The sequence below is a fragment of the Spinacia oleracea genome, chromosome 5, assembly GCF_020520425.1.
Source record: "Spinacia oleracea cultivar Varoflay chromosome 5, BTI_SOV_V1, whole genome shotgun sequence".
In the NCBI taxonomy this organism is placed as follows: Eukaryota; Viridiplantae; Streptophyta; class Magnoliopsida; order Caryophyllales; family Amaranthaceae; genus Spinacia; species Spinacia oleracea.
In genome coordinates, this window is record NC_079491.1 from 80,783,115 (window position 1) to 80,843,724 (window position 60,610).

General features: G+C 36.3%; 2 protein-coding genes across 8 annotated transcripts; both read left to right on the plus strand.

Moving 5' to 3' along the window:
• Positions 1–8,696: 8,696 nt before the first annotated feature.
• Positions 8,697–9,864, plus strand: LOC110800694 (protein XAP5 CIRCADIAN TIMEKEEPER-like). The gene is made up of 5 exons (XM_056829792.1): positions 8,697–8,837; positions 9,244–9,260; positions 9,345–9,465; positions 9,555–9,608; positions 9,787–9,864. Exons 1-5 carry the CDS (start codon positions 8,697–8,699, stop codon positions 9,862–9,864), a joined length of 411 nt encoding a protein of 136 aa, XP_056685770.1.
• Positions 9,865–13,526: 3,662 nt separating this feature from the next.
• LOC110800697 (uncharacterized) lies at positions 13,527–59,877 on the plus strand. Of its 7 annotated transcripts, none has more exons than XM_022006008.2 (14): positions 13,527–13,790; positions 19,913–20,153; positions 22,536–22,617; positions 22,747–22,850; positions 22,936–23,062; positions 23,156–23,250; positions 24,330–24,453; positions 27,762–27,842; positions 30,511–30,609; positions 30,702–30,887; positions 33,902–34,042; positions 34,213–34,260; positions 45,409–45,444; positions 45,751–45,884. In XM_022006008.2, exons 2-13 carry the CDS (start codon positions 20,089–20,091, stop codon positions 45,439–45,441), a joined length of 1,185 nt encoding a protein of 394 aa, XP_021861700.1. In that variant the 5' UTR covers positions 13,527–13,790; positions 19,913–20,088; the 3' UTR covers positions 45,442–45,444; positions 45,751–45,884. The 7 variants fall into 7 exon arrangements, with proteins under 7 accessions (XP_021861700.1, XP_021861698.1, XP_021861699.1 ...); XM_022006006.2 differs by lacking the exon at positions 45,409–45,444 and adding an exon at positions 59,330–59,877 and having other exon boundaries at positions 13,528–13,790; positions 22,536–22,621; positions 22,714–22,850; positions 45,751–45,879; XM_022006007.2 differs by lacking the exon at positions 45,409–45,444 and adding an exon at positions 59,330–59,877 and having other exon boundaries at positions 13,529–13,790; positions 22,536–22,621; positions 45,751–45,879.
• The last annotated feature ends 733 nt before the right edge of the window (positions 59,878–60,610 follow it).

The window sequence follows — 60,610 nt, forward strand, 5'->3', positions numbered from 1 at the left end:
GAGTTTACACCCAATTGACTAGTAATATAGGAGTCGCCATTCAGTTTTTAACGACAATGAGAAAAACTGACAAAACCCGGTTATCGTGACATAAAGGGAGTGCAATTATGTTTGACCACGACGGTCGTAGGTTCCCTTGTGATCCTTGGTGTGGGGATCTCTCAACATACACCCGCAAGGTAGAGATTGAGGGTTCGGGGGACTGTAACTACCGAGAGGAGTACTCGCTCTTTGATAACTCCAGAGGCAGGATATCCTTACTAGCTCAGCATAAACTAATCTGAGTTGATTTTAGCAATATGCAACATATAATACTAGATCGATCGCGATTATCTGATTTAGATTGCATTAAGGGACCTAGCATGATAATCCAATTTCCCAAAAATATTATATTTGTTAGGCGTGGTAGAACAATCAGATTTAGTTAGTTTAACAGTTCATAAAAAGGGCGAGGAAAGCAATTAAATCATCGAAAAGGGACACATTACGACGCACCCTTGAGAGGTGCGTCACGGTTCTCAGAAAACTAACCACTTTGACTTTGCTATTTCTCCTTTTTATTTAACGAATCTCAAATTATGGTATAGGATACGTTATGTTCGATTTATGGATCGATTGCGACAGAACGCGTGAACAATTTCGTAGCGTGAGGCTTAGGCTAGGGGTTGGAGTCAATACTCAGAATATGAATTGTGTGTTGTGATTTCACGTCGAACTTGGGCTATATTTATAGAAAAGAGTTTGTGGAAAGATAGAATTGCAGAGCTCTAATCCACAAAGAATTAGGGAAAAACACGTACCCAGGTAATTCCAGCGCCCAGGCCTGGGCGCCGAAGATTTCGGCGCCCAGAGCCAGGCGTTGAAAATAGGGTCTGTGCTGTTTTCTTAGTCAGATTCGGATTCCTAAAATCCGTAGTGTTTGAGGCTTAATCGAGTCTTTTAGTGCGTATCAATTTCATGACGGAATGCGTCTGGGCCCGTTACGAACTCTAGGCTCGTTAGGATTTTAATTAATACGTAACTCTTATTTCCGAATCATATTAGGAATAGGATTCTCGCAGTTTTCTATCTCATTTAGGATTTATGTTGGAGTGCAACACCTAATTCTGACAGGTTTCTATCTTTTATGACTTGCCACTTTTAAAAGCTACCCTTTACGGCAGTTACTATTTTTAGAAGGTTTCCATAAATAGCAGGTTTCTATAAATAGTAGTTTTGGCTGAAATGAAAGGGTGATTGAGATTCGTTATTTTATAGGAGACGCGTTGCCAAGTGGAGATTTATGTTCTCATCATCGAACCTTCCCTTTCGGGAATGGGGACAAAAGTAGGTGTCTACAGTTAGCCCCCACTTTGACTAAGTCTTGGAGTAAGACGATGGTCAATGTATTAGACGGAGTGCGCCACACAAGTCATGGTGACCTGTTTTGCGAGGGTCTCACGAGCCCCCGAGTGATAACATTTGACTTAAGGGTCATCACTTGAAGTGTCGACATATCCCTCACGTGTCATTGGGATTTGTCAACGGATAGTATAGAAACTTCCTCACTTTTTCATTGGAAGGATCTAAAGGTACGTAGAAACTCCCTCACTTTGTCATTGGGAGTAGCTACAGATGTTTTCGAAATCAAAGCTATAAAGTGTAATTGGGCCTGGCCAAGCCCAATCACGAGGTAAAAACGTTTTAAAAGATTCTCATTTTCAGGGTTAGCTAAACGAGAAAACCCCCTTGTTTTTATGGGACGTAAAACGAAGGAAAATCCAGCACATCGTTTTGGAAAAACGGAAAACCAATCTTTGGAAAAAGGGAAAGCTACTCACATCGTTCTTTTTTGGAAAAACGGAAAACCAAAAGCTACTCACATCGTTCTTATTTTTTTGGAAAAACGGAAAACCAAAAGCTACTCACATCGTTCTTTTTTGGGAAAAACAGAAAACCAAAAGCTACTCACATCGTTCTTTTTTTGGAAAAACGGAAAACCAAAAGCTACTCACATTGTCCTTTTTTGGAAAACACGGAAAACCAGAAAAAGTTATCGCTGCAGCAACTAAGGACCTGCGCGGTTAGTGGCGCAGACCCCGCCAGCTAAAGATGGCAAGCCTGTCCGCTAAGGGTGGACACCCCGTCCGATAGAAGTGGACGAATCTGTTTTTGAAATTTGAAAATAAGGACCTACGCGGTTTGTGACGTAGACCCCGCAGGCTAAAGATGGCGAGCCTGTCCGCTAAGGGTGGACGCCCCGTCCGATAGAAGTGGACGAGTCTGTTTTGAAGTTTGTATGCTATTTTTGAAAATAAGGACCTGCGCGGCTAGTGACGCAGGCCCCGCCCGCTGAAGGTGGGCGAGCCCTGTCCGCTGAGGGTGGACGTCCCTGAATTCGTTTTTTCAATTTGGAACTCGCGTGGTTCGTGATGTGATCTTGCCCGCTGAAGATGGGCAAGTTCCTATTTCTTTTGTTCATCGTGATTTTTTTTGAGAATTTCTTTTCTTATTCATTCTCGCAGGAGCCAATTCTTTCGAGGGATGCTCGAATTTAGTTACAACCTGAATGTGGGCTGACAACGTGCTTAGACGGACCATTGTCTTGTGGTCATCATCTTTCATGGTTTTGAGCTAGTCTTTATGGCTCAATTTTGCCATTACCTGGGTCCTTGATTAGGGGACTATGTATAAGTATCAACGGCGACCTTTGTCTTGAGGTCGTAATCCGGTTTTATCTTTTGAGGTTATCCAAACACGGGACTTCGTACAGTGTAGTCTGGGAATATTAACTTTGCACACTTTCTTTTGAAATATATATTTTCTTTCGAGCCACCAAGCACTCGTGCTTGGCGGTCAGTTCTTGTCAAAGAGGTTCTTTGGGGATACGCATTTTATAATGTCCTTGATTGTGTTTGGGATCGTGCTCGTAAGTGCGAGCGATCTTCGTAGTGGTGTGCTACTCTTGACAAAGTCGTGAGGTGCGACTTTCAGTAAGGAAATCGGCAATTTTCAAGTCGAATGGATGCTGCAGGGCCCAATAGAAGTTAGGGCCTTTTTTGAGCCTGGGTTCATTTTCGGCGCCCAGGCCTGGGCGTTGAAATAATTCACGCCCAGGTGGGGCGTTGAAAGTGTTGTTTGGGCTGGTCTTTTGATGACACAGTCGGCCTCTTGTTCATTCGTTTATTTCACTTGGAAGTTCTATATATTCTCTTCTCTTTTGTTTTTTCTTTATTTTTAGAACGTGATGATTTTCTTGAGAAGCCGTAGCCGATTGGTGGACTACAGTGCTTGTCGCTTTGGGGCGATTATTTTAAGGAAATGTTGCTCCTTAAGGCGTACAGTTATTGCAACAGTTGGGCGAGTCTATATGGCCCGAGGAACATACCTTGAGGCGTAAGACTTTGATCGATCTTGTACATATATTTTTTTTCTTTTGAATGCGTTCGTGAATGATGATATGTATGTGCGAACGAGTGTTCATAGAATGGCCGTTGTGTGCGGTCCATTAATCAGTTTGCTAGAATCATTTTTTTAGTCTTTTGAGCAATGACTGATTGTGAATAGTTTGCTTAGAAGCTTGATAGGGTTCAGGCCCATTCATGAAGTGGGCTCAAACATCGTGCCCTTTCGATTGTTCAAACATTTGCTTCGAGACCTCTTTTTTTTTATTATGGTTGTTTCGTAGCTTGGAGCCCCCAAGTATGCATGTTGGGATGCTTCCTTTTGGCGTACCATTTTTGTAGGTTCTTTCGAAAAAGATGCCTCGGGGTTCCTGCTCGTGTGGGTGCGAGCTATCCCTTCCGTGGTAGGTAATGTTTTCCTACTTTAAATCCTTAATGTAGAAGTCGTGTGGCTTACATTTTGAATTTGGGCGATAAGTAGTCTTTGCCTCTTTTACACATGCTCTTTGGTCGTGCCCGCATTAGTGCAATATGCCTTACTCTCTTTTTTAGACTTGTACCGTGGGATAGTTGAACTTATGGTGCGACGTAGGCTTGTGTGGCCTACCAACATGTTTTAGAACATTTCTCCAGGTGTTGGGATATCATTATTAATTTTTGCATTGGAGTACTTCATCACGCCTAGTTCAGGTGCTCGAACAAGGGTAGCACCTTCTGTGTGGGTTTGCACGGCTTATTACTTCGTTCGATGCGAGGATTCATAGGTGTTTCTTTCTTATTTTTATATCTGGGCAAAACTTGGTTAGCAGAAAGATTCGGCGCCCAGGCTGGGGCGTTAAAGATATCGGCGCCCAGCTCTGGGCGTTGAAAATGATTTCTGAGTATATTTTGACAGTTCTTATCCTTAATTTTTTTTTCTTTCGCTTTTGCTTTGGAACGAGGTAGACTGTGTAACGGGCGCTTGTAGGGCGAGCGTTATGTGCAGTAGTTTGATCGGAGTTTTGGTGACTCGCGATTTTCAGTTTACCCTTGATAGTGGGGTGACTTTATATCTTCTAAGTAGTGCTTTAGAATTTGGGAGGGGTTGTAGCCATTCTAAGGTTCGTTTTACACAATTAAAGTTTAGGATTGTGCCCCCATGATGTATGTATAGCATTAGCGTCGAGAATTTGCGATAAAATCGTCATTTCGAGCATTTTCAGAGTGTTTTTCTCAAGCCCCCAATTGTAGCTACGGGATGGGCTTGGTGCTATAATGCTTGGCATACGTTTTTATGCATTCATGGTGACACGGATCATGAATAGTTTGAACCAAACTCTTTTAGTGCGAGGTATGTTCGAGTAGTGATTTGCTACTTCTCTTGTAAATGTCGTATTGTGCGACATTGCCATGGTCAAGGTAGTCACATGTTGAAGTGTGCCTTGACCAAAAGCTAGGTGCCTTTCTTTACCCATAATCATATTTAGAAATCTTTTTAGCTCACTTGCAACATCGAGATAAACGCATACTTAGCTTAAACCAACGACGCTTTATTATGTCCGAAGAAGTCTTTTAAAAATCATTTGAAAGTTATTTAAAATCCGAGTCCTACTGTGTACAATCCGAGGTGTCCTAAGTAGGTTGACTTTATAGAAGGGTTCGTACAGGATTACATGAGTGAATCAAAATACTGTTACGATTTTTGGGATGCTGTTTAAGGAGTTGCTGGAAGCCAGGGTGCAGGCGTCAAGATATACTTGTGCCCGTTTGGCATATGCTTTAGGCTTTTAGGGCCATCTTTTCCAGAATCGCAGGAATATAAACCGTTTTCAAATTGACTTTGATTTACTTGGTGTATGTCCGTACAAAAGGTCAAGGTATATTTAGTTCTTTCCCTAGCTCTTTCATTTCAATTTTTAGCCCCCAGTTGCTGTTATGTCTTCCCATTAATAATGCTTTCAGATTTCGATTTTAGATGCCCGTGTCACATGTCTGAGTAGGGTGAGCCTCGGTTAAGTGCCAAGTCCTATTGACAATGTCTTATTTTTTCCAAAGGGGATTAGCAAGCATTTGAATTACCATGAACGGGTGCCCTGAGTTCGAAGGAACGATGGGGTGATGCCGTAGAACAATCCTCTTTCATTGCAAGCTTACTGCCTTTACTACTTGTTGGCGATCATGACTGTGTCTAGTGGTGAAAGAAGGTCTTTAAGCGAACGACTATGTCTAGTGGTGAAAGAAAGTCTTTAAGTGAGTTAGTTCGCTTTAGGGGGGGTCAAGTCGAGTACTTTAGAGATCATGGACGCTTGCGCTAGCCCCCATTCAATTGAGGCAAAGCGATCTTTTGAGTCTTGGCTAAGTGCCTAGGAGTGTGAGTGCTCCTTCTGGCAAGGGTACGTGACCTTATTATTTTTCGATGTGTGCTCATTAATTTTGGCATCTTGATGACTTGGATTCTTCTTTTGACTTAAGTTTTTCTTTCGACTTGGATTGCAAGTAATTAAATTTCAATAAGGGACTCTATTTCTTATTCTTGTTATTCTATAGGCTCTAACATTTTTGCAAATTGGTTGGACCGAATCATGGATTGCCTACGTATCCGCCTTAAATAGATTTAATTTGGAATCAGGTCTTGCGTAGTTCTTAGCCTAGAAAATGGTTTCTTAGAATGCCGATTTTAAACAAGTACGTTCTGAGGTGGAAACATATTATTTGAAACAGTAGAATAAGTGAAGTTTATTATTATTTTAATCTGCTGCCTTGCCGTAAGCCAAAAATTTGTTTTATATTTTTTTGAGTACATGTATTTTTTTTGGTGGTACGTATATCTGAATACGTGTTGTACCCCCCCAAGTGTTCGTTATTTTTCTGTGTATGTGTGGATAAAATGACGAGTACTTCTGGACAAATTTTAGCAAGCAGAGAGATTTGGCGCCCAGGCAGAGGCGCTAAAGATTTCGGCGCCCAACTGTGGGCGCTGAAAATTATTTCTGGGCGGATCTTTTTGTGGTGCGCTAAATGCTTCTTTTTCTTTTTAGACTAACTTTAGAGGAGCTTTGCAAAGTTTCTTTTTTATTATTTATTATTATTTATTTACGTTAAGCGTAGAATGTACTTTTCATTTGTCCCTTTTTTTTATTTGTGACTCAAGACAGCTTGAAAGATGGGTTGAATGAGATAGGGTAATTTGTATAGGTATTGGTCAAGCATAAGGATTACATCTGATTCACATTTTACGGCCTCAGGCTAGTGTCACGAGTTTACATCAATCAAGGCCAATGAGTAGCATGGGGACGACTCAAGGGTATATCAACAGGATGTATCCAAGCAAGTTATATGGTCATTATGCTAATGGTGGTGTAAGAGCAGGTTTGGGCTTTGGAAATGATGGGCAGGACGCACGTGTCAATGACCGTACGTGGTTTGCAGTTGATAACAAGTTCAAAAACAAGCGTCGAGGTAATGGTTTCTTGGGTAATGAGAACATGGATGGGTTAAATGAGCTGAACAGGGGGCCCCAGGGCGAAGGCGTCTAAGAACATAAGGACTGGAAAGGGTAGACATCGTAGAACTTTATGTAGCTTTTGTGGCATGATTTGGATTGGTTGACTCAATTCTTTTCCTTCGTCTGTTTGGGTAAATTCCGCACTTTGGGAGGTACGGGCTAACTCAATTCTTTCCCTTCGTTTATTTGGGTAAATTTCGCACTTTGGGAGGTACGGGCTAAGTATTTCATGGCTCGTTCTTTTCGCTCTCCCTTTTCTCTTTCTCTTTAAGTATTTCATGGCTCTTTTCGCTCTCCCTTTTCTCTTTCTCTTTTTTCTTTTTGCTTGGGATTTTCTCCCCAACATAAATCCAACCAGGCCCAGCGCAAGGCCAGGCCCAGCCAAGGCCTTGGGCGCGCGCGAATACACAGGCAGCAAGCATGGGCCGAGGCGCTGTGCGCTCAGCGTGGGACGCAAGGCCTGCGCGAGTGTGCGGTGCTCGTGCGATGCTCGTGTGCGTGCTATACGAATCCTAAAGCTATCAGGATTCGATATATGATTAAATTCCTAATCCTAAAAGATAAATTAATTAAATAAGAGTTCTACTAGGATTCTAATTTAATTAATTCGTATCCTAGTAGGATTCCAATTCTCTTTCCATACCCCTATAAATATGTGGCCTGGGTTCACAATTTATATCGAGATTTGAAGTATTCAAAAGGTAAGATTTTCAAGCACAAATCAGCCAAACACTTGTAACCCATATTAGCCGAAAATCCTAGTAACCTTAAGGGTGATTCTAGTAGGTCAAGCTTAAGGCGGATCCGGACGTGCTGTGGACTATCTACGGAGGGAAGACACTTGGAGTCCTAAAGACTTGTTCTTGTTCGGTTTGGGCGCAGCTAGGGAGGGCACGCTACAAAGTGTATGCATCTGAATTATGCTAAATGATTATGTGTAAATAATATGTTTCCTGGCTTTATGGTTTTTCCGCATGATTTATGTTTATTCATATGTATCATAACCTAACAGACTAGTATCGGACAGACCTATGAAACTTTACTGTAAGAGATGAAAATCTGTCATAAGTAAATTTCATTAAAATTATTAGATACTAAATCCTCAATACCTGAGTGATTTGAGATGACTTGTTTGAGAACTGCTTACTTTGACGTTGAACAACCGTCGCACCTTGAAAGGAGGCTATAAAGGCAACGCTCAGGTAATCACCTATCAAACGAAGTCTAATCTCAAGATCGCAAGATTGGGATTGTCCTCCCATAAATCGGGATGAGATGCTAAAAGTTGTACAAGGCCACTCGGAGAGCTAGAAACTGTAAAATGCATGGCCGTGCTCAGATGAATCATAGGCTATGATTATCTGTTTATTTGATCGGTTGAACTCTGAAACCGAGAAACACCTCTGGACATAATAAGGATGACAACACTTACCTTATGTTCAAGAGCAAGCATTGAGCGACAAAGGAATTAGGAAATGCACACTTGTCCCTAAGGACAAGTGGGAGACGTACTGAAAGAAATAATGCCCTTGGTCCAAGTATGCATTTAAATATCTCTACCATCTCTTAAGGATTTAGTGGGAGGAATATGTTGAGAAGGTATATGAGTTTTGTGGTCTCTTTTAAATATCTCTACCATCTCTTAAGGATTTAGAAGTCTGCGTTGTCTAACCATGACATTCATCTTGTTTTGAATTTGTTGAGGTCAAAAGTTAAGAAGAAAATTATGGAGGGAGTGAAAAATGAACTGCAGAAGCTACAGGAAGAGTGAGTAGAATTAAATATAGTATGCTTAAAGGGACTTTTTGTGGTTTCTCTTCCTTCCAGTCATGCATCTTATGTTCTCTTTTGTCTTGTCATGCAAGGAAGCAAAGCTTCAGTTAGAAAATTGTTCAAAGCGGAAGAGTAAAGTGGATGCTCGATTATCGTTTGCTGATGATATAACAATGGAACTGAAGAAGAAGATGAAAGTAGTGAGAACTCTTTCTTAATTGGACTTGGGATTTCTGTTAGCTTATTGTTGTTATTGCTGGTTGCTTGATTTTCTCTGCTCATACATCTGCTTGTTCTCTCTTTTGATTTTGAGGCATGCTATGAATTTCTTTTTTCCGTTCATTCTGTGCTCTCTGTGAAATTCATTTAAATTACTACCACACGGTCCACTCCCAATGACCCTATGCTAAGAAGTAATTCAATTCCGCTTACATTGTGGGATGACTTTTAACTGGGAAGAGAAGGACATATGACCGTTTTAAATTTGTTTCTCCATCCAATACACTTTTTCACCTATATCTTCTACTTATTGATTTTTGTTGTTTTTTTTATTATTAATATTATTTCTTTTATATCAGACGAGCCTCTTGCAATTACTTGTAGCTTCTGGGATGGAAAAAGTCAGTTTATGATTTATAGCAATAATGGTTCAGTACTTCCCTTTGTATTCTCTGAAGAGTCTGAATATAACTTGGCTTCTCCAGGTGCACAAAGGTGACATTTCTACGAGCTGTTCAGCAACAGCTTGCTCTAGAATTCCAGGAAGCCTGGACTGCTTCTGTGGAAAATCTACTATATTTAAAAGAGGATCTAATCATTCCACATGTAAGTTATTTTGTTCTCTTTTTTATGTTACAAGTTCCCCTTTTTGCCGCCCTGATTTTGTCTCTCACATTTCTAATTTCTTCCTACAGAAACGCAGTTTCTATGAGCTAATCATGAACAAGGCAAAAGACAAAAGTGGACCAGTAAGTTTCCTTTTCTAATGTTCCTTTGTTTTATGTAGAAAGTAGTTTGATCATTATGGCTAAGTTGAAATTTTTTTAAGGAAAACTGAAGAGGAATCAAAATATGAGTACGGATTACTAAGTTGCGTTAGTGATCTCTTTCTGATGTTAACAACTTAACATTAATACTGTCAATAAGGCTGAAATCATTGACATGATGAGGATACTTTGCGTGCTTGATATAGTTGATTCCCAGAGTCCACAAGGGAAAAATTGATCGATAATCTATCATTACCTAGGCTGAATTTGGATTTCTGAGGGTTATATCTCTGTGGTGATTACTATTTCTCCCTTAAGGACTCTTGTGGCGTGTAATTGTAAATCTATACGTGGCTAACATGCCTATGAATATGTGCTGCTAAGAGTGATAACCCTTGTCCAGTGAGTTGGTTTCTTAGTTGGATCCTGATGAATTGCATGGTGATGTAGTAGTTTGTACTTCCAGGCTCCAGCTAGTCTGTTAAGATCTGGAAACAATCTATTGCAAATCAGCCAACTCTGGCAAGAGTGCCAATCTTATTTTTTCTGTGTAAAATCTTTAGCTAGCTGATTGGAAATGTGTGTTAAATGTTAATATATCAGTAGTTTAATACTTCAATAAATTATTCTGATACTTCTCTACACATGATGTGTGGACCTTTGTGGCTTTGTATCTTCAACTACTTGCTTTGTTGCCTTGTAGGAGCAACTTGCTTTATGATGGTAGACTCTAATGTTTTATTGTATTCTGGGTGAATGCATGCATAGATGAAATTAGATGCCCACTGATCTTTTATGTGCCTATGTGGAAAAATGAAAACTTTATGTTAACATGCCTAATATTGATCGATAGTCGGAACGTTATGCCCGAAAAGTCTGTATGGCGGGAAAGTCATCCACTACCTATATTTTTATTAGAGAAGTTTTCCATATAATGCATACGACTACTGATATCTGAATGTGGTTTGTTTCCCGATACTTGGAGTTGGTATGAGAATGTAGTTGTAGTTCATCGAACAACTGGAATGTGTTTTCAGGGAGGGGGGGGGGGGGGAATATTGTTGTAACACTCGTCTCAAAACAGAAGCGAGGCGTTAGCGGAAATAAGGTCGAGACGGTAAATGCTACAAAACGGGGTCACTAAGAACTTAGTAGAAATGAAGTTAATTAGTTGAAACTTGGGACCGGAATAATGCATTTTAGTTAATATGTGACCTATAATGATCAACAAGTCTTAAATGTGCATAATTTGGCTAAAGTAGGTGAGAATGAGTATTTGAAACATAAAACTAAGTATGTAAAGGGTTTAAATACTTATTTAAGTTAATTAGTTGAAAGTTAGTAGCAAAATAAACCATTTTTATTATTATACGGTTCATTATTTCGTTGTTATGAACAAATTAAGTTTTTGTTTATTGTACGATTCAATATTTTTAATATAACTAAAGTATATATTTTTTTTTGATGGTCGATCTTCTTAAGGTATTCAACAATCCGAGGGAGCAGTCTTTCACCACTGAGGAGATAAATGCAGTTCGAGAAAAGCTGGCAAACTTTATTACCATTTATTGCCTTTTATATTTTCTTGTAGTGAATCTTAGATTATGGATGCTAGTTTTTTATATGATTATAATGTAATCGACTTTTATATTTACAATTATATATTATTTGATTTAATTATCTATATAATTGAATACTTTTTATTGGATGTATGAAGATGAACTAGTGGCGTGGTCCAATTTTATAATATATGTAGTAGGGAAATCGGTTATATAACAAATCTAGATCAAGTGCGGCTCATTTATATATCAAGTGCAGCTCATTTTTATGCTTGTGCTGCCCATTTTTATGTCAAGTGCGGGCTTATTTTTAAAATTGGCAGCACTAAATATGTCAAGTGCGGGCTCATTTTCAAAATTGGCAGCACCAAATTTGTCAAGTGCGGGCTCATATTCTAAAATTGGCAGCACAAAATATGTCAAGTGCGGGCTCATTTTCCGAATTGGCAGCACTTGAAATATCAAGTGCTGCCAATATTTTGGCAGCACTTGAGAAACATCAAGTGCAGGCAGGCCATGTGCTGCACATGTAAAAGCCCGCACAAACCTCTTAAAATGAGCCCGCACTTGAGGTTTTTTCCTATAGTGAATAAAGACTCATGTAAGTACTACAAATTAATATTCAATAAAATATAAAAATTCAAAACAAACAAGTATTTTTCTATGAGTTTAATTTTCCCACTTTTCTTCTCCCACCGTCAAATATACCAATTTTTTGTTATAAATTTAGTGTCACATTTAGCAATTGAAAGTTCAATTTCATATTTTTTGTTGGTCACACTACAAATAATAGGGAGTTCTATGCATCGCACGGGCTTAAAACTAGTTTCATTTCAAATGATGGAATTGGGCCAAATTCAGTGTTTTGGAATGCAAAGCATTTGGAATTGGATTTGACCTCATTCCACACATTTGTTAAAAACAACCTATAATGAGAATTTCAAATTCTTTTAAAACCATGTCATTTAAAATACCAACCATTACTGTCTTTCTCGCTTCCTCAGCCCAAGACTCCGAAGTCTGACGACTAACATCTTAAGCTCCTCTTTGGCTCGATTAGCCGCATCTTCGATTTCTACTCCGACCATTTGACCTATAACAATGATCATTATCAGCTATGAAGGTCCATCCATTGATTCCTCTGATCTTCACGTTGGCGTTGATCGCCATCATCAGATACACACACAACTATCGATGCTAATTTTTTTTTATTTTGCGCAATCGTTTTTGGCTCTCTTCAGTGTGAAACGAAAATTCTAGAACAATAGCTTATTCCTAAAGCTGTAGTGTGCAAATTACGTGAAATTAGTTTTATATACGATGGGGGAATGTGGATAAAAGCGAGGGGCAAAACTGTACATATAGGAAATAAACACTCTTCTTCTTCTTCTTCTAAATACTCTGCAGGGTCTTCTATTTGATTTACGTGTTCTTCCATTGCAGATCTTACTTCTCTGTTTTTCTCTCTCTTTAAAAATTAAAAGGATGATAAAAAATTGCAGAGGGAATGATGGAAGATTGAAGAAGAAGAATAAGTGAATAAGTGATATCTTTATATTTTTAGGTGCGAATTAATCATTTAATTGTGAAATAGAACATTTAATTTCTTCCCAGTCACAAGGAATTTGAGATTATGGAACTTGAGTTATTGTTTAACACAAGCAAGTGATTTGGAATTAAATAAGAATTAAAATGTACCTATAACCAAACACTACCTAATTTCAATCAAATTCACTGAGGGAGGCTACATCGCTGGTAACCAGCGGCACAATTACCCCATACCCGGGGTAAAATGGTAATTTCGTCTCATGAGTTGAAAAGTCAAACAAAGTACTACATATGGACAACAATGACAGTAATTAGTACAACAATGACAATATTTTAATACAACAATGACAGTATTTATGCAAACGATGACAATACTTATATAACACTTGTATACATACTTTTATCCATTCATTTAATATGCAACACTTTTATCCATTCATTTAAGTGGTCTCTTTACTTTTTATATTTCATTACAGTTGTATACATGATTTTCTTTTTTTGGGTGATTGTGACAGTATTTTAATACAACAATGACAGTATATATACAACAATGACAATACTTATATTAGAAATGACAGCATATAACAAGTTAACAACACTTATACACATTTATTTAAAGGTGGGTCATGTTTCCAATTTTTTTATTTTTTAAAGTGGGTATGGAGTCTTTATTTCGCTGGTTACCAGCGATGTAGACAACCTCAAATTCACTTGAAACAAACAAATGAACAAAACACCATATACTTTATCCACTTCTTAGAGTAGACTTAAACATTACTGGTACATTTCCTTTTAGCGTCCCTAAAATTACTATTGGCTTCATTTTCCTGTTTTGTTAATATGGTCCCCACTTCCGAGCCATTTTAAGAGAGACGGAGAGAGATGCTGAATAGTGAATACGGAGTGGTTGACGAGAAAAACGTCGTGGCTTTCAAAACCCAACCACTAATGAAACTGGTTTCTAAGACGTGAACCGTTGCTCGATCTCTCCGTTCTTCTTTTTCTGGTCACTCCCAAGATTCACAAATTTTCGTTTGTCTACCTGCTTTGAATTGTGGTAATTCGTCTTCTCCCTCTTTATTTCTTGCTAGGCTCATTGCTGTATAGAATTTTAATTGATTGGCACCTATTTTTGTTCTGGGTGATTCGATATTTTCTCGAGTTTAGGGGTTTAGGGATCAACTAGAAAGTGATTTAACTTCCATTTTGTATTGCTTTGTATCAATTAGAAAGTGTTCAATTTAAGCTCTTACTCTTTGCCACTTATGGTATTGTTTTTAACTAGCTAACTTGCTAATTCGTTCGTACTAGCATAATGATAACTTATTCAGTGTACGATTAGGTGAACTCTATGCTAACAATAGTAGCCTACTTCGTCCGTTATTTTTTAGCTGATAAATTTTTTAGCTAACAATTAGTTACCAATAAAGTGAAAGATAAAAAAGTTATATTTTGAAAATATGCAATAATACGAATCCAACAAGATCCAACATGACATGTTCTTTTTCTTACGTATAAATCACAAAAGATAGTCAAGGTAGAGTACGTGAATTACTGTTAAAAGTCAAAACTTGTCAACTACAAAAGAACGGAATAAGTATAATAAACTGCTACTACCTACGTTCCGCAATAGATGCATCGTTTCTCATTTGGGTACTATTCATCAACCAACTTTGACAATCATTCTTTCACATTACGTAGGAATAAACATAGTCAAGTGAGATCTTGTTAAATTCGTATCAATGCGAGGATTTCAAATATCAAGTTTTTTTATAATTTTTATTTACACGAAATCGGAGATATTAATGTTAAAAGAAGTGTGTTGGAATACGTGAAAGAAAAGAAATGATGCAAGTATTTTGAAACGGAGGTAGTATATGCTAATGCAACATATTGCTTAATTGCTTATTGCAATTTAACAATTTAGTTGTTGTTTCCAACCATTGTTATTTGCCATACTTGTAATAGTGGTAGTGTTATTATGTTATCATATGTGTGTGTTAGACGCTGCGGATTTGTTATTGCAACTATGGGCTTGTGGATTTGGAGCTGTGACTTGGGAGTCTAGTTATAGTGGGCCTGTTAATATCGTGGTGGTGGTTTTGTAAGGAGCACACACGCACATTATTTTGGCCTTTTCTCATTACGGAGTGACCTGAGTATAATTGAGCAAGCTGCAAAGTTTTGAAGATATCAAATTAATTTACTGGTCATTGAAATAAGAAATGAGGAAACATAAAGAAACCCAAGAAAATAACCAGTAGAAGTGTTCTTTAATCACTGGGTTTCTCTTTTGTTTCGGAGAATTTTATATATTCCGAATTGTGGGTAATCATCACTCATTGGTATTGAAAACAACCCGGATCAATCTGATTTTAAGAGTGCTGATATCAGTTGGCAAGGTTTAGGAGTAGGAGACTTCGGTTGATTTCTTTGGTTTAGGGGTGGAGTTTCTTCCATCTTCCTATTTGGGTCTTACACATGTGCTACATTCAAGTGCATATGGTGGGCATCTCATTATTGACAGGTTTCATCAAGACTTTGAGGATGTCTATCAGAACTATTGTCAAGAAGAGGTAGAGTAACATTGATAAGAGTCATCATTTGGTTCCTTTCCGTTCACTAACCTGTCTAGCTCTTCATAGCTAGGGATAATTGAATGAGACTTTCTATGGGATAACAATGGTTCTTATAGGTTTCATGTTAAGTGAGAAGATGTGCATCACCCACATGCTTGAGATCTTAGTATGAGGCAAATCCACACCACGAATTAAGCTCCAAAGGGAAAGTAGCTTTGGAAGGTTGCCTATGAAGATAAGGCATTATGGAAAATTTCCAATAAACTCAAATATGGCATGGAGTTGCAGACATGCAGCATATGCTACTATACTAGGGTGGTAGAGCAAATTATAGTCTTTCTTCTCATTGAGTAGGCATTTGAAAAGCCATTTTAGGCGGTTGTTTTTCAAGTCCTTGGTTGGTTTCGAGATCAAGAATTGTTCAAGATTTTTTTTTGGCATGACCTTTGGTGCGGGGATCAACACCTAAAGGCTTAAAATCTGAAATGCATTTCTGAGTTTTGAAGGAGGTTATACTTGAAATAGACACTTCAGTGCCTAAAAGCTTAAAATCTGAATTACATTTCTGAAGGAGGATATTGTTAGAAATAATTGATAGGTTGACACCATAACTCTCAAGTTTGAAGTGTCTTCCCATGTTAACCTCAATTTTGATTTATTTCTTCGAGTGGCTAGGTCACGTGTAATGTTATTTTTTGTTTTGTTTTTTCATTTCTTATATTTTTTCTTTCTTAACCCTTCCTTCTCTCCAAGACGATTTCCGTCCCTCCCACTCTATTGATGAAGTTCCTCCCTCTCCATTTCCCTCCCTTTCTAACATATATGAGCTCAACAACTAAAAACATTGAAGAAACACAACTTCCATAACATAAATGGATCTATAATTCAACAAACTGCAAAACCTCACTAAAATTCCCGAAATAAAATGCCAGCTCAAATCTACCTGCGTTGAAGGAAATCACAAATCCATTTCAAGGGCATATAACTATCAAATTCGTGATAAAATTACTAAATCTACAAAATGTCGAATTCAAGTTCAATAATCATTCATTTCGCAAAATTACAATTAAACGACATATTATATTTATCAACACTCGATTTAAAAGAACAATAACCAAATAAAATTTCCTACATAAGTTTCATCAATAAATTCAACAAATTAATCAAATATACCTTCCACATCAACACCATATAGAATTTTGTAACAAAGACATTCACACAAATAGTCTGTTTGTTTCTAACTTATTTTAACTTATTTTGACTTATTTGAGCAAAAATAAGTTCAGACAAGTTCATATAATTTCAGTTTAGATAAGTTCAACAAAAATAAGTTTCTTCAGACAATTTAACATAATTTAACACAAATAAGTTCTTTTCAGGAAAAGTAAGTTTAGATAAGTTTAGATAAATTAATTTCAGTCAAATTCAGTTGAAAACCTGTGCAGAATCGAGGTTATCTCCTTAATCCTCTTTCCTTTATCACCTAATTAGACTTGAAAACCTTTTTCTTTGCTCATTTGAGTTGCCATAATTGAAAAGATCCACGAGGAGAGAGAAAATCAAAGAAGTGGCGGAAAAGAGTAAGAGTGCGAAAGAAATGAAAATCAAACTCCCTTTGCCTCTCTCTTTCCGTTTTCAGAAAACTCATGCCCCCATTCTCATATCGATAATGTTTGGCTATTATCGGCTCCGGTATTAAAAATTTCGTTTGTTGGTCCTTAGTAACTTACTCAGCAAAAAAAATGAAAGTTGAGGTCTTCAGTGTAATATTTGGGCCGCAGTTTGGGTAAAATTGATAGTTGGGAACTATTAAGAAATCAAGGTGGTGGTGGTGTGGGTGTTTCGATAATTTTTCTCTAAATTGGAGGGATTTGGGTTGAACTGTTGGAGCATGGTCCTTATTCTTTGTGTGGTATTTTAAAATACAAGCAAACTTCAATTTGACAGTTCGACTTTTTCGTGGGCAGCAGGCCAACAGGACAACAATGTGTCATTGAACTTGGCCCTGAGTTCGATCGTGCGACTATGAGCAACCAATTGGTTGTTTGGCTGGTTAGTTAATTAAGTGTTTAAGTCACTGTTATGACTTTCTGATCTAGTTTCTCCACCCTGTCACTTACTTGCCGTTCTTGTATGCTCAAAATTGTTGTTGGTTATCCAACAAGACATAGAATTCCAACTCATAATTGCAATATCTTTTGTTTGTGAGAAGCTGTCCCAGCCCTACCAATATGCTATTGAATAGTTACCCTTCCGCCTCTGCCGTTTAGATATCAGATACCAGATGCCAAAAGATGATGTGCTGAAGCTTTGAACTTCTATTTGTCTGAATATTTTGAGGGGGGGAACAGGGTGCTGGGGGTGGGGGAGGTTTGTGGGGTTGGTCAGGTTGTTGAGGGAATGAGGGGTTTTATTGGTGGTGGGCAGGTGGGTGGGTTTATTGGTTGCTAAAGGACTAAAGAGGGGCAGCCGGGCAGGATAAGAAGAGGGAGAGGAAATTATGATGATAATGTTTTTCTTTAAGAAGAGATTTTACATATTAAACAAGTTAGAAGTAAACAAGTTAGAAGTGACTGGGACGAAAATGGTAAGTCTACCCCTATCAAGAACTATTTAAACTTGGATAAATTGGGAAGACCATTCAAACTTGGGATTTATGGTGTCATTTATTCTCTCTTGTTAAAGAAGAGTTAACATGGAATAATAATCAGAAGCATATAATGCTTTCAAGATGTTATAATGATTGGGGAAAAGGTTCAATTTTCAGGTATTTGGAACACTTTTCTTTCAAGGAGGATAGTTTTGAGGGGAATAACGAAATTTGCGTTAATGTTTGATGTTCCTTCGCTTAAGACTATCGAATAGCTGAAGTCTAGTGTTAGGTTCCGAATATTTATTTGATAATGTAGATTATTTGTTACATGCTATCTTGAGGGCATGTGTGTTTTTGATGTAGCCCTTGTGTTGGTAACACCTAATTAATATCTTTCCAATCTATATCTTTATTACTTGTTAAAAGCTGATACAGATTTCACTGTCACGCATATCATAAAATTTTAATTGTAAGAAAACAAATTTTTAGGGAGGTATTCTTTAATGATTTAATGTAAGCTGCCTGATTTAATATAAGCGTCCTGATGCAATATGAAGCAGGCATGCTGTCATCATTTCATTTTTGCGTTTGGAAAATGTGTGACTTCTCAAAATGCCCATGTAGCACCCAAAATGTGTATTATTCTTTGATCTGCAGATGTGGTGATATTTCTGAACATGTATGATCTTTAAATGCGGGTACCCAACAAAGCCTAGAGTAGCGGCAAATCTAAACTTAGGTTCAGTTCAACTTATTTTGACTTATTTCCCACAAAATAAGTTCAGGTAAATTTAAATAAGTTAAGATTATTAGATCAGTAAGTTCTCAAATAATCCAATAAGTTAAGATTTGTTATAATAAGATATAATCAGTCCTCAAATTTTCCAATAAGTTCGACTTTCCTCTAGGCCTTGCCATGCCCTTCCTTCGTTTTGGTAGGTTGTGGAGCCGAATTCACGCCATGCCACCAAGTTTAAGGGGTTGCAAGGCATGACACAATCCACGTGTCACGCTGGTGTACCCGCCGCATATGTGTGTTGAAGCCAACCAAGTCACACTGATAGCCCACCGGAGTAAGTCTTAGTATATATTAAGGCTCTGTTCACCTTATTTTCATTTATTTTAGGAAAAATAAGTTTAGATTAGTTCAGTTAATTTCAAATATCCAAATGCAATTTACAACTAATATAAGTTTTGATAAGTTCAAATAAGTGAAAATCAGGTGATAGAATGCACCATAAATATTGTACTAACGAGTCTCTTTTTCCTTGAAGTTTGTGACATCTTGTGACTTCCATTCTCGTACTTTCCCTTGTCCTCATTTGCTTTTTTGAGTTAAAAATAAATATTTTCTTTTGTTGGAGAAAGTAAGGAGCAGGGACGAGGGATACAAATTTAGGGAAAAAGGAAAGTTCGAAAGAAAAAATAGAAAAATGGGGCGGAAAAAACAATCACTCGTAATGAAGGAAAAAGGGGGGGGGGGGGGGGGAGTGTGTGTTAGGTGGTGATGGTGGTTGTCATTGCCTTTAATTATTGGAGTTAGAAAAAAATAGCTTTTTTTCCCCATCTTTCATGTAAGGGCTTTAGTTTTCTTTTACGGTCTTAACATTAAAAGAAATAATAATCTCACATGTTCATTTTAAAATAACTAAACCAGCTAATTTATTTAAATAACATTAAAAATTTACTATTTTTTTTGTATAGTCCAACAGGTGTTTCCATGTTTCTTACGTGTTACGTAACTTGGGGTTTGAGATTAATTGTTTCATGTTTTTGGTTTTTGTGCTAGATAGGTGACACATAGGCTAGCCCCTATGCCATTGTCTTTTGCTTCTCCCTACAAGGGACAGGCTAAAGTTGTCCAAGTGAAGAGTAAGAAATTGGGACTTTGGGATCATTGGCCTGAATTTTGTAACTAGTGTTCCTTTAACATGTACACACTTTTATAGCTTGTCAGTTGAATTTTATATACTTGTTTGTTGATGGCTATGTTGTATGTCAATTCAGGGATATTTTCTTCTCAGTTTGATGTTAACGAAGGTTAGCTATTTCCTCTGCCAAAGTCCTTCATATTGCCAAGAGCTCTAATCAGCGGGCTGATTCTGGAAGTCAGCGCCCCGTTATAGGCTGTCGATCTTACTGACGCAATTTGGGGAGTTCATTATGGCTCTCACCCACAGTATATGTGCCCCATCATTGTCAGAGATATGATCGAGCAATTCATCAATTTTGTGATTCGACCTCCCAGGTACTAAGTCCATTTCTCTTTAATCAAGCTTGCGATCTTGTCAGCAGGCCATCGTTCATATGCATATTTGTTGTTGCTTAGTGCTGAATAGTTTAAATTTGTTAATGAGTTTATGTTATGTGCAAGCAGCTAATTTCATGTGATTAAAAAGTGTACGTATGAATTTGTTGGTGTTGTAAGGAGAATAATGATTTCAAATGAGTAGAGATCCAAGGAAAAGTAGAAATGAGAAAGAAAGAAGTAAAGAGTTGCTTTCCCTATCTACTCCTACAACCCTAGTCTCCACTAGAGATATGGTTTCAGATATGATGGCCTCTAATGATCCTAACTTAGAAAGCACGAGGAAAAAAAATGTTTGAATCAGCAAATCACATTTCAATGCACTTCATCAATGTTTTCTCTCCTTTGCTCTTGCATGTGCATATACGAAGTGCTTTGTACAGTCGAAGATTTGAAATTAAATTATAATTTCACATCTAGATGCTTTTCTCTAATAATGCCGCTCTAGGTACTTACTCCTTCCGATGATTAAAAGAACAACTTTCACGCTGTAGTCTGTAGCTATGATAAAACCTTAATTGATTAGTTAATCGATGTTAGAGATTAGTTGTAAATTCTGTTTTTGGCGGGAAAAATAGTTAAAGTGTTTGTTAGTTGGGGTAACTGAACTCAATTAGTTGATCAGCTGTAAGCTTTAAATAGCTTAATCCTATATTGTAATAGGCATCTTGAAATAAATAAACTCTAATTCCCATCTTCTACTATTTTCTCTCTCATCTTCTCTCATCTTCTCTAATTTCTATTATCTTTCTTATTATTCAGCATTGAGGTTGCCTCTTGCATCAAGTTAGCCAAGGTTTCTTTATAATCTTTTGTTTGCCACAAGAAAATGTGTGGCCTTGTAGAATGGAACCCAAGTTCATGAGGAAGATGATTTTCTCTTGAATGCCGCTTTAGGCACACCACTACACCATCCACTGTCCAAAAGAGCCAACCTTGACTTCGTAAGTTTGTTGCTAACTAAGACTTCAATTTTCTGTGATAAACCAACCTAGAGGATGGGTTCTACGGGGAATGCCAATATAAATCTGTTCAGAGTTATCTTGGGGAATAAGTTGAGTAGCTAGAGTAGAGAAAGGGAAGATAATATCTATATGGAGAGATCATCAGTGAGAAGATTGATAAATATAACATTTTCTTTTCATGCCACCAGTCCATTTTTTGGCCTTGTAGAACTGAAACCAACTAACCTACGTTTGTTTTCTTTGACATAAAGTAGAGTTTTCAGATAGTGGAAACATGCCTCATCGATGCTATAATTTTCGAGAAAGGAATAAATCGCATCTTTATTGTTTTCGTTGAGATTCCCGTCATGATTTGAGGATTGGAATGGCTTGTGTAGTATTATTATTATTATTTTATTTAGTATTGGAATGTAAACGGTAGTTTTATATTCTTTTTCTTGATAAGTAAATTCTTCGACCCTCTTCCTCTTATATAATCAAGTATACAAAATGTCATTTTATGTTCTTTTCTCGAAAGTAAATTCTTGTTATATAGAGAAATATTATTGCTTGGAGATTGTTTAAGTTTTTCCCTCTTATCCAGATACTCTGTATTTATATTTAGTAGTCTCTATACTACACTACTACTTCTCCCTTACCCTTATTTTTTCCTTATTCCTACTTGCTCCGACTTTTTAATCCCTGCACCACATGGAAATTCACGCATCTCAATTAATATCGTCCATTATGTACTACTCGGTTACTATAGTTACGTGGTTTAAGAAAATTTTGAAAAAATGAGTGGGTGTAAAAGTATGATGAAGTAAAAGAGGAAGTAAAAGGTGGGTGGATGTAAGAAAAATATGAATGAAGTTAGAGTGTGTGGAAATGTGTAATTATTGTGGGATAAGAGGGGTAAGATGGTAAAGAAAATCTGCCTAAAAGAGAATAAAGCAAAGTAGGTAGAACAAAAAAGAACGGATAAAGATGGAAAGTGGATAGAACAAAAAAGAACGGAGATAATATATGTTTTGAAAGTATGTACCAAGATGAATCTAATAAGACCCCACATGCTTATATTTTTGCTCATACATACATCACAAAAAATGGTCTAAAGATTAATGTCCATACTAATTAACATTAGTATTGTTGTGTGACTAGTGTACAAATCTAAATGGTGCAATTCTAAAAAAGTGGAGCAAGAATTATCCTTTACTCTATCTGTCTTCAAAAGATTAATAATCATAATAACATTAATATTGCTGTTTTTATTTTGGTAGCTATCATATACTCGTAATTGTTGTGTTCCGGTTGTTAGTTACTATGGTTGTGATTTTCCCCCCTATGTTTTTGTATGGGTGTATGTTTGCATGTATAGGGCTGTGTATGATCCAGATCAATACCTATGGGAGAAGAATTTTACACTTGCTGGTAGAGCATTCAGAAGAGAAGATTTGGAGGCAAGTATGGGAATCAGCACCTAGCCTTTTCAATTATTATTTTTTCCCGTATTTTTTATTTATTCATTTGTATGTTGTGTCATTTTGTTATTTGAGCTTGGTGCAATGCCTCCCTCTGAAAATTTTCAGCTTGGAAATGAAAGAGGCCAGACCTTGAAGTGTAGTCATTATGTGCCATCTCTTCAGCCAGAAGATTCCGCTCTTCCTTGTGTTGTATACTGTCATGGCAACAGGTCTGTCAACAAATTAGATAATTTTTATTTGATAAAGGAACAGTCTACGCGAATTCTCAAAAATCTGTTTGTGTTACTACTGCAGTGGATGCCGGGCTGATGCAAATGAGGCTGCTGTTGTACTTCTTCCTGCAAATATTACAGTCTTCACTCTGGACTTCTCTGGATCAGGCTTATCTGATGGTAACTATGTCAGCCTTGGATGGCATGAGGTTTGGTTATGTCAAGATAGCTGTAATTTTCTGTAACTAAATGCACGGTTGCATTATCATCAAGTTCATTAATTCTCCTTTTCTACGCGACAGAAAGACGACCTCAGAGTTGTGGTTTCTTATCTAAGAAGTAATAAATGTGTATCGCGAATAGGACTTTGGGGAAGATCTATGGGTGCTGTTACAAGGTATAAAAGCATGTTGCTGCCTTTACTTTTCAACTTTCTCCAGTTGGCAATCTTCAAACAAATTAGGGAAAAATTGACTTTTACCACCTATGAATATTGACATATTGTTTTTTACCATCTAAAAAATAGAAATTGTATTTTACCACCTAAAATTAAATAAAAATTGTTTTTAAGGCAAGATGGTCAGAAACGTCATGTGGAGCCCCTTTTGACGCAAATCAAACATAAATCATACCAATACAACTTGACTCTCCTTTGCAAATCTGAAAAGAATATTATGCCTGTCAATTTGAGAAATATTACCAAATTATGTGAATTAATGGGAAACAATGGCAAATGGTAGCTTATTATACATGGAAATCGTGGGAGTAGAGAAGGAAATTAGAAATATAGCCGTTGAAATAGGTCCCGCTTATCGTTTCTGTCTATCTTGCCGTTAAGAGGTGGTTAAAAAAATTATTTTATTTTAGGTGCCAAAATACAATTTCTATTTTTTAAGGTGGTAAAACGCAATTTAGTAATTTTTTTAGGTGGTAAAAGTCAATTATTCCAATGAATTATACTCCTTTTCTTTTTTATATGTTGTAGTGCAATTTCATGCAGAATATACTTGATGCTTTTGATTACACGTTCAGTATACAACTTTTGAGAATTTTCTTACTGTTTTTCATCCTTGTTTGGTGACATAATTGTTTTCAGCATAATTTCCAATAGGATTGTCAAAATTGCTAGAGCTGTTATCGACTTATTGTCAATATTATTCTTTCCTTGCTTTGTTGGGGTGGGGATGTGATGAAACGATGAATTCGTTTTAAACATCTTGCCGTTAAAGCTGAATTAGCCGTCTGTTCTTATGTTCTAGAGTAGTTACATGGTTTTTGTTACGGTTTGTAAATTGGTAATGTTTGAGTTTGGGTTTAAAATTCTGTTTAGAGTAGTTTAGTTATATTCACAGCCCTGTGTGAGCCTTTCGAGTGTTGTGAATACATGATTTATGACTTTGTGGTTTAATTAGCTTGAATCAAGGTGTATTTGAGAATTTACTGGTTTTGATATCTTGGCATTGCCGTTCTATGCAGCCTTCTATATGGATCAGAGGACCCTTCAATATCTGGGATGGTTATAGACAGTGCTTTCTCTAATTTATTTGATCTGATGATGGAACTTGTGGATGTCTACAAGATCCGCCTCCCAAAATTCACTGTATGTATCATTTACTTCGTATTTGTTAGACTGATGTAGATGCAGAGCTGCCAAATATAAATGAATTTCTATTAACTATGGAAGGGGGGGGGGGGGGGGGGGACAGATGGAAGATTCCTTCCCAAGGAAGACAAAGAGTCAAAATGTCAAAGTCTACTCTAGGGACTAGTCGATACTAGCTACTGTAGGGACTTACTACCTCTCTTAAAAAAAAAAGAGCTACTCACTGTACTACCATCTTCTCCATCTTTCTTCCAAAATTCTCTTTCCTCTTTTCTTGCTCTGAATTCTATCTTCTTCTCTTTATTTTTGGCTTGTTGTTCTTTCCCGACAATTAAAACGGTTAATCTGAAATATAACGCCATAGAAAGGTTCATAACGGCGTACCACCGCTATGTAACGGAAATGCGCTGAGTTTTGTGTGAGTTCCATGCCACCGTTATATAACGGTGTTCTTGGAACGGTGGGTCTGAAACCCATTACAACTCAGGGGTTCCATAAACAGGCGAGTTTTGTTTCCATGATGTCATCCTTCCATCAAGGGAAAGGTAGAGCTTCTTCCCCCTCGTTAATAACAGGGTGTTAGAGAGTCTTCACACATGGGTTGCCTTTTTTCATTTAAACACCATGGAGAGGACATTAAAATTGTCAAAGTCTGATCACGTGAACTCTCTTCTCCCTCAATCACCTTTCTTAAGGCTGCTTAACAAAGATTCCCTCAAGAATATCAACTATCAACATGAAAAGAATAGGTGACATAGGGTACTATCGGGAATAAGAACCACTCTTCGGGGGCATTATACACCGCCACTCAAACATAAGCATTAGACAAACATCCTCTTATGACTAATCTAGCTCCTCCACAATGAGCTAACCCTTTCCTCTAAAGAACAACATCTAGAAACTCCCGTCTTATCGTATAATTAGCCTTCAAAAAATCTAGCTTAACTTAATCCCCTAAACTACTTCATGATTCGCTTTTTTCACAAATTTCATTGGCCCATTGTATAAAAAGAGGCCCCTTGCACATCAATCATTTTAAACTTTTTTATATATAGTGCGTCCCAATTTAACGTGTCCCCTTTCCTGTTTTCAGTAGTCCCAATTTAGTTTACCCCTTTCTATTTTTGGTAAGGGTTAACTATTTTTGGCAGGGCCTACTATTTTAATTTATAGTTATTTTATCCCACTACTAAAAGTTAAGGTCCGAACACTCTCATTAAATTAAAAAAGTACCAACTATTTTTAATTGTATTAACTTTTTCATTATAATTATATTTGATAACCAAACATCAACATACCTCCTAAAACTATGTGCTCTAATAAGTGGGCACACTAAATTGGGACAGAGAGAGTAATAAGAACATTGGTTGCAAAACAACAATACAACCTAATGTGGGTGCACTAGACGCCACCAACTTTGATCATAGGTGTATATAACAACATAAATGACGTCGAAGAATGGAGAACTAGGAGTTGGAACTTTTTATATTTTTATATTTATGATTTAATTTTAATTGGCGGTACACAACGACACAACGCTATACAGGTGCGTCCACACCACCAACTTTGATAATTTCTGCATGGAGCATGATTTTTTTTTATTTCCCAAATGGAAGTTATTCTCTCACAAATTCTTTTTCTTCACTCTTAATCTAAAATTTTCTCCAAACCACAAATTTACATAAAATGGCAGAGTAAAAAAATCAAAGTTAAAAGACAATAATTATTATTGGTGAACATGATAAAATTGATTTACGGATAACTTTGCCTTTTGTCAAGTTATTGGAATTTTGTCTTTCTACTCCACCTTCTTCCTTGGGCATTCAATTTCCACCTTTTATATTATCAAACATTTACATATATTACTTTTGTATATATGGAGCCAAAGATTCATTTGTTCTTTTGGCTGTGGGATGTAATGGACTAAATCAAAATGGCTCTTAATATCTATTCGCTTCCTTTGCATGGAGTAGAAGATGGTCGTCCCGTTGTCGTCCCGTTATCGTTTTTGGGTCAATTGGAAACAACCTCTCAGCAATTGCAGGGGTAAGGTTGCGTACATCCGGACCCCCCCTTACCCCGCTTCTCGCAGGAGCCTCTCTGAGGCAATGGGGTAATGATAATGATGATGACTTTTGTATATATGTTAAGGTATTTTTTTTTATCACTGTTAGAATGGGTTGGAGAAGGGAAAAAAAAATTATAAATTTAGTAGAAAAGAGGGAAATAAGACAAAGCAGAAAATCATAACTAAAAAGTTAGGCTCCGTACGGTACATTTTATGTTTCCAGTTTTCTGTTTTTCACAAAACTAAAAACCAAAAATTGAAAACCATAAAAAGTAGTTTCCAATTTTTTGTTGCCAGTTTTCGAAATCAACACAATTACTATAGGTATGACTATTTTTTGGTTCATAATTCAATCTAATTCATATGACTTTCAGAACCGAAAAACCAAAAACTGGAAACTAACAGTGACCTTAAAGAGTGATTTAGTACTTTAGTACGATCCACAACAAAAGGGAGGTCTTCCAATAAACCATAGCAGCTGAAATAGGCCCTTCAAGGCGTCTATGTGTTATATCACTTACAAATAAATGCGCGTATTGCAAATTTGCAACCATCACAACCAAACTTCACAACATGGATAGTGAAAGGCGAGAAGCTTCGAGAAAGTGCAGAAGATAGTGAGGGTGGGGACTTTAAAACACATTATTTTTACAGAAAAATCATAATGTGCCACGTGTCATTGGTAATCTGCTAAACCAGTTTCTTCCGATCACTGGGTCATTTCGAGAAGGCGCCCATAATAGCTGCAATTATTATGGGATAATCAACAACTGGAATAGTCAATAGTTCCGATTATCATGGGAAGACCACCCTTAGTTGGGATTAATGTTATCAATGAATTCTTTATTATTATATCAAATCTTGCTAATAATGGACTGTCCTTGCAAGTGGGGGAAGTGGGGTTCTTATTTGTATGTCCACAACTCATTTTTCAGTGTTAATTTAATGGGTGAACATTACGCTTCTCTTCAACCTCGTTTCCTGCCCAAGCAATCAAAATGATCACCTCTACTCTTAAGAACCATCATCAAACTCAAATACTCAAAGAATTGGTGTATTGTGTAGTACTCTCCTTGGTTAGTCAAACTTTATAAAAACTGTGAAATAAATGCATCAATGAATGCACTATAAAATGGATGCAGTGTAATATGAAGTCTGATTTGTGCTTGATAGAATGGTATATTATAATTGTGCTAGTCATTAGCAGACAAAGATCTGACTTTGATTCTGATAATAGGTGAAGATGGCAGTGCGGTACATGCGGCGGGTGATTAGGAGGAGGGCAAATTTTGATATCAAGGACCTCAATTCCTTGCAGGTTCAACAAACATCAATTCACAGTAAACACACACAAGCACACACATATACCAATATTGATTCTGTCCCTTATCACCTTCTCTTTGTAAGCTATTATTCAATGGTTCTCTCCTGTGTGTGTGTGCGCTTGCGCTTTTGTGTTTGTGTATGTGCATAGTTGTGTATGGAAACTTAACATCAACTGTAGCCCATCCCATAAGATGACTAATCCATCTTTGCATCCAAGGCTATTTTCCTTCTTGCTTCATGCAAATCAAATTAAAGGACTATGGAAACTTAACAGCAACCTTTCCCCATCCTGTAACACCAGTAAGTACACTAAGTACTGCCTTTGAGAAGGAGCACCCCAAAAAAGGGTTTTATTAATGAAACATGGAAAACCACAGTATCCTCCTTTTTGAAGTTACAAAATCACACTGGATTTCTGGATGCAAATATGTCGGAAAAGAATCATGTACAAAAACCAAGCAAGTAATACTTTCTAAGTCCTTAACAAATTTAGAGGAGGTATCTAGAATAAGCCCCAATTCATCTAATTTGTGCAAAGTTAATAAACAATGTTCGCTAGCTAGTCAGTAACTAAACATTAGTCACGAAGACGTAATCCAGTCCATCAGTGTCCTTCATTGAAGTTTTTTACCTTTATGGTGAAAAGTTTCATAACTAAGCCAAAATCATTATTGCCATTTGTCATAGTCAAGCCCTTAATGAGAACTTCTGAATTTTACAAGCATTGGCATTAAACAGATTGTGCGGCAAAATGTCGAGGAGTTACTTCAAAATAGAGACTAGTAGGGACTAGGGAAATAACCTTGACAGAGCACAAAAAAATCATCAGGTATGTAGAGATGGGTTAGTCATTTTCTTACACCATGTATGCTAGTTGTACCCTGGGGTATGGCATTAGGACCTGCCTCATAAACTTTCTGGATAAAGATTTTATTGAAATAACAAAAAGACAAGGGGAATCGGTCGGTCCCCTTTGAAATAGCCCTGGTTACTGTTAACTAGATTGGAGAATTTTTAGTAAAAGATAAAGCACATTGGTCAATGCATAGATTGACATGGAAAGTCTATCCAATGATATGTTCCTACATTTTCCAACTAAACCAGGTCTTAGCCTTATGAATACTAGTTTTATTGCACGCGATGCATATTTCAATTCCATAAAAAATAAATATATTATATTCTATAAAAGAATTGCATAAGCGTTAGTGAAAAATAAGTAACAGATAAATTATACATGAAACCCTTAAGATACACTCATAAATATAAAAACTTATAAATTGGTTTTCCTCTAATTAGAAAAGGGAAAATATCCAAACTGTATATTAAAAAAAGCTAAATATTTTCCCTAAATATTATTTACTGTACGCTAGTTGTTCATAGAAATTATCTTTACTAATTTAGTTCTTTTTCTGAGCTTGCATTTTATTTATTCATAAAATCAAGGGTAATAAGGGAACTCCTGATTTCTGACGCTACCTCGGAAGTTCCCTTGTATAATAGAGATGTACCTTGTTAGCACTCCACGAAAAACATCTTTCATTTGATTCTGAACTTGCTGCTGTTTTTAATTTTAGTGAAGTACTGATACTTGTATTGTAACGTTTTTATGTTACGCTTCGAAAACATAATATCAAAGCTTTTTTACTCTACTTTTTTGTGCATTTTTTTCTACAACTTTGTTACAGTTTAAAATTAAGTACTTCCAAAGACTCGTGTTTTCTAACAATCAGTAGTTTAACTATTGTTGGAGTGTGGAAGATGGTTCATTCGCAATTTGGTGGTGCACTTTGAACGAAAGAACCAATGGAATTTTGTGGGTAGAGCATTGAGCTTTCACTTTTCAGGGTTTTAAGTTCCCCTTTTTAAGACTTGTGTGTATCAGGTGTCAAATATAAGGTTTTGAGTGATACTTGGCGTTTCTTGATTTTGTATATATATATATCGTAGATATAACTTGAGGAGTCGAGGGTATCTTTTATCCTTAGCCCTCCTAACAGGTCACTTCCCCTTGGTGTCTTTCCCATTTATATTACGTTATTGAAAGATTTATGGGAGTGCATGCTCCAAAAGCGAATGCCAGGTTTGGTTATTTCCACCGGATATTAGTTTGCTTTGCCGTGTTTGTAGTGAGTCATGCTTACATGTTTTCTTACACTGTGGAATGGAAAGTTACTTTTCGAGGAGATTGTTTGTGATTCATGAGCTATCTTGGGTTTCCGCTTCAGAGATAATGCAAGTTTGCTTTAGGTGGTTTGGTAAGGGTATGGAGAAGAGATTGTTTGACGCAATGCTTTCATGGAAATTATGTGGTGTGTCTGGTTGGATTGGAGAGAAACTCGAGGGTCTTTTCATGAGTTTCATTACCTTCTGGTTTATTGTGGGCCAAGGTCACATATTTAACATCTTTATGGGCTAAGGCTGGTGGGGTTTCAAGAATTACTCTGTTGGGAGATATGAAGTAATTGGGTTAATCTGTAGTTTTATTTTCTAGATCACAGGACAGCTTGTCCTCATTGTTTGTTCTCCTTTTTCCTACTGGCTAATATATATTTTCTTATATGAAAAAAAAGATTTATAGGAACTCTTCCTCTTCGAGTCTATGTCACTGTATATGAATTTTCTCTTCTATGATATATAGTTAACACTCATGATTCCTGCAGGTTGCGAGTCAAACTTTCATTCCTGCTTTGTTGGGACATGCTAATGGGGATAAATTTATTCAACCACACCACTCTGATGTCATCTTTAAATTGTATGCGGTATATATACATGCACATGTCTGTTAAATTTCAGTAAATAATATTGCAAATGGCTGCTTCGTGATTGCTTTTTGTTGCTGGTGTCAACGCAGGGTGATAAAAACATCATAAAATTTGACGGTGATCATAACTCTTCTAGGCCACAGTTCTACTATGACTCGGTTTCCATATTTTTCTATAATACCCTACATCCACCGCAAGTTTCTTCCGTTTGGTCCAATAAGATTGAGGAATGTCATGGCGTGAAAGATCCCGGAGTGGGTGCTGGTATGAATGAGGTAAAATGTTGTGAACGTTTAGCTTTTTAGTATAATGGAAAATTTGTCAATTACTACTTGGGTTGTTAGGGAGTTTGTCAATTACTCCCTCCGTTTCGGAATATTCGCCCCGCTTTGACCGGCATAGAGTTTAAGTCAATTTAATTGACTTATTATTTAATTAGGTGGTAGTTGATAGTGAGATTTTTTTTAATATTAACTAGTGGGAAATGGGTGGGATCTTCGATTTTTTTAATGTTTTTTTTGAGATATTGGAAATATAAGTGGGACCTTAGGTAAGCGAGAAACAATATAAAATTAGAAATATATGCCATCTATAGAAACGGGGCAAGTATTCCGGGACTGCTTTATAAGGAAAGTGGGGCGAGTATTCCGGGACAGAGGAAGTATTACCTAGGTTGTTAAAAGTTGTCAATTACTAGTTACATTTCTAACAGTTGATGTCAATTTCTACCTTATTCCATACTCCGACCAATTAGTACATCAATGACGCGCCCTTGATCCCTGTTGAACAAGTTATCAAAGTAGAACCTCCATCTATCCTTGATTTTCTTATCTCCCACCAAAACTTTTTGATCAACATCTTTCACACATTTAATCCTCCCGATGTCTCGCATCTTTCTATCTCTCATTCGTCATTCGAGCAAGTCTATAGATTGCTTTTTTTTTTCCCTTCTTTTGTATCCAATCTTGCGTAAAGATCCTGATTCACCTTTGCTCTAGCCTCTCTTACGGCCTTCTTTGCTTCCCTTTTAGCCTCCTTGTACTTCTCGTAGTTCTCATCACTTCTACATTTTCCCAACTCCTTATAGCATTCTCGTTTTCTCTTTATAGCTTGTTGCACAACTTCGTTCCACCAAGATGTGTCCTTACTTGGTGGCACAATTCCTTTAGATTCCCCTAGGACTTCTTTCGCCACTCTCTTTATGGTGTTCTCCATTCTTGTCCATAATGAGTCTATATCCAAATCCATATCCCGGCCCAAATACCTTCACTTGTCACCTTTTCCACGGAGGCACGGATAGGGATAATTCCTTTAAAATAATAAAATCGAGTCACATAAAAATAATTTGAATTCCAAAACGTATTTATAAAATGATTTAAGACTGTGGGGGTATTTTATTCTTGTCCAAGGAGGATCTTTTGCCCTCCTTGCTATCACAAGTTCAATTAGTTCGAGGTAAGGTTCAGAATATGGGTAAACATACTCTTATGGGGCAAACAAAAGGGAATGGAGATAATTCCTGTAAAATAATAAAACTGAATCATATAAGATAATTTTAATTCCCAAAAATATTTATAGAATGATTTAACCTTTATTTTTGTCGAGGGTGGGTGCTATGCGCTCCTTGTTATCACAAGTTCACTAGTTAAAGGAAAGGTTGCAAAATATGGGTAAATTAACAATGAAGTTAAATCTATAATTGGTAATTGAATTTCCCTCTTTTTGCTTGTCAAAACCTTCTCATCCAGATTTGCTTCTCTGTGGACATTTTACTCAAAGTCATTGCACCCAAACTACTGGCTACAAACAGGTACACCCTCTCTGTTGTTGTTGGAGCTAGATGAGGGTAAGGTCCCTGCTGATTTTTGCCACCCTTGCTGTAAAGTAATCCTTGAAGATCATGCAAAACACATAGGAAATGAGGTGAAGGGTGAAGAGAAGAAAGAAAGGACAGGGGAGTGACGGTTTGATGAGTGGTGATTGTGAGATTATAACGGAATTACAGTTTGTTCTTTTTAAATTTTTTATCTTGCTCTCTTATGTGCTGGTTGCATGTTTGAAGTCTATTAATTCATGTTGATCACCACTTGTATTTTTTTGGACTCGGGTAAAGAAAAAAAAATCGTGATCATGGTACTGGTTGTGATGACGTGGAAGTGTGCATTTGGTGAATGTTGATGTGGCACGAATGGAAATGATCCTTTTTATCTTTATAGTTCAAGATATTTAAGAAATATTCTTTAGAAGCTTATCTTGTAGATTTTTTTTATAGGAATAAGAGGTGCTACACAGTCAGGTTGACTAAAATTAGTAATAATCATAATATTATTTTATGTGTTAACTCAATTTTATCCATATAACAGTTTGATAACAGTTTATAGTAGCTAATAAAGTTTTAGTAAAGGTTTTAATGCAGATAACATGATTAGTGCGGAACAGGGTTGTTTTATTTATATCAGCGACACCTTCGGTGCCTTTAGATATGCTGTTTTATCACTTTTTTTTTAATCTCTATTAGACAAGTATAAGCCACGTCTTGAGGTGTTTGGTGTCCACCTAAAATATCTAAAGTACCCTTACTCTTTTATGCTCTAATTTTTTTTATTTTCAATGTTAATATACCGTGAGTTGTCTTATATACATCTTCAAATATTAAGCACTTTCACGTGCATAAATCATAAATACATTGACAAAAGACTAATGTTTGAAGTGATTGGTTGGGTAAAGTATGAAGAGATTGGTTGGGTAGGCTGGAAATATGGTTGGTGTAGAAAAGCTTTAGATATATTTGTAGTTTTAAAAAAGGTGGCATTGTTTCCGTGTACTCCTAAATTGAATAATACTTTCTTGGACAGTTGAATTGTTAGTTTTATGAAGTATTTTTTGTCTTTTGTTGAGTTTGTAGATGCCATTATTTTGGTCTACTAGTTTTTTCTACAGACTTTTTACTAGATGACACCTCCTTTGCATAAGAGTAAGCAAAAGAAAGATTAAGGGAAAGAAATATGCATAAAGGGAGGAGGGAGGGAGGGAGTAATCACATGGAAAGGGAAAAGATGTCAATTCATGGCAAAAAAATATACCAAATATGGGTATGTAATTAATAGTGAACTTCCATAAAAAGGAAATGTAGCGATTAAAAAAGAGTGGAGGAAGTATTTGTAGTAAAAGTGTAAAACTAGTAATTACAAGACTAGTGCATCTGATCAAAACTGCTTTTTGGAACAAACTATGTCTTCTTTTTCTTTTAGTTTAGAACTAACATGTGTGCATTTTTTCCTTATTTTAGAGGCTGCTGTATGAGATAATATCTAATCTTCATATTGCGAGTACTGATGCTGCAAGCTCATCTTCTGCTCTGCCCAGCTTTTCAACTGCTAAATCTGTTGGAGATATGCTCTCTGAAATTGTACCAGTCTTGGGCACAAATGTATGTATAATTCTTGATCCTAGTTCCAGCTTCCGTTAGTGATATCCATCCTTCTCAACTTCTAGCAATGAACTAAATGTATAAGGAATATTTTTTTATGCATCTGCGAAGTTTTCTTATCTTAATGGGAAAGGGTTTGACCATTAACATTTTGCTGGTGGTAAATGCAGGACGTGATGTCTAATAAAGACATATGTGCAGCTAATGGGTATCTCCAGGTACTATGTAATTTTGTTGTCTTTGGTGTTATTTCAATCTTTTTGTCCTCTCTCCACTTTGTTTTTGTCATTGAAAAGGAATAGATGAGACTTGAATGATTTGTGGAGTGTGTGGACCAAAAATGAATAAATCATCAGCATTATAAAGCTTACACATTCTAGCTTTCTACACAACAACTAAACCAAAACCTTTTCCCCAAAGAGATAGGGTCGTATGCATGAACCGGTAATCTATATCATGTGGTCATCCACAAAAATCGTCCTCTCCGTCACTTTGATCTAATGATGTATCATCTTGCAAGCACACTTTCTCTATGAACTTTTTAACTCCCCCAATAAACGTTGTCTTTGGCCTTCCTCGATTGTGCTTGATATCTTTATTACCCTAACCCTACACTTTCCTTACTAGAGCGTCTTTGCTGGAATCATCGTAATTGATTCTCCCATATCTCATCCTCAATATCCGCCAACCTTCCTCCCAATATGATGGCGTTTCCCACTTCTCGTACATACCAAACATACTCCATCTCTGCCACACCCATCCCTGAACTTTGCTCCTACTAAATTTGAACCCTCTAGATTCTAGTATTTGTCTCCATTGCTCTAACTTAGCATTAACACCACCTTAAGTCTTATCCATTAGAACCATATAATCCGCAAATTGCAAACACCACGGTCCCTTGTCTTGATAGACCTTGTGATGCATGACGATGCATGGGATTGCGTGATTCCCTTCACGTGCGCTTTTACTTGGAGAGCAAGCAAGAATAAGGTGGAGGATTCGTCTTTCGTTGGAGCCAAGGCAACGTGGACGAATTCTACTCCTAGTGGGACTCTCCGTGTCCGAATTTGTTTAGAGTTTTTTTAGAGTTTGTTTAGAGTTGGCTTACATGTTTATACTATCCTACTTGGGGTAGGTTTTCCAGGTTTTAGGCACTTTAGAATTGTTTTGATTTTCAGATTGTCTGTCCTTGTAGAAAACTGATTTCTACTTTGTTTAGGATTTGTTTTAGTCGTAGAACTTTATCTTTTATAGCTGGTTGTTTTGGGTCTTTTCTAAGATTTTTAGGACTCTATTAAGCTTGGGTTTAATTTGGAACATATTTTTTGCCAGATTTCTCTTAGTGTTGGATGAGTGACTTAAGCATAGAACCCTTAGTTTCAGGCGTGTGAATCTTGAATCTAAGCAAGATTAATTTGTTTAGTGAGTGAAGTTAAGCATAAAACCTTAGTTGCAAGCGTGTGAAACCTGAATCTATCCTAGATTGATTTGTTTAGTGAGTGAAGATAAATTAAATCAATCTATACCTATCCGTAAATCGTGAGTTGGTGCGTGAAGCCATACATCAGATTTTGAATCCTTAGGCTACAGCAAATGAGTGAACCTTGTTATATCCCATTATTCTAAGTCTAAACCAGTGTTACAGGGAACGTGGTACGGACCCACGTTCCACGAACCGGATTCTTACGTTTCTGTAACGCATGTGGAACACGAACCGATTCGCTGAACCTTGCTACTTGTGTCAACGAGCCTATGACCCAAATCCCTAAAGGTTTTTCCCTTGCTAGAGGAAGGCCATTAACTTTATTGATTGCAGGTTAGAGGAGGGAGAGAGCATAGAAGAATGAGTTTTCGCTTTTCTTTTGTTTTTCATTTTGTTCAAGGGCTACCCGATTCGCAATGGTTGGGTTTCGCGGTTTTTCTCCCGTACCATGTAACCTTTGTCCAAACGCATGAAAAAACACCCCACCTTGTTACAAACACAACTTTCTTTCTATCACAACCCTCCCCCACCCTAATCTGGGGGAAAACTAGGTCGTTACTAGTCTCTCCTAATCAAACAAATTACCTAAACTAACCACTAAACATAAGTAAAGCAGTAAGCAAGGGTCGGAATCCACAAGGACTAAGGTGCGCTAATTTATGCTAATAAATCGATAAGCTAGGTCGAAATGAGATTTTGAAAAGTCAACTAACCAACTAAACTAAATCAACTAAACTAACTACCAAGGACAAACGAGGTTAGGGAATGGGGTCAAACAACAACGAATCATGGAACGAGCCCAAAAGACGTGAAATAGAGGATAGAACATGAACACCACATGTATGAACGTTGAATTCACGAGTAGCTACATCCACCTCCCGGTATCTAGCAATTTCCCTAAGCATCAAGCATGAACTCCCGTTCTACACTATCATCCCGGGGTAAGTCAAAGTCCAATTCAACCAAATAGTCAAGGCTAGGTCTTTAATCCCTTTCCAACCCAACTAGACTACCTCAAGAAATCATGCAACACCCAAGTAGCTAATTTGAATGCAACAAGTATTGAGAATGCTCAAACATGTAATAATTTAATCATGAAAAATACCAAAGTCCAATCATAAATGCCCAAACCAATCAATGTTGGGTTTTCACCCAAACCCTAACCAATAAACTACTCCATCAACATAAAAATATAAAATTTATATAAATTAACAACTAAAAACATGATTCTAAACATTAATAACAACTAATCTAAACATGAATCGTTAAAATAAACAAAAACAATTAAACTAATTAAAACGATAAAAAAAATAAAGCAATAAATGAAGAAATAAATAAAGAGAGAGATAGAAATTTCTCATTGATTGATTGTTGGTTGCTCAATACAAATTGCCACACTTGAATTTCAAAAGCCCCAATTTTCAATGATTATTTCTCATTTTCTCTCACCAATAAAAACTAAGGAAAAACCCTAAAAATTGAGAGAACTAAACTAATTATGTACATGGTTCTGAAAATTGGTTCAACCTTAAGTATTTATACTCCAACTTAATAAAAAGTAAAAAAAAGAGAAAACAAAAATCCAACAAAAAGAATAATCCAAAACTAATAAAAAGAAAGAAAAAGAAAAGAAGAAAAGAAAAAGGAAAAAGAAAGAGAAAGAGAAAAAGAAATAAAAGAGGAGGAAGCCCACTTTGGTAACCCTCCCGTCATTTTCCTTTCAATGAGGCCCATTTTCATTTTCATCTCCTTCTTCGTATTCGTTTTCCTGTTCTTTGCTGCCCTTTCCTTCGCTCCTCCGTTCTTCGCAGCACCCTCATCACCATCAATCGCATCCATCATCCAACGCCCACCATCATCCAATCATCACCATCAATCATCATTACCAATCATCATCATCTCAAATCACAACCTTCAATCAACATCACCACCGTTTATCTTCCTTCAATCGAGCAACCCAAATAACAACTCAATCGTAGCCTTCCAATTCGGGTTGTACGGCGGTAATCGAAGAAGCTAGCACCACCACCGTCACGTGCAATCATTAATTCCGTACCAATTTGAGCGCTAAATAGGTTCGGACGAACACTTGTGATGTTCGGGCGAACTTTTGTCGGTTTGGGCGAACTCCATTGAGGTTCGACCGAACCTCATACAATCAGGAACTCTAAATTTTGGGTTCGGTCGAACATAAATACGGGTTCGGACGAACCTAATTCCTCTGTTTTTGCTCTGTATTTTACTCTGTTTTCCGGGTTCGATTTTGATTGATTTTGATTGTCTTTTTGCTGGGTTTTGTGCGAATTGGGTTGAGGTGGCCAGTTGTAGTGTTGTTGGTGTATGTGAGATGGTGAGAATTGGATGAGGGCAGGGGTGTGGGTTGGTGTTGTGAGATGAAGGACGAGCTGCAATAGTGGCAGCCGTGGCTGTTGGAATTGAAGGTGGGTTATGCTCGGTGGTACTGTTTTGATGAGAGCTGGGGGCTGCCTTGGTTTGTAATTGCTGCGTGGTGGAGGTGAGAGGAGGAGGGTGTAGGTTAACCAAAAGTGTGGTGCAGGATAGGAAGGAGAGTAGGAAGCTGGCATCTTGTTGCTTTTGAAGCCGTTGACTTTTCTTGACTGACCTTCGAACAATATGGACCTACATAAACAAAATAAAGATAATAATAATAATAATAATAATAATAATAGAAAATAGAAAATAGGAATAAATTTAGAAAACTAAAATGAAAACTAAAATAATTAAAATATAAAATTATAAAAACAAGAAAAACAAACAAATTACGAAATTAAGGCCTAAAAACAAAGAAATGTCACTAATTACGCTAATTAAGCTACAAAATTTAAAATAAAATAAATAACGGCTAAAAATGATAAATTAGATAAATATATAATAAAATAGGCTAGAAAAATACCTAAAAACTACCCCTAGGAGTGACATAAATGTCACTCATCAAACTCCCCCAAGCTAAGCTTTTGCTTGTCCTCAAGCAAAACAAGATGAAAACGGAGAGAATGAGATTTATTCAAACAAAACGAAAATAAAGAAAATCAAGGATAAGAATATACACTAACTCACTGTCGTAGGAATCACGGTTGCATTTAAGCACATGCAACAAGCTCTTTAAACCCCTAAATCGCTCTAGAGGGCGAGTGAGATCTCGCAAGGGTTTCCCACAAGATTAACCCATAACTCTTATTAAGCACAATCAAGACATTTCACCCAAAGTCATCTCATCAAGCATGGTTCACCAAACATGGTCGATTTAAACAAACTTTCAAAGCATAACCATCATCAAGATGCATCCATGAATTAGGAATATAAGGAATAGACTAATCTAAGGTGCAAGAGAATCACAATCAAAGCATCGAATCATCAATTAGGCTCACTAAGGCATCCAAAAGTCAAAAATTGTTCTCAAATGAATAAATATGATCACAACCACCTAAAATGCACATTCACTCCCCCAAACTTGACTTTTGCTAAGAGAATCTTGGATTGTAAGATTAAGGGACTTGAGTAATGGGTCTAGAGTCTCGATTCTTGAGCCGCAATGACATTCATCATCACTAGGGAAAACTTTACTTAATAAATCTTCAAGCTCCCACTCAATCATCTAAACTAACCCACTTTCTCAAGGACTTGTGGCATTTACCACTTATTGACTCTTTTTTTCTTTTTGCGAACTTTAATAGGCTTATTATTATGCCTTGCGGGCTCATTGGCACCACTTATTGACTCGAACTTGACTCTTAGGCTTTCGCCTTGTGGGCTCAAATGCACCACTTATTGGACTCGAAACATTAATCACAATATTTTTGTTCTACAATCCAATTAACTCTTAGCATAGCTTATTCGAGGGAATGAAGTGCATCAAAGGGAATTAAGGTAGCAAAGAATATCCAAAAGAGAACAAAATTAACTCTTTTCAAACCAAAGCTTATCATTTAGAATCATCGAAAACTTTTTCAAGTAGAGACTCAAGCAACAAATATTAAGCCATCCCTAATCGCCCTAACTCACACATGCAAATATCCAACGGAAATACATCTACTCAATTATCCAAATGACAAGTAAGGGAATCCACATTAAAAATCATCGAGATTCTTCATTTGGACGAGCAAATCATTTTTTGTGCTTTTATTCAATCACTTGAGGCTTTTTTTTGGATTTTCTAAACTTTTTTGGATTTTTTTGATTTTTTTAAAAGTTTGAAAGAAAAGATTAATAAAAAGAAATAAATAAAGAAAATATTTTTGGATTTTAAATTTTATTAAAGAAAAGAAAATAAAGAAATAAAAAGAATGATGCCTCCCCCAAGCTAGCGAAAAGCTATCCCCCCAAGCTAGAATTAAGCATTGTCCTCAATGCTTGAAACAAATACTCAAGGGAGGGGAGGGGGGGAAAGAAAACACGCATTCAACCAATATACATAGTTCCACAAATCACAACACATTAGTGAAAGAGAAATAGAGGCAACCAAATCAACATTTTCAACCATCCAACCTCATGCCCCAACAATTCATACGCCCAATCAATCCATGGAGTAATAAAAAGAGGGAGAGGAAGGACACTACCGGATAGTAGGTGGGTGTAAATACCCGCAAATGATCCAATTTCTCCATTTTAAGTCAAATTTATCCAAATGTGTGCTTTGCTTCCATATGCTATCGAGAATGAACGTTTATTCCGCTTAAGCACCTAAAACAAAATCAAGAATTGAAAAGAAAAATCAAGTAAAATTCAAATGAAATAAGAAAATGAAAGCAATAAAACACGGGTTACTTCCCGAGAAAGGCTGGTTTAAGGTCCCAAGCACGACCTTTCTAGTAAATAACCCGACAAAGATCGCAAGAGTTTGTCAAATGCATCGGCACACATTTCAAGGAATAAAACATATGCAATGCTCAAAAGAAAAGCATGCACAAATATTAGTGCCATTCTATGCCAACAAGGAGAAGGATGCCGAAAAGAAGTAGGATCAAAAGGGAAAACAAGAAAATAAGAAGAAGAAAAATCAAAAGAATTAGAAAAAGAAGAAACAATCGGCAAACTCTCCTCAACAAACTCTTTTTGGGGGGCAATCTCACTCTTTTCATTAAACATGATCGAATTAGGCACTTTGAGAACAATGGAAGCAAGATTATCATCTAATGGAGGTGGTTTGAGAAAAGAAAAAGGGTATGAGATGGGAAATGAGGGAACTAGGCCAAGCTTTCTTGAAAATGGGACATAAGGGGAAGGGGTAGAAACAAGGGCTTCACAAGCAACTTCTCCCACATCACAAGAATTCAAAACATAAGCTTTTTCGACCAAAGGGTCCTCAAACAAGGAATTTTCTTCCAAATCACCATCATTCGCCTCAAAAACATCCTCAACCACCAAATGAGATGTCTTAATTTCACATTGACCAAAGAATTCACTCAAGGAAGGGGGGATACGAGAGGATGGGTGCTCTAAAGATAGCGGAAAGGGAGTGAAATTAAGGTCACTTGAGATAGGGGTAAGAGACTCAAGAATCGAATTATCAATCAATAAGGGCTCATGATTCTCTACACCCTCAACTAACCAATCTCCAAAAGAGGCTACCTCACTCTCCTCAACATCATGCTCCTCATCTTCATCATCCCAAAAACCACCATCAAGATTTAGACTACTCTTTCCCAATTGATTTTCATTCTCAATATTCATCAAATCATCATCAATAATAGCAAAATGGTCTATGGGTTCCCGAATAGCATTGATTTTAGCCTCAAGAAAGGTCGTGTGATCGGCTATTTGGTTGGCCCTAGAATTAAACTCTTTGATGTAATTCTCAAGAAGAAGCTTTAAGTTAGGTTCCGATGATTTTGAATGCCTAGAATTTTGAAAATCAACAAAGGAAGAAGAGTCACAATCAAGCATATGAGGGAGATCATGCGAATTCTTGCAAATAATTGAAGGACTTTGATAAGAAGCATCAAAAACATTTACATTAGAATGCAACTCATCAACATGAGAATAAGGGGAAACGGGATTAGAATCATGCATATTTGGCTCACTATTGAAAGCATGGGACATTTCAAGGGAATTCATGCAAAAACTAGAATCAACATTAGAAACATGAAAATCCCTAACACATGTCCCATGATTGGTCATTTCCCAATCATAGGTATCTCTAGCTAACCAATTATAAAAATTCCAAGCTTCATCCAATGATTTAGCCCGAAATTCACCATGAAACATATTCTCAGCCATTCCCCTAATAAGTTCATTAAGACCATCATAAATCATTTCACATAACTCCCACAAATCAAACCTATGATCACTTCCAAGAGATTCCTCAAGTCTTTCAAAATACCTCCAAAACGGTTCACGCTCAAATTGAGGAAACGAGAAACTTGCCATTTTTTTTTGAATTTTTCCAAATAAAACAAATAAATAAGAAAAACAGAAAGAACTATGCACAATGACCTAGACTCATCTAGCTAACACAAACTAATGCAAACCGTAGTCCCCGGCAACGGCGCCATTTTGATCTGGGGGAAAACTAGGTCGTTACTAGTCTCTCCTAATCAAACAAATTACCTAAACTAACCACTAAACATAAGTAAAGCGGTAAGCAAGGGTCGGAATCCACAAGGACTAAGGTGCGCTAATTTATGCTAATAAATCGATAAGCTAGGTCGGAATGAGATTTTGAAAAGTCAACTAACCAACTAAACTAAATCAACTAAACTAACTACCAAGGACAAACGAGGTTAGGGAATGGGGTCAAACAACAACGAATCATGGAACGAGCCCAAAAGACGTGAAATAGAGGATAGAACATGAACACCACATGTATGAACGTTGAATTCACGAGTAGCTACATCCACCTCCCGGTATCTAGCAATTTCCCTAAGCATCAAGCATGAACTCCCGTTCTACACTATCATCCCGGGGTAAGTCAAAGTCCAATTCAACCAAATAGTCAAGGCTAGGTCTTTAATCCCTTTCCAACCCAACTAGACTACCTCAAGAAATCATGCAACACCCAAGTAGCTAATTTGAATGCAACAAGTATTGAGAATGCTCAAACATGTAACAATTTAATCATGAAAAATACCAAAGTCCAATCATAAATGCCCAAACCAATCAATGTTGGGTTTTCACCCAAACCCTAACCAATAAACTACTCCATCAACATAAAAATATAAAATTTATATAAATTAACAACTAAAAACATGATTCTAAACATTAATAACAACTAATCTAAACATGAATCGTTAAAATAAACAAAAACAATTAAACTAATTAAAACGATAAAAAAAATAAAGCAATAAATGAAGAAATAAATAAAGAGAGAGATAGAAATTTCTCATTGATTGATTGTTGGTTGCTCAATACAAATTGCCACACTTGAATTTCAAAAGCCCCAATTTTCAATGATTATTTCTCATTTTCTCTCACCAATAAAAACTAAGGAAAAACCCTAAAAATTGAGAGAACTAAACTAATTATGTACATGGTTCTGAAAATTGGTTCAACCTTAAGTATTTATACTCCAACTTAATAAAAAGTAAAAAAAAGAGAAAACAAAAATCCAACAAAAAGAATAATCCAAAACTAATAAAAAGAAAGAAAAAGAAAAGAAGAAAAGAAAAAGGAAAAAGAAAGAGAAAGAGAAAAAGAAATAAAAGAGGAGGAAGCCCACTTTGGTAACCCTCCCGTCATTTTCCTTTCAATGAGGCCCATTTTCATTTTCATCTCCTTCTTCGTATTCGTTTTCCTGTTCTTTGCTGCGCTTTCCTTCGCTCCTCCGTTCTTCGCAGCACCCTCATCACCATCAATCGCATCCATCATCCAACGCCCACCATCATCCAATCATCACCATCAATCATCATTACCAATCATCATCATCTCAAATCACAACCTTCAATCAACATCACCACCGTTTATCTTCCTTCAATCGAGCAACCCAAATAACAACTCAATCGTAGCCTTCCAATTCGGGTTGTACGGCGGTAATCCAAGAAGCTAGCACCACCACCGTCACGTGCAATCATTAATTCCGTACCAATTTGAGCGCTAAATAGGTTCGGACGAACACTTGTGATGTTCGGGCGAACTTTTGTCGGTTTGGGCGAACTCCATTGAGGTTCGACCGAACCTCATACAATCAGGAACTCTAAATTTTGGGTTCGGTCGAACATAAATACGGGTTCGGACGAACCCAATTCCTCTGTTTTTGCTCTGTATTTTACTCTGTTTTCCGGGTTCGATTTTGATTGATTTTGATTGTCTTTTTGCTGGGTTTTGTGCGAATTGGGTTGAGGTGGCCAGTTGTAGTGTTGTTGGTGTATGTGAGATGGTGAGAATTGGATGAGGGCAGGGGTGTGGGTTGGTGTTGTGAGATGAAGGACGAGCTGCAATAGTGGCAGCCGTGGCTGTTGGAATTGAAGGTGGGTTATGCTCGGTGGTACTGTTTTGATGAGAGCTGGGGGCTGCCTTGGTTTGTAATTGCTGCGTGGTGGAGGTGAGAGGAGGAGGGTGTAGGTTAACCAAAAGTGTGGTGCAGGATAGGAAGGAGAGTAGGAAGCTGGCATCTTGTTGCTTTTGAAGCCGTTGACTTTTCTTGACTGACCTTCGAACAATATGGACCTACATAAACAAAATAAAGATAATAATAATAATAATAATAATAATAATAATAATAATAATAATAATAATAATAATGTTAAATATAATAGAAAATAGGAATAAATTTAGAAAACTAAAATGAAAACTAAAATAATTAAAATATAAAATTATAAAAACAAGAAAAACAAACAAATTACGAAATTAAGGCCTAAAAACAAAGAAATGTCACTAATTACGCTAATTAAGCTATAAAATATAAAATAAAATAAATAACGGCTAAAAATGATAAATTAGATAAATATATAATAAAATTGGCTAGAAAAATACCTAAAAACTACCCCTAGGAGTGACATAAATGTCACTCATCACACCCCCAAAAAAAATCTAGACATATTCATATGGTTCGTGGATAACTCAATTGGTCTTGTGACCATGTACCTGGACTAAAGAAAGCAACTATATTATGGGAAGGAGTTTTTTAAAATCTTGAGCTGCAAGCTACTTTTTGATGATATAGGCATATAACTAATAGCCCTCCCCTTTTTTTTCAAAATTTCTTACAATAAAGAGAACTTCATCTTAAGTTGATTGGCTAACTTCATTGTAAATTGATAGGCTTGCTTCTTCCTGATAAGATACATGTTAAAGTAGAATTTTGAATCCACCCTTCAGATAAACCTTCAAACACGTTGCTATGTTGCCTATATAGTAGAACATTGACCCTTCACTCCATGAACTATAGTGGTGATGTCTACGAGAGAGATAAAATCACCAAACATCCTTCACATTATTTTTATTTTGTCCTCTTTCATCATTAGCTTATCCCAACGATTCTACTCTCCTTTTTCATAGGCATTGACCAAAAAATGCTCAAATAAGGACCGTCTTAGGATGGCATTAGATGTTGTAAATTGTTATTGATGAAGCGGGTATATCTTGGTACTCTTTCAGAGCATACATAAGTAAATTATGTGAGGTTCGAAAGAAGAAGGGTTTTTAGCGTCCTTGGCGATGTTGGGCTTGTTGTGGTTTGATTGAAATGACATGATCTTTTGGAATCAGGGTCCTGGTAAAGGTAAGTGGACTAAACTTGTCTAGCTAAAAGAAGTGCGAGGAAGAAATAAGTACTGATAAGAAATGGCAGTTATTTAATTCATATCCCAATTGCAATCATGTGAGCCCAATCCAGGAGGAGGACATATGTAGAATTAAACACATTTAAGAAATTCTCCGAAACTGCTAATTTTCTCATTCCAAATAATTTTTTACGTTATTGTTTCAGGATGTCAAAGGAACTTCCTATTATCTCTTTTAAACGGTAAAGTTGTATGTAATTTCAAATAGACCCCTTCAGAGCTTGATTAATTGAATTACTGATGCTTTTAATAGGAACAACGGGTTATGGAGTTGTTCTGCTAAACCCCGTTACAGGACACCGTGATAAAAATCATGTCCTCGTTTTAATGCTGGCTCACCGCATGGAACGTTTTTTAACCTGTTCTTGGACAAAATTATTTTACTAATTTATTATAGCTACTTGCAACATTTGACCGGCATTGGAATTTCCTAGTTACTTGCAACACTTGACCGGCATTGGATTTTAAGTGAATTGATATATTTTCAGGATAAGATCAATGAATCCCCCGAAGAATACTGCTCTCATGCAAGCTCTACCAGGGATAGTTTAGGAAGATGTTCATCTTTAGAAGGCAGTGATTTCGCACAGTGCGTAGGTCCAAGCAACATCCATCAGGTGTGTATCCTACACTCCTACTTTAAGTCTTTAATCACAAAATATGGATCTTGTTTTTGTATGACCGGAAGACCTTTTGATCCAACTTTTCTCTTTTGCTTTCCTTCGCCTCTTAGTTGGCATGCAAGATAATTAATTTCTACCTTGTGTCAATAAAATTAAATGAACATATCTATTAAGTTGTATGGTAATAATTGTCATGACAATTTTTCTAAAGTAAGCTAGTGTAGAATGTCAAGTTGGATAATCATAGGTAATCAAATTTAGATTAGATTTAAAAAGTCCACCTTGTTTTGGGACATTATCAAATCGAAAAACTGGAAATCTTTTCAAGGCATATGGAGTGTAAGAAAGAATAGACATCTTTGTTTGGTACAAATTAGTAAAGGAAGGGAAGGGAAGGGAAGAGAAAAGAAGGGAAGAGAAAGAAAAAGAAGAGAAAGGAAACTTAATTTATTTTCTGTTGTTTGGTTGATGGAAAGGAGTGCGAGGAAAAGAAAGGAAAATCATTTGACAGGTTTAAATCTTTTTCTCTTTCCTTCCGAATTCGCCCACTTTTGGGAGGAGAGGAAAAGGAAAATTTATTAATGATTCTTTCCTTCTATTTCCCCTTCCTTTCCCATCAAATCCAATTTAATTTTTGGAACCAAACACAGGGACCCATATGTTTATTTTCCTTTCTCTTCTTTTCCTCCCCACTCCTTTCTACCAAAAAAAGCGTTAGGAAAAGAAAAAGAATAAGCAAATGAAGATGGAACTTTTAAATTGATAATTCATACATACTCGAAGTAAAATAACCAAACGGTAGTGAATATTTTATCACGGTTAAAAGTTACTCCCTCCTTTCCACATTGAACTTCCCTTCTAATGTAGTTGTTCCGAGCGGAAAACCGGAGAGAGTGGATCCTTTTTTGGCAGGAGAGATGTAGGGTAACGTGGCCTTATAGGTTGTGCAATTGATGGTAAAATGGATTATTTTCCGGATAGAAATGAAGCCAAGAAATGTAATTGAAGGAACGATTTAAGGCTCTGTTTATTTTGATGAGAAACATTTTCCACGAAAATGACTTTCCTATTTTTCTTTGTTTGGTTTGTAAGGGGTGGAAACACTTTTCTCGAAGGTGGAAAATAGCTCTTCAAGAGTGGAAAATATTTTCCTTTTTGTAAGGAAATAATGTCATATTTTCCTTCTTACTCCTTACCCCTCCTTTTATCTCCTTCCATCCATCCTCTCCCTTCCACTTCCGTTTTCCCTTTTCTCTGTAGCTTTTAATGTAAGGAGTTAAAAAAAGGAAAACTATTTCACAACTGTGTTTACTGAAATCATTTTCCATTAAATCATTTTCAGAGGGAAAAGATGTTTGGAATGGAGGAAGTACTAAACTTTTGATGAATTAATGAGAGAATCTATAAATATTTATGACTAAAAGTACGAGCGCAGAAAAGTTCTCATCCAATTAGCATACTTCTTAGTACATGATTAATTTTTAAGATGAAGAAAAATTATCGTAAATATATGAGCCGGCTGCAATTTCTTAAGATTAGATCACTTATATGCGAATGAACCACAAGGAAAATACAAATGACAGATGGAGGTGAGGGATTCGAACATGTGAACTATCGTATACATGTTAATGAATTTGCTTATGCTCGAGTCCCATAACACGACACAATCTTTGACCGTGATTTATCATCATTGATAAAAACATCTTTTCTAATGGAGATCCACACAATTGGTATGGTGAAATAGGAGTAAACTTAGAACTCATCTATTACATTATACTAAAACAGACACCATGAATGATGCGTGTCACTTCCTTGTGAAGCCAAAACTTCTTTTTCTTTTTTTATTCATTTATTTTTTTTCAATAATTTTATATGGAAAAGATTCAGAATATTTGACTAAAACTTTATTAATCTTTTCAAATTCTGTCAAAATCTTTTGTACTCTATACTACTTTATTTTTTGAACAATTTGTTACCCGAATATTTTATAAAAAAATGGTTAAATTATAATTTTATAATCTAGTTTTCTAAACTCAGCACGACTTTTGAAAGGAGAAGAGCTAAAAGTAATATTAGAGATGGAAGAACAGACTCTCGCGAAATTATTTGATTATTAAAACTTAAACAATAATCGATCTCAAAAGTAACGAAATTGACAAAATTTGGTGCTTACCACTAGAAATAACCGACCAAAGCTCCAACAAGAGGAAGAGAAAAGGAGGAGATTGCTTTGCTATTCAACTTTATATCATGTCTCTGATATGTTTGGTGAGGCTAGTAATCATCTTTTCCGGCAATTTGAGTTTCCTACATAGCCCAATTTTGTTGCAGTACAATGTCGACACTTGTGGAGATGTTGCGGGCATGTCTCGCATCTATTTTAGTGCACTTTGGAGTTTGCATATTGTTCACACAACAATAAATTTCTCGAGTTACATGATACTCCTTATATTCCGTCTAGTTTTAAGAAGAATTGTAGTCCTTCATTGGTATGTACAATATGGGGAAACAGTTTCTAATACCTACAACATAGTACAAAATTGTGCTCGATGAAAAGAGCATCACAAAAACATGCTAAGATGCAAAGAGACATGATTAAAGCATAATTCCTCCTTTTTTTTAATATTTGCACCATTTGCACTTTTACACTATTCATATACTCTTTTTTAACATTTTTTGTGATTTATATAGTCATGTGGATCTTGTTAGATTCGTCTTGGCATATATTTTTTAAATATAAACTTTTTATAAATTGTACTAATATATAATTAGAGATATTAATGAATAAAGTTTTGCATTGACAAACGTGAAATATCAAATGGTGCAAAAGTATATAGAGAAAAGGAATAGGCAAATAAAGCTCAAATATTTTGGTAGGAAGCAATAATGAAATAATATTATGATAGAATGGACTGCAATCACAAGGTATCCTTAAAAACTCATTAGAATGGTGTACAAAATTTTCTAGAAAAACAAGTTTATGACTTGTGTTATAGGAATCGTTTAACGTTTTAGTGCGTTTCATTTCCACGACATGCTTTTTTGTTTTGTACATGTTTTGAAGCCATCTAATTTTGATCCTTTTAAATTTCCGGTTGTGGTTGCACATAAATTGAGAGGTTGATGCCGGATTTCTTATGGTATTAGGTAGGGGAAGCTAGATCGTCTTCTAAGTTGTGATTTAGTATGTCGTTCGAAATCAGAGGGATGTTTGGGGTTTGGGGTTTGGGTGGTGATTTCAAGAAAGTCTCTTTGTGTGTAAATGGTGGTGGAGGTTTTCTCTTGAACGTCGGTCTCTTTCATACGATGTCATCAAAAGCAAGTACGGGTGACTCACTATTGTCCCATATGTGGAAATTTATTTCCCAACTGTATGCTCCGCTATTAGCGAGGTCCAAGATAAGGGATGGTAAGCGACTTCGTTTTATGGAAGATGTTTGGAGAGGCGAGCAACCTTTCTATGGGTGTTTCCCTTGCCTTTTAACCTATCTTGAGTTTCGCTGAGTGTCGAGCTTTAATAATGGCAATGCGTGGAATTTACACTTAAGAGACCATGGTCGACAGACATAAGAGCTTATTTCTATGTACTCCGTATAACCTTTTGGGTATTCAATTAAAGATATGGAGAATTCAAAAGTATGGATATGAAAATTCTCCCGTGGTTTTTCCATGAAAATAGTTTCTGAATTCTTTTTTCGTTGGTGAATTTCATTTGGAAGTCAAAGGTCCCCCTTATGGTGAGAGTGGGACCTCTAGGTGAGAGCTTTTGTATGGACTTTGGCGTTGGGAAGGCTTACTAATTCAAAATGATATACTCCAAAATTGGTACCCATTTGCTTGCTTTAGTCGTGCTCACATGTCTTCCTTCATTGTGATATGGTACGCTACCTTTCGAAATGACTCTTTGAATTTTGTGAAAAATCTTTGGTTATACCTTCGAGTATATATGAATGGTTGTTGTTGAGTATAACGTAGTTACCCTAGAAGATAGAATATCATATGAGATAGAAGTCTATAGGACTTAGGAATCCTACGAAGTGTAAGACATCTAGTTTGTAATATAAACATAGGCGTTTGCCCACGAATAATATGAGACAAATCAAATAATATATTTCTCAATATTTTAACATGGTATCAAGAGCCTAGGAGATCCTAGGGACCGTCTACAAAATTTTCCACCGGCCGGGTTAGAAAAATAAACCCATCGGCGGGATTAGTGATAAAAAAAAATATTTTCGTTGTGAATAGTGGGTAGAAGAAGAGTCTGGCCACTCATGGCTGGTGTGTGAATTATTGAATCACATCAACATTGACTTTGTTCTTTGATGTTTTCGCGCATGGATTTTGCGTCTTAATTGGTTGATTAGTTTTTTTTGTCATGGCATTGTGTTGAGTGTTTGCACGGTTATTAGAGTTTGGGAGTTTTATGGCTTAGAGAAGATTAATTCCTCTTAGCGATGAGTTTGTTTTGGAGAAAAGGCTCGTACTTGGTATCACGTCCAATTCTAGTATACATTTGAGTTTAGTTTTGCTTCGAAAAACCAATGAAGATTTGAGAGCTTGGTTTTGCTCGAAAAACCAATGACGGATTGAGCATGATTTTGCTCAAGAGAAGCCGAAAGGTGTTCCCGTTATGTTGAGAAAATTGATGAGTTCGAAAAGAAAGGCGTTCTCATCAAGAGAAAAAAAAATTTGCACGTCCGGAAAGAATGGCCTTCCTGATCGATCGAGTTTTTTTTATTGAATCCGACATCACTGAGTTGTGCATATCGACTTCAACAAAGACGAAGAAGTTCCAGTTCATCCCATTGATCTGGTACTAAACCATAAAATATTTTTACGTTTCCGATCGCAACGTTCGTGAAATTGCCGTTACGATTGCGGGAGGTTGTTGAGGATAACGTAGTTATCCTAGAAGATAGAATATCGTATGAATAGAGTTATGTTATATTGTTATATGATATAAGATATAGATCGATAAGACTTGTGAAACCTACGAAGTGTTGGACATCTAGTTTGTAATATAAATAGAGGCGTATGCCCACGAATAATATGAGACAAATCAAATAATATATTTAACCATATTTTAACAGTTGCAGATTCACTTTGTAGGGTTTTGTGTAGGGAATGTGATTGGCGAAATGTGATTATGTAATTTTTTGGTTTGTGTGATTGGTGTTTTTAATGGTGGTGTTGTCCCATGTGATCTGTTGTGGGATAAAGTAACTTCATTACCCCTCCGTATTTTAAACAGAGATACACTTTGACCGGCACATAGTTTTAGGCTACGAAGCTACGAAGCACGGGTACGCCTGGAATACCCGTTTCCCGTACCGGCTACGGGTACGGTATGGGTACAGGACGGTTACGCCCAGGAAACGTCCCCAAAACGAATTGTTGTGTTAATTATTTAGTTAACTTGAGTGGGTTGTGTTGAAAGGTTGTGTTGAATCGTTGTGTTGAATTGTTGTGTTGAATTGTTGTGTTTAATTTAGCTAAATTCTTGTTTTTTTTTTTGCCGAATCCATGCCGTACCCGTTTTTAGCAATTTTGATTTTGACGTTTTCCGTCCCCGTACCCGTCTCCGTACCCGTTTCCGTGCAACATAGGTTTTAGGACAGTGAGTTAAATTTATTAAAATAAGATGAAAGTGGGGTAATGGGTGAATATTTATTATAGTAAAAAGATGATGTGAGTAAGTGTAGAGACCACAAGAAAGAGAGAAATATTAATATAATTGGAAGTGGGGTCCAAAACATGTCAAAAAAGGAGCGTGTATCTCTTTTTAAAATACGTCCGTTTAAAGAAAGTGTATCACTTTTTAAAATACAAAGGGAGTAACTTCTTTATGGACGAAGATAGTGGGTGTTTTCCCACATTACTCGATTGGGCTAACTTGTACAATACTTTTGATTTTCGGACTCTTTTGAGGACACTTAGGGGGGCGTTTTGTTCACCTTAAAAGTAATAAGTTTCAGGTCCAATAAGTTCAGACAAGTTCCAATAAGTTTCAATAAGTTCTAATAAATTCAGATACGTTTCAATAGTTCCAATAAGTTTCAACATTGATAATAATATTATTATTTTTTTATTACTCCTTCCGTTTTTAAATATTAGTCCACTTTTGAGTTTTTCATCCGTTTCAACTCAATATTTAAACGTAAATATCTCCAAATACGTAGGTTAAATAAATATAAAAATTTAATATTGTTAAACTATACATTGATACAAACAAAACAAGATCCCACATGAATATATTTTGAAATACGTATTGGAAAGACATTAGAAGATTCTCTTTAATTGTAAATAGTGACAATATTCCAAAAGAAACTAATAATCAAGAACAAATGGAGTATTTATTATTAATAATATTATTATTTATTATTATTATTTATATTAATTTATATTTATTATTGTTATCATTAATATTAGGATTTATTATTATTATTATTATTATTATTATTATTGTTATTATTATTATTATTATTATTATTATTATTTTATTTTTACTATTTTGATTATTATTATTATTAATATTATTATTATTTATTTATTTATTTATTATTATCATTATGATTTATTATCTATAATTATTATTTATTATTATTATTATTATTATTATTATTATTATTATTATTTATGATTTATTATTATTAAATTTTTTTTTTTTTTGACATAGGCTGAATTTGTATAAATAAAACTAGAGTTTACATATTACAACTACGAATTAAAAAACTAAGGTCATTAGTGACCTTTACATACCATACTGTGATTAAACCTCTTATAACCCAACACCATTAGAAAGTACCACCTGGAAAACCAACAAACTGAGTATCCCAAAACCAAAAGTCCATGTGGAATAGCGAAAAAGAGGGTGACGCTTTCACTAAAAAGTAAGGACAGAGGAAGGAGTAGAATGAACAAACTTACAGTTGCTCAAACAGAGTCACAATTACATGTAACTCGGTACCCTGAAATTTGGGTACACTCTTGGTTGACAAGCTATGAACCCCCAAAAATTTCATTTGGGGAACTGCCTTCGGATAACAGATTTTCAAAGCAACAGAACGAGCCATTGCTAAGCTAATACGGGAACTAAACCAGGTTAGTACCCCACTATCGAAAGCAAACGCAGACAAAGACCATAAAACCCAATTTGAACATCTATCATACAAACAAGAAACACCATTAACTTCAACCAACGACCCTTTAATACCCCTTACAACCCCCAACCCCTTTACCAACAACCAATTAACAAAATCCAACACAACTTCTTCATCCTCCAAACACAACCACAAATGAACAACAGAAACCAAAACCCTCTTTTGATAACTAACAAACCATGAAACAGTCCCATAAAGACTCACCATAATGGGGAAAGCAAAGAACCTGCTTAATAACAAAAACTTTACAAAACAGAACATAATTGATACCAAGAGGTTTAATCGACAATAGCCAGGTAAACCAACACAAGTCAAAGCAGAGGTATGGGACATGGCTAAATCAAACCCAAAACTAAAACCTACACTAACCTTTACTGTAACGGTTGGGGTAGGTCGACACTACAAGACGGCGGTGAAAACCTTTACCGTCCAGATCGGGGTGGTCCGACACACACGAGATGGCGGCGATTAGAAGGGCTTGGGAACACAAGCCAAGAACCCTATACAACAGGGCACTACACAAAAACTTCAACAAAGACCACAACTCTAGAAACCAGTGATTTCGATTCCAACTAAACCCTAACCCTAAAAGTTACCTTTACCGACGAACACCGACGGCGACGATTAGAGCAGGGCAAGAAACGTCACCCAGGTTGCGATCTCGTCCCGAACAATTAACCTCCGATCACGAAAATCGAACTTTGTTTGATTTTCCTGGATACCCAAACTAGACAAACTAAAACCAGGCCAACAACCCGGCGAGAAGAACTTCGAACTAAAAAGGAGGTGGAAGCAACGGCTTGGCTCCTCTTTCAACTTCTCCACCGAGATACTACTGCAGATCTACAACGATAATAACACTAGAGAACAACAAGAGAAGCTTGCCGGCGCCCAAGTTGAGCGGTGAACTCAGGCCGCCGACAAACCAAAACTTAGGGTTTGGGGTTTTCTTCTTTCGTAGAGAGAGGGGAAATGTTTTAGAGAGAGAATCGTTGGAAGTTTTTAACACACTATTTATTATTATTAGTTCTCCCTCAAAAAAAAAAGTTTATAAGTTCAGATAAGTTCATGTCAAATAATTTGAATAGAACGCACCCTTAATCCTCTTGCTGTACTATAATTTCGATTGAACTGTTTTAATAATACTTCTCTTCTCATAAGAAAAAAAAATATCCTTTGACTCTATGAGTTCATGTTCTCATAATCAAATTGGCTTCTTCTACGCTCCTCAAAGTTCCTCAAAATTCCAATAATTTCATTCCCGTGTAAAGGTTTGTATTTGGTTATGATATTACTCCCTCTATCTCAATGAACGTCACATTATCCATTTTAGAAGTTGGATATTATTCTCTTCTTTTCTCTCTTCTTCCATCCTGTCGATCCTTTTTGGGAAGCCATCGTGATCTTGGACATCCTTCTCAATAACATTCTTTATCCTCTATCATCTTCACACCTTTTGTTTTCTATCAATGTCCGTTATAATTAATTCCTTTTGTGTACCCCAAGTGTAACCTATCAAAGAACATTATGAATTTTTGGAGAAAATGGTAAAGTAACCTACGTAAAAAGCTTTAATTCTTTTTTAAGAAGTTTTTGTCTTTTGTAATTAGTTTTAAAGATAAGAATATTTAGTGTTATTTTCTATGAAATAAAAATATTACAAGAAGCGTTTTTCCATTAAAATAAAGGGATATGAGTGTTGATATTAGTGCTAGGTGATAGAGAAAACTAAGGGTATACTCGTAATTGTACTACTAAAGCGATTCGTTCCTTCTTAGCTGAGTTGAGAATCGTCATCCGCTCATCCGTGAAGCTCTTTTGCGATAATATTTCTGCATCCTATCTTGATGTGAATCCGGTTCAGCATGATCGTAGCAAGCATATCAAAATAGTGTTATAAACTAAACTTTGAATTATGAAAACGTAAAGCATAGAAACTAGATTAGGACGAGTTAATCTCTGCCCTTAAGATAATATTAGCCCCCACTATATTGCTGATGGGATTCAAAGCTAATCTACCCCCAGGTTTCCCTAATCAAGAATGGAATACATCAAATTCAACCATTCCCATGAACATGTATTTTGGAAGAAACTGACATTATGAGAGATGTAAAGAACGTAATTAACATTATCATTATGCATTAGATTAAATAGGGAACCAATATGGCAGTTACTAAATAACTGTCCTTTGGTATTATCCTATTTAAAATAAATACTCCCTCCGTCCCAGATTAGTTGTTGCACTTTCCTTTTTCGTCCGTCCCAGATTAGTTGTTACACTTCTAAATTAGGAATGACCCGACAATTATTATATTGTCTCTCTCTTCCCACTAAATATTTTTTTTCCTCACACCCTCGTAATTAATTAATACGAAATATTAATTAATTAATAGTCGCAAAGAGATTAACGTTAATTATGTTATTAAATAACCGTGCTAAGTTTTGATTAATAACTAGTGTGTAGCCCGGGCGTTGCCCCGGGTTTTGACTTTTATTCGGTTTTTTTTTAATTATGTGCACGTAGAGATGGTGTCATCATCAAATTACGGTGGTGACATAAGATTAATGGCCGATCAACAACCTCCCAGATCTAAAACCCCACATCCAAAAATCTAAACAAAGCCGGATCCTTTTCTTCAAAGTAATAATTGTACATTTATAAATTAAATAATCATTCCCTTTTTTGAATTCACTTTTATTCAATGCATTGCTTATTGTAAAAAGAATATATTTGCTTATATAGAAAGATATGACATAAGTTGTAGTTGGTTAAGATGGTAAGAAGTGTAACTTTTAACAAAGAGGTCTTGTGTTCGATCCTTATTAGATGTTTTTTTGTTGTAATGACATGTCATGATGCTAATTAGTGGTGACGTGGCGTAATAAGGAGAGGTATACGTGACATGTATACGTTTTTCAAAACGCCTTTTAATATATTAGTATAGATATATAGCTATATCACCAGCCCAATACTAGCACACCAAGCCCAATGCTCCCTCAAGAAGTGTCCAGCAGCATGTAAAGGGCGATGTAGTTGACACTCCCATCTCTTATCGATCATCTCAAAAACTTGAGAGTACTTGGACTCATTACCATTGAATGATGTTGAAATAGCTTCTTTAGCGCGGTCCATTGCCTCATATATATATCCCATGGCAGGTTTTCTCTCTCCATCAACCAACCTAAGTGCACGAACTAGAGGACCCACTTAATTTTAATGCATACACAGTTCCATTCCAAAAGGAAGGCATCAAAATGGTATCAGCAGCTCTTTTCCCTCCAGGTTCCTTAGCCCATTTACTAGTTCTCCATTCTTGAGAGGTGAACATCTTTCTTAGGTTATCTTGTTGTTTGTGAATGGATGAAAGTGTGATAAAAGCAGTGGAGAATCTTGTCTTTGCAGGCCTTAACAGATTTCTTTGCTTAGTAAATTCCCTCATCATATTCAATAAGCCCGGGCGTTGATAAATGAAACTGTTAACTTGAATTGCTCTCTTCAAGACTTTATCAATGATGGGAATGCGTCCAATATCTTCAAGTATAAGATCAATACAATGAGCAGCACATGGAGTCCAATACAAATGCTTATACTTAGCCATTAACAGTGCACCAGCAGCCACAAAATTGCTCCCATTATCAGATATAACTTGCACAACATTACTTTCTCCGACTTCCCCCACAACTTTGCTTAGCAGCATAAATAGCTTATCTCCTGTCTTTGAGTAGCTTGATGCATCAATGGACTCTAGGAACATGCTTCCTTTTGAACAATTAACAAGGAAATTAATTATCGTCCTTCCACACCTATCTGTCCAGCCATCAGACATTATTAGCCTGTTTTGAGCCATTCTTGTCTGTGATTTCTCATTTTCTCATTAGTGTTTTCAACTTCTTGTTTCAAGAATGGAACTCTTGCTTCATATGCACTTGGTGGCTTCATCCCAATTCCAGCTCTAGTTATGCAATCAATTGCAACTTTAAAGCTAGGATAATTGAGAGCATTGAAGGCTATTCCTGCATCATACATCCACTTAGAAAATTCAACACATGCCTTCTTCCTTTGTTCTTTCTTGTATGATTCGTTAAGTGTTTTTTGCTTGCCCGTTGTTTGTGAGGGGGACTTGAAGAAAGCATCCATTGTTCCAACTTGTTTAGCTCTTTTAGCATTGCTTGTTGGGGTAGAATTCTGTTTCCTTTTCCCTGTTGGCTCAGTTCCCATAAGCATCTCATCTTCATCATCAAAATCAGTCATATCATGCTCATGTGTCATATCTATTGTCTCTCGAGCATTCTTCTTTTGGGCCATGAACTCAGTGATCTCCTCCCTCACATGCTCAGGACACTTTTTACACTCTGTTATGTTCCGATATCCACCGGCTAGATGTTGTTTGAGCCTGTTAATCCCACCTTTGGCTACTTTACCACAATACTTGCATGTCACATCATTTTTGTTTTTAGGATCAGCTAAATACCCATGCTTCCAACCCAAATCAGTCTTTCTTGTAACATTGGCATCACTCTCCATGCTAGAAAATAAAGAACAGTAGGCATTAATTTATGGGCCACGTTTTTTTTTCCAGATGCATAACAGTGTTACAGAAAAAAGAACAATAAATGTTGATAAATATGTTCACAGATATGTTACTGTGTTAGTAGATGTGTTAATAAATTCTGAGATTATTAAATGCTACAGTTGAAAGATTGATTATTAAATGATGATGGGAAGATTATTTAATGATATTATTAAAAAATAAAATAATCTGTATTCTTCTTTTTTTTGGTAGAACGTGACAACACAAGTGGAAGGTGAAAAAAGCAGTTTATATTTGTCCATAAAAATAAGATCTTTATGAATCAGAAAGATAAATTTAATATTCTAATGAGAGAGAAAGAGAGGTAGAAGATAAATATGAGATTTGATGAGAGAGAAAAGAGGTAGAAGATAATTATAAGATCTGATGAGAGAGAAAGAAAAGAGAGAAAGAGAGTGTACCTGGGCAGCAACGTTTCTTCAAGGAGAGCTGATGAAGATGATGCTGCTAGGGCCGGCTGTAATATATCTTCTGCTTTCTTCTTCTTTTTTCTTTTTCTTTTTTCTTTTCTTTTTGGACTCTTGGCCCACCATCTGATGTTAAGGGAAGTATATTGTGTGGTCCAATGCATGATAAGGACTATTAAAAGTCCATCAAAAACAGAAAAACACAGGAAAATGCATTTTAAAATAAATTTGAATCAGGCGCACAAAGGCGTCGCCTTGCGCCTCAGAGCCTTTCTGCGCCTTTTGCTCGCCTTATTCAAATCGACTCGCCTACTACAAATTAAGCGAATCAGCTGTGCGCCTTGCGCTTTATCGCCTAAGGCGCGCCTTTTTATACACTGAACTCAACACATCACATATTTAATATATGATGCACATGGGTCTATTTAAAGACATTCTAAACTTCATATTTTTTCCATGTGGGAGAATACTCCCACACACACAAATAAGAAGACTATTATCTAACAAATAGATTATCATTTCGTTCGATAGCGTGTTGCTCATGGTGATTTAGTTGTACATTATTTCCTTACTGAATTACAAATCGGTAAAGGTTTGTTAGACGTTTTGAATTTTTGAAATCCAATCAGCATGTGGTTCTCCTGCACATATTGAAGAGGGTGTAATAAAGGATATTTAGGGGATACTCGTAATTGTACTACTGTACGATTTTATTATATGTATGAGCCCCAGACACCCGTATTAGGATAAGCGGTATTATTATATTCACACTAGAATTTGAGTAAAACAGAATCCCTTTCGGCTTTGTTATGCTCTTATGCACTAATACATTCATATACCATCACTACCTTCTCCGTTCTCAGTGATCTTCGTAAGTTCAAGGAGGGATCTAGTGGCGACTGGCTAATGGCAGGGCGTTAGGAATTCTGAAAATTACCATTGGTGATTGTATCAGAAGTGTGATCTGAGGGACGTAAATTAAATGAGTGTCCAAAAGTTGTTGTTTGTAAGTTGTTTCCATAAATCTGCAAGAATCGAAGTGTGTTTTAAAATTTGCTTTTAGCTAGATCTAGTGAGGAGTGGCTAATGGTATTAGAAGTGTGGTTTGAGGGACGTAAATTAAATGAGTGTCCAAAATTCTCTGTAAGTTATTTCCATAAATCTGCAAGAATCAAGTCCGTTAAACTTTAATAAGGGTATTTGAGCATAAGGGTCGAGGGGTGTTAAATTTCAATAAAATGCTGTATATCAATCACCTTTTTGTTTTACTGAGCTTCTGTAGATGCAGATGAGCCCTGATGTGCTGAGTTCCAGCTCAACACAAGACATAGGCAAATCACCAAAGGACAATAAGAAGATGTACACGAAGAAAAAGGACCCTCTTGCTTCTCTAAACAAGTCCAAATGTGAGAAATCTGAAAAACTTGGGGCCTTGAATCAACTTTTGCGCTTTTGCATTCTGAAAAAAAGAGAATAATCGTAATTCTTGTTCCTAAGTGCTCCTGTACACCAGTTGAAATCGGTTCTACTGCATCTTCTTTCGAATTGCAGAAGTATTTGTGTATTAGCCTGGGTCCATGGAAGTCTACGTTTTTAGGATGATTCCACTTCTGATTCGTTCATGAATTGTTATAGACAAATCAGTATTTTGAAAGTATCAATCGGTAATCATTGTTGTAGATACTTGCAAAACTATCAGATCATGTCGTTTGTTGATCCGGTCTGGTTTGCTTGATTTAGTCTGGTTTACTGTTTTTTATACAGAGATTTTGGTTTCACATATCTTGAAAAAGAATATATTAGATTTTCAAAACGATTAAGGGTTTGATATTTTTTAATATCGGAAATCGTTGTTATGCATACTAGAAATCTAGAATTTTAGCAAACTATAGAATCTGATTGTTACCTCAAGAAAAAGAAAAAGAAAAAGAATCTGAGTGTTCATTTATCGATTTTGACTTCTAGTGTTTGGTTTAGTTCATGGTACTTGGAGATTTCAAATTGAGAATGTGAAAAGAATGGACACTTTAAATTGTAGACACCTAAAAACGAAAGGATATTTTAAATTGTGTACACTTAAAAAGTTACTCCTCTAAAAGTATCTTATGATTGAACTTGACCGATTTGTTTAGTGGTCCGAACCTGAAACATGGGGCTCGCATCCGCTAATTTGACATACAAATCATTTTCTTATTGCCATAATGTTTAACATTCTCTTGAGCCTAATCCAACTACTAACTCTGAAATTGTGCTCATTAAGCCTCGGATAATCCTGATATAACCAAAATTGAGTCCATTCCATCCATAAGTTATTGATTAGCCAATGAATATTTCATGGTTGGATAGCCTTCAAATAAAATTTCCATCCACATATCATAAGCTTAATTTCAATTTGTAACGAAAAAGTCATGATTCTTCTTCTAAAACAGTACATGCTTCCCCATTTGGGTCATATCTTAATTTCTATAAATGATAATCCAATTATTCCAAATAGGTTAGAAAGAGGAAACCTATAGCTTTCTCGCGTCCTATCATATGTCCATAAATGAGCCCGGCCGCGTAA

What these genes read in the sequence shown, in the direction of transcription:
- LOC110800697 (XM_022006003.2), top strand. Translation starts at nt 20,089, where the DNA reads ATGTGCCCCATCATTGTCAGAGATATGATCGAGCAATTCATCAATTTT. An exon ending in TTTGTGATTCGACCTCCCAG is followed by an intron (nt 20,154 to 22,535) that starts GTACTAAGTCCA and finishes TTGCATGTATAG; the next exon opens with GGCTGTGTATGATCCAGATC. An exon ending in TCATCTTTAAATTGTATGCG is followed by an intron (nt 30,610 to 30,701) that starts GTATATATACAT and finishes GTGTCAACGCAG; the next exon opens with GGTGATAAAAACATCATAAA.
- LOC110800694 (XM_056829792.1), top strand. Translation starts at nt 8,697, where the DNA reads ATGCATCTTATGTTCTCTTTTGTCTTGTCATGCAAGGAAGCAAAGCTT. An exon ending in AGGATCTAATCATTCCACAT is followed by an intron (nt 9,466 to 9,554) that starts GTAAGTTATTTT and finishes TTCTTCCTACAG; the next exon opens with AAACGCAGTTTCTATGAGCT. An exon ending in CAAAAGACAAAAGTGGACCA is followed by an intron (nt 9,609 to 9,786) that starts GTAAGTTTCCTT and finishes ACTGTCAATAAG; the next exon opens with GCTGAAATCATTGACATGAT.